This window comes from Miscanthus floridulus, chromosome 14 (assembly GCF_019320115.1).
Source record: "Miscanthus floridulus cultivar M001 chromosome 14, ASM1932011v1, whole genome shotgun sequence".
NCBI classification, from domain to species: domain Eukaryota; kingdom Viridiplantae; phylum Streptophyta; class Magnoliopsida; order Poales; family Poaceae; genus Miscanthus; species Miscanthus floridulus.
In genome coordinates this window covers 57,610,006-57,682,094 of record NC_089593.1, presented here as the reverse complement: position 1 = coordinate 57,682,094, position 72,089 = coordinate 57,610,006, and the positions used below count along the sequence as shown (strand labels likewise).

The following is a 72,089-nucleotide window of genomic DNA, read 5'->3' as shown; positions in this document are numbered from 1 at the left end:
GTCTTTCGGTATGGTAGACATAGCGTTAAAAAAGAGCTCATATGCAGACAATACTATCTTCCTTATGTTCCCTTATTCTTGGATTCATTAGCAGAGCAATAAATAAAGCTGCATTTGATGTATCTCTTTGTTATGCATTTTAAAAGGACCAATATTGTTTGCTTGTCTATGGACATGTTAATTTCCTCAATGATGGATGTTGTCATTATTTCAGCTAAACTAATGTGCCATCTTTGTTTTGTTTGCAAATTGAATTATTTGTTTGGTACTACAATGCACCCACCATATTGCACTACTAGGCTAGGCTCCTAGTACTAAAAAATACACCTAAAATTGACTTAGTATTGCTTAGCGCCATTGCCTCCATGATTGCAGTTCACCCAGAATAGAATTTGATTTTCTTTGTGGGGGGGGGGCAAAGAAACATCATCGCATATAACATGGATAGCAGAAAAGTTCATCTTATCCCTACCCTTGCCATTCGGTATGGTAGATGTAGCGTCCTACCAGAGGAGTTCATCAGCAGACCATATTATCTTCCCTATGTTCCCTTGTTCTCAGAAAAATTAGCAGAGGAGGAAATAAAGTTCCTTACTTTCTTACGTGTACATTAACATTTCAACACCAATGGCTCCTCTGCTTGGCTTTTAATAGAGGGACATGGTCATGTGTACTACCATCTTCTTCTTGGCTTTTAATTTAATTCCTCACAAAAAATGTAACGTGAGACTCGATCAGATGAACTTTGTTATGCGATGAATCTAGAATTCTTCCCTTTAATTGGGAGCATGTTGCCGAGTGGCCATGCTAGCCATGTTAGCAAAAAAATTTCAACCGTCTGATCCTACGTTCATGGCCCTGATTTATCCCCCACCCTCCACTCTTTCCCAGACATGAAAAATATCTCGCTGCTCTGACATCAATTCTCGCCTCGCCAGGTAGCATACCCAACGTGTCCATTCAAACAATGGTTGCTTCACCGCCAGATCATATGGTAATCCGATGGTGATAACTTGCTACACCATCAGATCTTACCGTAGCGTACACGACCATCTTGGTACTGGTGGTAAAAGTACTATTATCTTTGCCAGTTTCTCCAGTGTCGGACATAGAACGAGCAGCCGGCGGTGGAAACGTTTTTTACCGCTGGTTCGGCGAATGACACGGTGATGAAGGTCAACATTGTGTTCACCGCCAGATCATACGCCGAACCAGCGGTGAAAATGATCATCACCGTCGGTTATTTGGCCAGGAAGGACCCCACAGGTCATAAGCCGGCAGTGATACTTATCACCGCCGGTTATCTCAAAACCGTTGGTGAAGGTCCCGGTAGTGAATAGACTTTCTATAGTAGTGATCGCGGTGAAATAAAAGCACGATATGGCAGTTTGATTAATTTATGGAAAGAATAAAAGCATATTCCATGGGATTATTCCTCCTCTCCACCTATAAAAGGAGGCCACCCCCTCCTCATTCAACAACACATCAAAGAGATGAGCACCAAAGCAAGAGCAAGAGCAACACCATTCCACAGGCTTACGCCTAAGCTGACTCTAGAATAGTAATAGGGAGAGATGTGAGGGAGAGTTTGGGGAAGTACCAAAACTGTCAGACTTTCCCCACCTTGTACCTTGATGAATACATGTGCTGCAATGAGTTTTCCCGCTAAGTGAGTATTTGTGATTCTTTTGGTGTAAAAGACTTTTTATTAGTTAAGCTATGCACTTTTATTTGCTTGCGGGTTTGTCGTCCGTTCTAGTGGTGGATGCTCTAGTAGAGGGCCCTGATAAAGATAGATAACCCTGATCACGTTAGAGTAGTAGTTGATAGCATAGACGTGGTGTCTAGGCTAGAGGCTACCTTCATTTACCTCGTACTCCACGGTTGAGGGGTAGGTGGCAGGTGGTGATAGCCCTGTCCATCCCTTGTAATCCCCCACGTCCGGGTACGGCATAGAGCTACATGTTAGTATCACTTGGCAGACCAGATGTACATCGGTGCCTGAAGTGAGCAAGTAGAAGTAAAGTTTATCTATCTTTAGACCCTAAGCCATAAGAATCCATCTTTACCCTTATCAGATATCCTTGTGTTTGTTGATGGTCACTAACACCTATTTGGACCATCAACATTCCACCCAAAACCAAGGTAAAACAACATCACATGTGCCAATTTATGTCTATAATTCACCTAGGTCCACTTGTGGGGAAAAAATATTTGTACGCAGGAAAAATCACAAAAATGGACAAAAGACATGCATAGGAGGCAATGGGACATGGCAAGGGGCCATGGGCCTGCAGTGCCACGATAGCCAATGCCATGTGGCATTGCCCAACACCACCCTGGCCCCTGCCATGTCACTGATCCATAGGAAGCACTCCACACTACCTGTCCACCCTTGATCCAATGTCGGTTTGATCTAAGGGACAAGGTGGAGTTGCCTTGGATCGCTGGGTCCACCGTCATTCACTTGGAGGGCCAAACCAACCTCCAACCGCCTTACTAGCTAAAGAACCGACTTACCTACCATGCAAGCGCCATCCAGGAGCTCCTCATCTCCGTTGAATGGCAAGGCGGTGCAGGGGACGGTCAGCCGATGCCCCCCTGCCACTCCACCGCCTCTCCTTTGCCTACAAGTACCCCCATACCCTCTGCATATTGTAGAAGGGGTTGTGGTGCTCAGTGGAGATCATCACTCAAGCATTCAAATCATTCCAAGCTCTCTAGAAGCTCTCCAAAGTAGTAGCTTTAGAAGTAGTCGCTAGCTAGTAGTGATAGAGTAGAGCGGAGCTCGCCTCGAAGTCCAAAAGAGTCTTCTGGTCTGGTATAGCTCCTTTGTAATCTTTCTTTTAGCATTTACTTTATTTAGTACTTTACTTGGTCAAGTACTTTATTCAGTAACATAGTTTTGCTTAGTTCAAGTCCTGTCTTGCTCTTGTTTATCATTAGTGAGCCTAGGTGCTTGTTCATTGGCATTAGCATCATAGTTATCTTAGTGTTTAGTCCGTTCATCATTAGTACTTATTCTACCATCTAGTTAGGGTGATTCGATCTTATTTCACCAGAGCTTGGATCAAAACAACGAGTTTATAGATTAAGCGTGGTGCTTAGGCTATATCTTGCTTGTAGGTGTTGCTAGATCCTTGGATAGATTGTGGTAGTTGGCAGCTAGTGACAGCCCTGTCCTTCCTCTGTATTCCACCATGTTGGGTCTAGTTTTTAAAATGTAGGGCTCATTGTGCTTCGTGCCTGATTGAATTTAGGGCAAGTATGCCCCTCGTACTAAGGACTTTCACACTATGATTAATTTACCTTTGTTGCTTAAGATTACTAGCTATATTTCTAACACTTAGCTACACTACACTTCTAGCTACCACCGTTTGTGTGATCAACCCCTTTTTATCTTTTTCGTCCATCATCCATACTACCTCCATCAACCTCATATTCCTAAACCCACCTACCTAGTCTACCTAGCCACATTCCCTAACACGCATATCCACCTTCCTTTGGGAAAATATAAATTTGACACTTGGTTCTCACCAAGTGAAGTGCTACACGATAGTTCTGTGCACTTGCGGAATCCCCTTTCCTATATACACACATACGAACCGTCAACAAGCATTTCTTGCGCCATTGCTAGGGAAGGTAACTGGTGCGTGTTACCAATTTGTCGCTAGGTTCTGCTAGCTAGGCTTTTAGCTTCCGTTCTTTTTTCTTTTACATTCTTTTAGTTACCTTTCATCTTCCTAGCATGGTTATGGCCAATAGGACCATCCGTGAGTTTTCTGCCCCTTCGGCTACTAACGTTGTAGCCACAGGTCCCGGCGCCATCAATGCGGACACTCATTTCGAGCTTAAGCCCGCATTAGTCATGATGGTGCAAACTAGTCCTTTCTGTGGTAAAGCCCATGAGGATGCTAATGCGCATCTCCAATACTTTTTGGAGATTTTTAGTACTTTTACCATTATGGGAGTCACCCAAGAGGCCATACGTCTTTGTCTTTTCCCCTTCTCTCTGTTGGGAAAAGCGAAACAATGGTTCTACTTGAACCGCAACACTGTAGATACATTGGACAAGTGTTCCAATGCTTTCCTATTTAAGTTCTTCCTGATCGGTAAGACCAATGCTCTTCGCAACTAAATCTCTAGCTTTCAACAGCAAGCTGATGAGTCTATTCCCGAAGCCTAGGAATGAATGCAAGAGCATGTCACCGCATGCCCACACCATGGTATGGAAGACTGGCTTTTGATGCAGAACTTCTACCATGGTTTAGTTTTGTTGGATAGGAGCCATTTAGATGCGCCGTAGGAGGAGCATTCTTTTCGCTTAATGTCACAGATGCCAAGGCATTGATTGAGAAGATTGTTTCCAACTAAGGATGGAGAGATGAACAACTACAACCCCACAAAAGAAGTATGCATTCTCTTAAAGAAGCTGACATGCTTACAACTAAGATGGATCTGCTCGCAAAGAGACTAGAAAATTGCGAGAAGATGAGTGCCCAAGAACTGTACAAGCTATGGACACCCACATGACTTGTGAACTTTGTGGAGAGACCGGACATTCAGGAAATCTCTGCCTTGAGACCCATGAAGACCTCAACTTCGTCAACAATGACAATTTATCCTCAAAATCAAGGATGGAATCAGCGCTCCACCAGCCAAGGAGGTAATAATTACAATAATTATTCATCGCAGCGCCCGAGTAATCATGGTAATGGTTACCCTTTCCTTAAGGATTTTGTCTAGAGTCAAGGTAGAATGAATGATAGTATAAATAAGAAACTCCATGCTAATGACAAGATGCTGGAAAACATAAATGCTAAATTGGATGATTTTTCTACTGCTATAAAGAATCAACTTAGCTTCAATAAGATGCTAGAAACCCAATTAGCACAATTAGCCGCTGCTATCCCAAGGAAAAAAATCCTGGTAAGCCTGACGAATTCATGGAGACCGCCAACCTCATCACATCAAGGTATGATTTTGGTTTAGATGGTTGGGGAATTCCTATTAAGAAAGGTGATCCTAGGAGTCCTATTATTACTTGCTCTATTGGTCCTCATACTTTTCAAAATGCAATTTGTGATCTTGGATCTAGTGTGAACATAATGTCTAAGGAAACTTATTAAAACTTGTTCTACACAGACTTAGCTCAAACTTCTGTCTGTTTGCAACTAGCTGATCAAACAATATGCTATGTAGAAGGAGTAGCTCTAGACCTTTTGGTCAAAGTTAGAGATGCTTATGTCCCTGCAGATTTCGTGATATTAAATATGGGAATTGGCAAGGATACACCCTCATCCTTGGTCATCCTTTCCTCAATACCGCTAACGCTTGTATATCTGTGGCATCTGGACAAATTCAATTCCACTTGGCTAGAAAGAAAGAAACATTTGCTTTTGCCTCTGGAAAACCTATCTTTTATGAGAAATTGGTAAGGAAGAAGCAACCAAAGAAGAAGAGATCCAGGAAGCCAAAGCCAATTAAGGAGAAGGAAGAGCTCTGCAAGAATAAGCCAAAGCGAAGAGGGACATGGCGCAAGAAGGAGTCATCCTCTGCCTCATCATCGCCTGATCCTGTGAACATCTCTGAAGAAACACAAGGAGGAAGAATTCCCGTACAAGCAAGAAGAACCCTCGCACAAGGAAGAACAGCCGTGAGTAAGCACTGGAAGGTACGCTTTTACTACATTTTTATTGCATTTAGTATAGATTGCATCTGCATATTTCCCTTTCCAAACCTTCCATTACATGTTTAGTTTATTAGTTGAGTCTCATGTTTAAATTTTCAATAAAAGTACTTAGAAGTACTAGCATTTAGAATAGATTCATAATAATATAAAAAATCATAATAAATATGCTTAGTAGTAATGCATTATCATAGTAGTAGTAATAAATAAAGAAAGATTCAAAGAAGAGCCACCCGAGAAGAAGATTCCAAAATATGCTTAGTGGTAATGCATTATCATAGTAGTAGTAATAAATAAAGAAAGATTCAAAGAAGAGCCACCCGAGAAGAAGATTCCAAGCTCCGCAAAAGGCAAGCTTGGGGGAGAACCTCCCCTGCTCAGGTATGAAATTATTCAAACACTCTCTTTATTTGCATCAGTTCCTTATATCAAAATATATATATATTAAATAAATGATAATAGTAATACAAAATAATAATCGTATGATAATAATGACAACAACAAAGATGATTATGTTAAACTGATGTAGAAGAAAAGTGGAGTATCAATCACTCTTTCTCTAAAAAGTTGATGTTTAACTCCTCTTGGAAATGAAAAATAGTTTCTCTGTGATACTTTACAAAAGTTTGCTATACAACCCTTTACTTCTAAAGTTTTGAGCATGTGTAACTAGAGTTCATCTTAAGTTGAATGCTTTTGTGGGTTGCAAATGCTAGAACCAAGTATAGGTTTTTGTGAGATAAATTGCGGCAAGGATTAGAGTAAATCTTTTAACTTGTCTGAGGAATAGTTGAGACAACCTAGAGTTTTGTTTTGCAAAATGATAAAAGTTCTTGCTAGAAGTTCCTCAATGGTGAAAAATGCCTACCAGAGCCAAATACATGTTTCCCCGATATGATGAGCCTACACAAAAAGTTGCATGCTTATTTTGATCTTTGTTAAGCCTTGTTGATCTGAGTAGAGAAGCTTGTCATACTTTTTGATCAAGATCATGTACACCCCACATATATATGCTACATCTACACTAGAAGTATGCAACCACCCATTCCATATTCATGCACCCCTTACTCCATAGGAGACATATGTTGATACCCCCTCTAGCAATCTATCATCAAAAAGAGAGGCATGGACAACCAGAAAAAAAGAGAGAGAAAAGAAGAGCAAAAGCTCTATAGTTCAAAAAAAAGAGAAAACAAAAGAGAGAATAAGGTAGCCATGCTCTCACAAAAGAAATTAGAGGTGGGGAAGTTCTCAAAAGGAGTACCACTTCCACCAAATACCATGCACTTGCATATCTTGATCATTTTGTGTGACTTGTTGCTCCCTCTGATCCAAGTGTTTGACTTAGCAATAAATTCAATTCAAGTGAGCCTTGCTTTTTATCTCCCTACCCATAAACTCCACATAAGCTCTAGAATAGGAGAAAGGCTAAGATCTTTTTGCCTTAGAGAGGTTTCAAACACTATTGAGAGATTTGAGTGTACCATCTGAGGAACTTAGGCAAGTTTTTCTTTCAAAATCTTGAAAACCTCTAGGAAGTTTTGGCTAGACCAAAGCAAGAAAGTTTCGATCTACGCTACACTATCTTGCAACTGCCTATGACAAAGTGAAAGCTATAAGCCCCATATGGCTAAGACTGATGGTGGATTTCTAACACTAACTCAAGAGATAGTATTGGTTTGTATATGAGTTTTTGTAGGGCGTTACAATGAAACAACTCCTGATCCTAACATGCTAAACCCGCATCTTTGCTCAGGATGAGCAAAGGGGTAGCTTGAGGGAGCTTGTTGATGGTCACTAACACCTATTTTGACCATCAACATTCCACCCAAAACAAAGGTAAAACAACATCACATCTGCCAATTTATGTTTATAATTCACCTAGTTCCACTTGTACTTGGAAAAAATATTTGTATGCAGGGAAAATCACAAAAATGGATAAAAGACCTGCATAGGAGGCAATGGGACGTGGCAGGGGGTCGTGGGCCTATAGTGCCATGTCAGCCAAGGCCATGTGGCCTCGCCCGATGCCACCCTGGCCATTACCATGTCATTGATCCATGGGAAGCACTCCACACTGCCTCTCCACCCTTGATCCAATGTTGGTTTGATCTAAGGAACAAGGTGGAGTTGCCTTGGATCGCTGGGTCCACCGTCATTCACTTGGAGGGCCAAACCACCTTACTAGCTGGAGAACTGACTTACCTACCATGCAACCGCCCTCTAGGAGCTCCTCATCGCTGTTGGATGGCAAAGCGGTGCAGGGGGCGATTGGCCAACGCCCCCTATGTCGGCCGACACCCACTACCACTCCACCGCCTCTCCTTCACCTACAAGTACCCCCATACCCTCTACACACTATTAAAGGGGCTGTGGTGCTCGGTGGAGATCATCACTCAAGCATTCAAAGCATTCCAAGCTCTCTAGAAGCTCTACAGAGTATTAGTATCTTTATAAGTAGTAGCTAGCTAGTAGTGATAGAGTAGAACGGAGCTCGCCTTGGAGTCCAGAAGAGTCTTCTAGTCTGGTATAGCTCATTTGTAATCTTTCTTTTAGCATTTACTTTATTTAGTACTTTACTTTGTCAAGTACTTTATTCAGTAATATAGCTTTGCTTAGTTTGAGTCATGTCTTGCTCTTATTTATCATTAGTGAGCCTAGGTGCTTGTTCAATGGCATTAGCATCATAGTTATCTTAGTGTTTAGTCTGTTCATCATTAGTACTTGTTCTACAGTCTGGTTAGGATGTTTCGATCTTATTTTATCGGAGCTCGGATCGAACAACAAGTTTATAGATTAAGCGTAGTGCTTAGGCTATATCTTGCCTGTAGGTCTAGCTAGATCCCCGGATAGATTATGGTAGTTGGCAAGTGGTGACAGCCCTGTCGTTCCTCTGTATTCTACCATGTTGGGTCTAGTTATTAAAACATAGGGCTCATTGTACTTCATGCCTGATTGAATTTAGGGCAAGTACTCCCCTCGTACTAAGGACGTTCTCGCTATCATTAATTTACCTTTGTTGCTTAAGACTACTAGCTCTATCTCTTACACTTAGCTACACTACACTTCTAGCTACCGCCATTTGTGTGATCAACCCCTTTTTATCTTTTTCATCCATCATCCATACTACCTCCATCAACCCCATGTTGCTAAACCCACCTACCTAGTCTACCTAGCCACATTCCCTGACACGCCTATCCACCTTCGTTTAGGAAAATATAAATTCGACACTTGGTCTCAATAAGAAAAGTGCTAGGCGATAGTTATGTGCACTTGTGAAATCCCCTTTCCTATATACACACATATGAACCATCAATAGTGTTGTCCTTGGATGAATTAGCTAGAACAAATACCTTCATTCCCTGTGGAAAAAAGGTACCCTGAATACTTCCGGGTGAAAGCTACAATGGTAATTCTATACGCTTGCGGATTAGTTTCTGTAGACGTTAAGAAATACCAACAGTTGGTCAACGACCCCAAACTATAGCAGCAGAGGCAATGGGTGAGAGGGAAGGTTATACCTACAGTCTTCTCTCTCCCAAGCTCCTGATTCCAAACTAAAGCTTTTGCCTTCCACCCTACTACGTCACCGACACCTCCTACCAGGACCATGGCAGAGTGGACGAGGTTGTCTGTCGATTGGGCTAAGTTTGACTAGTTGCAAGAGAGGGGGTTGATCCCGGAGGCCTACGAGGAGCTCGGGTGGAGAGTCCTGGCGAGAAGCGAAGTGGAGCCAAGGCCAATGGAAAATGCGGTCATCTCTTTCATCCCTTTCCACCTTCTTGGGTTTGGGCTACCGGTGCACCCCTTACTCAGGTGGTTGCTCTACTACTATGGGCTCCGCCTCCATGACTTAACCCCAGATGGGATCCTCCACCTCTCAGTCTTCATCGTGCTGTGCGAGGGCTTGCTGGGAACACTTGCCTATTATGATCTCTAGTGGTTTCTTTTCTGGGTGGTTCCATCAGCGTCCTCATGGCACCATCATTGTCTCCTGGATCGAAGTTTGTCCCAGATTGTAGGAGCGCTACCTGAGCCTTGACCGCCACTATGCCATAGACCTAAATTGGGAGCATAGGTGGCTCTACGTCCCCAACAATGAGCGGCTGCTGCAGCTGACTTTTTCTCATGATTGGCTATGTCCTGACACACTAGAATCATGGTTGAGTATGCCAACCCTAACGGAACATATTGCTAGATGCGATCGAGGAACTGAAGGACCGAGGACTGACGATGTTGAGGTTGATCTATAACTTCTTCAGCCATCGGGTCCTCCCCTTGAAGATGAGGGGCCACCCCCAGTGGGAGTTCTAGGGCGCAAGGGATGCTACAATCCAGTCGGGCATCCCCATCCACGTGGAGGAGGTAGACGATCTGATGATGATAGCTATTGGAGTGTCCACGTAGGATCGTGGCGATGGGGAGGCCCTAGATGCCTTCCATGCCGACAATCCTCCTTCGACAGACTGACCTCTCATTGGCATGATCGCTCACCCACCACCATTTCCCCCTTCGAAGGTGGATCATCACCATACCGCTATTCATGTAGTTTATCTTCATTTAACTAGAATATGCGAGCAATGCTCACACTAGTATGTGTTCATGCTGTTTAATTTAACTAGTATTTGGAATTTGCCTACTTTCTCAATAGGTGAACGTGGGTGTGATGGCATCCCAAGCCTTGTTGGCCCAAGTGCTCAGTTCTTTGTCCATGGTCGTGCTCAGAAAGCGTCCCCATGAGGCATCCCCCGATGGGGGTAGCCACTCGCGATTCCGTGCCATGCCATGCCATTCAGTTTGGTAAGTCATTGGCATTCTCCATTCGATCGCTCTCCCTCTTATCCTATATGGGCTTGAACTTGGCTTGCATTATGCAATGTTTTCTCCATGGCAGCACCATCCTCGATCGTGGGGCTTCCCCTTGGTGTTGTCGAAGAGTCATCCCGTTGCCGCTCGCTGTAGCCAAGCCCATGTGTCCCCACATAGCTCTCTGCTTCTGAAGTGGGCGAATCATCAGAAGAGCATGGATACTCAGACGACGTAGACTATCATCAATTATTGAAAGATTATGGTTCCAAAAAATTATTAAAGGATTGTTGCAAGGTCCAAGCATTGTTGTCATTGTCTAGGCTGAACGCTGAGATGCTACGCGGTGAGCTAGACGTTGCATGTGACGCACTTCAAGTTTTTGAGAATGAGGCCTCCCAGGCATGAGCCAATTGGGCGATCATCAAGGAGTAGGCCCATAACATGATCAACCTTCTTGTGGAATAGAGGACGTGGGTCCAGACCTAGCAACTATGCGCGCAAACTACCTATGACTCAGCCTTCCCTATGGAAATAGCGGACAATCTGGTCGCCGTAGAGGAGCGCCTCTGAGCCCTACCGGCCCGCCTTCAAGCCATGGTGATCGAAGCCATTCGTTAGGGGGCTGCCAGAGTGCTGGCTGCTACCTAGCTTTAGATTGGCACAGTGGTGAAAGTCCGAGTGGCAGAGCAGGATTTTTTGCCGGTATTAAAGGACGATGACATCAACAATCTGGTCGAGAGTTTCAAGCTAGCCGCCAATGCCATCTTAGCAAAGGTGGACATGGAGCTGATCCTGCATGCCAGCCTCGACCCTTGATCTATGGGACATTTCAGTAGTATTAGTAGTCATGACTAGGTTTGATCCGTGGGATGCTCTTGCAAATATGTGAACTCTTATTTGCATGTTGGCGTTAACTTTTGTTGAACTTTGTATTAGGTGGGTTAAACTCTATTGAGTGTGGTGTAGGTCAAGTCATTTGGTCATTTTGTAGCTGGTTTCTAGCCCCTATAGGCTATTTTTTGCTGTAGATTTCTTTCTGGTTGTCTTTGATCTGATCTATAATATGCTAAACTTTCATGTGTGCCTTTGATCTCTGTTCAAGCCAACTCGTGTATTCGATAAAATTTGTTGAACTTGAAAGAATCATGCAGTGAGGAGTTCATCTAAACTAGTCTTGCCTTGATCTAATGTAGAATGGAGGAGCCATAGCTGTTGACTTTTACTATGAATGCAAGAAAGTCTACCTGCTGAGTATTTGATCTCCTAGGACAGTATAAGGTGTCGTAACAATCAGTCTACCCCTTGACTACTGTGACTGCTTGGATTGGAGTGAAATAAGTACAAAAAAGTCCTATCACAACCGCACCAAGCATTCAAGTGTCAAGCGTGTCATGGTGGTCAAAAGCTCTTTTTCTTGATTCACTTCTTATGTCCACCTTTCCTGCCGCATTCGGTTCACTCTTGTCAGTCATGCAAGGTCTATATGAAACGAGTGTCCCCCTTCCCTCATCTGATAGGATTGCATCAATCACCTACCTTCTGGCTCCCCCAATCCCTCACCCGTTTGCATTTTCCCAACCGTGTTCCATGCTAGTTTGAGGATCTAGATAAAGGTAATGTGCTTCATATCAAACCGTACTATTTGTATGAACTTATTATTGTGTTCTATGCTGGTTTGAGGATCTCGATTGACATTTAATCTAACCAAAATCATGCTTATAGATGGCAACTAGTTACCATACCGTGGATGTGTACTCTACAACAAACGATCACAACTTTTCCCCCGACCACGTCCCTCTAGTATATTCGACGAAATGACATTTACCTGTTTCCTATAAACCGTATGCTCGCCTGATAGTCTGAGCAGCATAAATGCGAATGGGCCAGACCTATAACTCTTATACTTAGCTACATGTAGAACTTTTGCCTGATCGGTTGTGCTACAAATAGGAGCTGCACCGTCTGTGGCTGCATGCATGAAGTAAGGTAGTTGGATTCCTGAAGCAGCAGCTTCAAACACAGTCGAGGGAGTGCAGATGATCAAAACCTATGAAACCATGTAGCCATCTCTAGCTAGCTACTACCCCTTAGCTGCTGTGAGCCTACGACTGCTTGGATTGGAGTGCACTGTATACTTCACTAGATGATAGAAGGTCCAACCATCTAAAATATTCACTACTTGGATACTAGTAATGATGAACATCATGTGGTCACATCAGAAGCCCATTCTAGCTCTGGTGTTCTTGTGTGTACAAAGCCTGGCCTCAATCCCATTGCACAAAATCCCTCGCCTTGCACTGCCTCGTAAAGTCCCCACCTCTGCCTCTCCATTGGTTCCCATGAAGGCCGTCTCCATGAAGCGCTCTAGGTCCTCCTCAAGGAACCATGCTCGGGCTCCGGTCCACGCTTCCTCCAATGCGCTAGCACACCCCACTTCGATGCATGTTCATACCCTTATTGACTTTTGGTACTCATCGTGCCCCCGCACACCATCTCCTAGGATGCCATTTGTCTCCCTATCGCCCACGACAATGATGTTGATGCCACCGGCACTGTTGGTTCGCTCGCCACCACCGCTCCCGGTGCAGTCCACCTTGCCATTATCGTAGGCCCCATCATGGTCCCGCACACCGTCTCCTAGGCTAGCATTGGTCTCCCTATCACCCACAATGACGAGGTTGATGCCACCAGCACTGGTGGTTCGCTCACCACCGCTGCTCCTGGTGTGGTCCACCTCACCGTCGTTAGTGGCCCCATCATGGTCGAGCTCGTCGTCGCCCCATGGTGGGAGCAGGTCTCCTACATCGACGTGGTCTCACTCGCCGTCCACCGAGGACATGTCTAAGGGCTCTACTGCGGTGGCCCTGTTGTGGTCCAGCTCGCCCTCGCCGGATCCACTCTCGATGCCCCACGGCGGGAGCAGGTGAAGTGATCCTCTGGTTCAACATGGTAGAGAGGTTTGCTGGTTTCAACCCAAGCAAGTTTACCTCACAGGCGTTGGATTTTGATCGTGCTTGTTGGTACCCTTGTTGCATGACTTGCTTTAGAGCTATGGGATGGCACCGCTCATTAAATTAATTAGTAGTACCAAGTCATGTAAACATTTGTAGTTAGGACGAGTATGTTGTCTAGTGCTCATTACTACTATGAAGTCGTGTTAATCATCTGTAGTTAGAACTAGTATGTTTATGTTATAGTTGTATGACTTTGAGTAGTGTGGCATGTTTCTCCTCTTATTCTGATCGATGAAGGCATGGTTATGTAGTCTGAACTCATATCATTGTTGTACTCCACATATATATATGAAGTCTGGTCTAATGTCATGTTATCTTTCTAGTAGCACTGCTCTCCTCTTATTATGCGTATAGCCATGCCTAGCTCTACAAAATGAACCAAGACCCAGGAATAGGTGCCTAATCTTTTATGCCACCAAAGCATAGTCTGGCCATATTGTATTAGACGAGGCCAGACCATATATTAGGTGTCCGGCCAATTCTTTTGTCTTGGACATGCAAAATCAACAACCAAAGGATAGTCCGCCCCCTCGTTTTGCTAGAGGCCGAACATGCAAAAAGGGGTGTACAAGCGGAAGGGCAACAAGATGAGTTAGGCGATAGTTTGAACTTAGTTAATTGTGGTATGTATCTAGATGTCAATAATGCCAATGTATATCAATCTATAATTGGCAGTGCGCTTGATTATTCAGTGTTTATTAGAATTTGTTCATTTCATCGCTGTGGTGTTCACTATTCAAAGAAAGCCATTACCTATGCGCCCTCATCAAAAGCACATTCCAAAATACATGAAAAGCACTAAAAAATAGTTAAAACCACCATTATATTGATTCCTAATATTTATCTGGGTACATGAGGCCATTCGAAATAGACCAAAAGTGCACTACAATGCACCCGCCATTGTACTACTACTAGTTACTACTACACCTACTACTACTGTACTAATTAACTACATCTATTGATCGATGCCGCTGCCCCACTGTCGCCATTCTCACCGCCCTCCTCGTCGTCCTACTTCGACGAGGAGTCATCCTCATCCTCCAAGATCATGTTGGGGCATGGAGGGCTAAGCTTGCGCTTCTTGTAGCATGGCATGGGGGCAAACCCTGGTGGAATGGTCTCGATGATGTTGTCCACCACCTCCTCCTTCTCCTCCTCCTCCTCTATTGCCAGCGGCGCCTCCCCCTCATCGTTGGCAGGCTCCCCGTCATCTTCGGTGGGCTCCTCTGCTGGCAATGGTACTCCTTGTGCTCGGGGCTCGGTGTCGGTTGATTCACCTCCTCTCTATCCTCATCTTCGTAGTTGGTAGAATACTTGCCACCCACCCAGTAATCTAAACCATGTCATCTTTGCGAGTTCCCACATTAGTTCATAGAGCATATTTAAAGAACTCATACTATAACCCCTGCTTGGCCACCTCCCTAGCCTCCTCCTCAATCAATGTACCTCATGCCACTCTGCCTCTCTAGCCCTCTAGCTCTCCACCGTCCACATGTTGTAGCTCCATCCACGCCGGCAATCATGTCACTAACGGCGCTCCCAACTGAGGTGCAAATTGTGATCGCCGGCCACCTCACTGTGACCTTGAAGCGGCCCATGGACGACCTCCGTAGCCTATGGGCGACCTACTCATCCATGCACCACATCTGCGGCGACCCCATTGTCGGTTGGTATGTGGCACCGGATTGGTTCAGATGCGGGTGGGAGTGGAACGTCCACGTGACACTACTTCACCCTCCTTGCTAACCTGACCCAAGTCGACAACCCATAGGCTTTCTTCCTCACCAGGATACAAACCATATTCATGGAAAAGCACAGCCCCCGACCATGCCTTGATGATCTCACCCGCGCTGCCGATGGCGGGCATAATGTGGTGACCTATCTGGTCGCCTAATTGCTCTATAGGTGCAATGGCAATGTCGGCAATGATGACACTATGAGGTGGTACATAAGACAGGTCAAGGGTGAGGAAGAATCGTGAGTGGCAGTGGCGGGCGGTAGTGGTGGACCAATGAGTAGGTGGCTAAGGAAAAAGGGCGTGTGATGTGCCGCGAGCCGGCCACCAACATGATCGTTGAAACTAGGTGGTGCAAGTTGTCACTACCGCCGCCAACACAGGTGCACGGCGATCTTCCATGCGCAGGCGGTGTCTATGACTATGCAGATGGATGGGAAGGAAGGGCTCTGTATTGCAGCGAGGACTGTAGGCTTTGCCTTGAAATTGAATTATTGCAAAGGCGATTGGAATAAGAAACTCCTAATTCACTCTTTATATACGAAAGTGAATTACTCTTGTATTCTGGCATTTGAAATTTGTCCTCAAATATAGTATATTCTGTAGCTTTTGATTTCCTATTGCTTTTGCTTTTATGTTGTTTTGTTTCAATTATATTTGTTTCCTTTAGGGATTCAATGAAACTACTCGTACGAAATAGGTTTCCCTATATAACGTGAAGATGTGTCCAGCCTGGTCAGATTTACAATCCTCGGACTTTCTTGTGTGTGCAGTAAAATTTGAATAGCTATGTAGCTCCTCCATTACGCATTAGATCAACGCGAGACTGGATCGGATGAATTCTGTTATGCATGTTTACCACACAACAGATCAGAAAGAGAACCTGAAAGAAACCTATAGGAAAAACCAACCAATAGGGGCAAGAAACCAGCTACCAAAAGAGTCCTAGTCCGGTATTAGTAGTAGTCATGAGTGGCTTTGATCTGTGTTGAACCCAACTCATCCTATATTCATGACTGCTTTAGTCTTCAGTCTGTAACTTGTCAGTCTTCAACCTTCAGTCTACTGCTCGACTGTCGTGACTGCTTGGATTAGACTACACTATATACTTCATAGGATCACACAAGGTCCGGCTGTCTGAATGTTGACTACCCAGATAGTGTAATTGATGAACGATGTGCTCCTGCATTCCCACATAGGCATGCACGCATGGGTGGCGTCAGCAGCCTATTGCAGCAGGGACGTCGCCTTGTGGCCCAATGCATTGATGTGACATGACGAAGCCGCACCACCAAACCACACAAACGTCTCATTGCTCGTTTGTTGTGGGGTGGTACTTTGTATTAGGTGGATTGAACTCTATTGAGCGTGGTGTATCTCAGGTCATTTGATTTCTGTTTGTTTTTTTGTTGCCTTGGTGTCTTTGTCAATCTTTGTTGAACTTGCAAGAACCTTGTAGCGAGGAGCAAGTCTCGCCTCAATCTAATGCAGAGCAGAGTAGCCATTGGTGTTGAAATGTTATTGCACATGTAAGAAAGTCTAACATCTGTACATTTGAACGCATCTGACAGTATCCTCCATAGTTTTTCTCATTTTCCTGTGATGCTTGTTACTATGTCATTTACAATTTTAAGTTTGACTAACTTTATAGGAAAGAGTAACAACATCTATGGCATAAAATGCAAGGGAAGATACATAAGGAAGAGTAACAACATAAAGAAAGAGTAACAACATGTATGTCCCAACTCCCAACATAAGGAAGATACATCAAATGTAACATGACATAACATCAAATGGAGCTTTATTTACTCCTTTACTAATAACTCCAGGAACAAGGTAACATAGGACTAAAGTTTAATAGCAAAGATCCTAGGGTGTTTGGTTTTGGTGAGTAAACGAGACTAAAGTTGTTAAAAAGACCAGAACACCCCCATTAATTGCCTAGGATCTTTGCTACTGCTGCAGTATTGAGGGGCAGGGGTGTCTTTTTTGGCCCTCTGCATGTCTATGTTTACTTTTGTTGAACTTTGTATTAGGTGGGTTAAACTCTATTGAGCATAGTGTAGATCAGGTCCTTTGTCATTTGGTAGTCGGTTTCTAGCCCCTGTTGGTTGGTTTTGCATGCAAGTTTCTTTTTGGTTCTCTTGCTAATCTATAGTATGGTAAACATGCATAACGGAATTCATCCGATCAAGTCTCATGTCGATCTAATGCCTAACGGAGGAGCCACATAGCTATTCAAATTTTAGTGCACACACAAGAAGGTCTGAGCATAGTAAATCTGATCAGGCCAAACATATCTCTTGTTATTCAGGGAAACTTGTTTTATACGAGTACTTTCGTTGAATCCCTAAAGGAAACAAATAAATTTGAACCAAAACAACAGAAAATCCAAAGTTGCAGAATACACTATATTTGAGGACAAATTTCAAATGCTACAATACACTATATTTTAGGATGGAGGGAGCTATTCACTCTCGCATGTAAATAGTGAATTAGTAGTTTCTAATTCCAATTTCCCATGCGAACAACTCAAATTTCTGGCAAAGCCTACAGTCCTCACTACAATACACAACCCTTCCTTTCCATCCACCTGCAATGTTGCAAGCGCCGCCTATGCATGAAAGATCACTGCACACCTGTGTCGGCAGCATTAGCCACTGCTTGCCCCATGTCGTTTTGAGGATCACGTTGGTGGCTGCCTCACGGCACAACACACACCCATTGTTTCTTAGCCACTGACTCATTGGTCCACCACCATCGCCTGCCGCCACTGCCCACGATTCTTCCTCGCCCTCGACCCGTCTTATGTACCGCCTTGCAGTGTCGTCATCGCTGGCATTGCCATTGTGCCTATAGAAGAATATGGTGACCAGATAGGCCACCACATTGTGCTCGCCATCGGTGGTGTGATCGAGATCATCGAGGCATGGTCAGGGGCTGTGGTTTTCCTTGAATAGGATTGGTACCCCGATGAGGAAGCAAGCCTCTGGGTTGCCGAGTTTGGTCAGGCTAGGAAGGAGGGCATAGTAGTTGTGGACATCATTCCACGACGTCGCCCCATGTCCGCATTGGTCTAGTGCCATGCGTCGACTGACAGCGGGGTCGCCGCAGATTCAATGTATGGATGAGTAGGCCGCCCATTGGCTACAGAGGTCGTCCATGGACTACTCTGAGGTCATAGTGAGGCAGCCAGCGATCTCAATGGCCCACTCGGTAGGGAGCACCATGATTGCCGACGTCGACGTCACAATGCGGAGGGCGATGAGGTCAATCGAGGGCTCGTGCGGTGGCGTGGATGGAGCTACGGTGTGTGGATGGTAGCGAGCTAGAGAGCTAGAGAGGCGAAGCAGCACAATCCACTTACATTGATTGAGGAGAAGGCGGGGGAGGCGGCCGAGCGGGGGCTACAATATGAGTTATTAAATTACCTCTGCAAACTAGCGTGGGAACTTGCAACGATGACATGGTTCAGATTACTAGGTGGGCGGGCAACCCGGTGGTCGAGACAGTTTAGATTATCAGGAAATGCGAAGTTTTTTGGTTCTCTTTCTGATCTACATGTTTCTTTCTATTCACATTTTAGTGCACATGCAAGAAAGTCTAAACACCATTCATTTGATCTCATTGGACAGCTACGAGTAGAATTATTTCCTAGGGACGATGTCTTTTGATCTCATCAGACATGTATCAGTAGTTGTAGTAGTAGTCATGAGTGGCTTTGGTCTAATGTAGTGAACCATGCAGCGACGAGCTTATCTAGACAAGTCTCGCCTCCATCTAATGCAAAACAGAGGAGCCATAGCTGTTGAATTTTTTACTACACACGTAAGATAGTTTGCCTGCTATACATTTCATCTCATAGGACAGTATATAGTGTCACCTGTACATTTGAAAGTCATAGGAAATTGACTGCATTTGTTCATAGCTGACAAAAGTACTCCCGGACCCACATCATACATTAAAAACGTTAATTTTTATGTGAGTAGAACTTGCCTGATTGGCTATGCTACAAACAGCAGTTGCACCAGCTATGGCTTCATGCACGAAGTAGTAAGGTACATCTTTATTAGTAATTGGATTCCTAAAGCGGCAGTGTCAACCATAGCCTAGGAAGTGCAGTCGATCAGAACCTATGAAACCAAAGTATAGCCATCTCTAGCTAGATGACTGGCTCTGCTCCTCCAACCAAGAGAAATTGCTTAGGGAAGCAACTCCTCTTCACTCTTCGGTCTGCCTGACTGCCCCTCGACTGCTGTGAGTCCTCTTCACAACCGCACTAGGCTTTCAAGTCTCAAGCGTGTCATGGTGGTCAAAATCTCTTCTTCTAAGACGCACTTCTTGTGTCCAGCTTTCCTACGCATTCACTTCACTCTCGGCAACCACGCAAGTTCTATATGGGAGGAGCGTACCCCTTTCCTCAAAGATTCTGAATTTTGACCAAATATATATAGAGAAGTATTGATAATTATGATGAGTAATAAGTATCATTACATTGGTCTTAAATTATATTTTCATAATAAGCCTAATTGGAGATCTAAAGATTCTGTGTCAAACTTTGTTCAACTTGCTAAAATCTTGCAGCGAGGAGCAAGTCTCGCCTCAATCTAATGCAGAATAGAGGAGCCATTTATGTTGAAATTTTACTGGACACGTAAGAAAGTCTGACCTCTGTAGGGTTGAACGTGTCTAACAGTATCCTGTATCCTCCGTGGTTTTGAGTGCTGCAGCAATTTGTGTGGATTTGTTTATATGGGAGGTAAAACTAATCTCGATCCCACATCATACATTAATCTCGGACCCAAGTTATATGAGACAAAACTTTACCTTTTTTGAGGAATTGAAGTAAAAGGCAAACAGAAGAAGGTACACCGTACACGTGATAAGGTCCCTCTCTATCTTGGCTCCCCCTCTCTTTTACAAATTGGTAGGAGTAGCCGCTGTGTTATAAACTGGTCGCCCCACTCCCCCCCCTCTCTCTCTCCCTCTCACTCTCTACCTCTCTCGCTGGTCCCTTCCCTCGGTGCAGCTATATCGGTGCCATGTCCCACTGGGTCCAATCCTCTCGCGGTAGCACTGCGTCGAACAAGATGCATGGATAGAGCAGCTCCCAGACAATAGATCGGTTGTCATATGTGGTTGGTGAAGAGACTGGTCTTCCATTGGTGATTTGCCCCCACTGCAAGCTTGCTAGAGTGATTGAGCGACGGTGTACGAAAGAAAACCCAAACCTTGGTTGTGTCTACTTCAAGTGCCAGAGGAATGGGGTGAGCTTCTTTGTCACTTCTTCGGCAATAACTATTGCAATGCTCAGTTTAATTTTTTTAAATAAATTTTTGTAGTATCCAAAACTGTGTGGTTACTACATATGGCAGCGATAGTATCTTGAGGATTTGAAAAAGTCAGGCATGATCCAAGTTAGGCTAATGGACTCAAAGGACAAAGAGGAGGAAGGAAGCGAAGGCCACTTGAATGGCGGAGCTGATAGGAAAGCATTAGAACTCAGCATGCAGAACTTGCAGCAGAAGTTGAACATATTTTTCTTTGTTGTGTTCTAGTTGTTGGATTTGGAATCATGTATTATGTTGTATTGAACTAAGTCATCAACATGTTACATTTGGAATGCTCTGTTTCGTACTAGCTAGGAAGATGATGAAGAATAGCAACTTGTTGAGAAGGTGTTTAGTTATTTGTGTTCTACGAGTAGAGTTACCTTGCATCTAAAGGTGAGCTTACCCCCTCTATGCTGAGATTGGCAGTGAGTAAATTTTATAAATCCATAACTCATACCAAAACGCAACTTTAACAACCATTCATAATTTTCATGGTACACACTGCACAGACCTTAGCTTACATTACAAATAAGTTAAAGTTGCTGCAAAATAATTACAACGTCCATCCAAGAGGAAATTAACATGTCCATAGACAATTAAACAACACTGATCCATTTAAACATGTCATGATAGAGATACATCAAATGCAGCTTTATTTACTACTTTGCTAATGACTCAAACTCCAAGAACATGGGAACATAGGGAAGATAGTAAGGTGTGCCGATGAATTCTATCAGGACATCACGTCTACCATATAGAATGTAATGTGTAGGGATGACATGAACTTTTCTATGTCCATGTTATATGCGATGATAGCACTTTCCTCCCCAGCCCCAACAAACAAAATCAAATTCTATTCTGGGTGAACTATAACCACTAATTAGCTCGACTCAAGATCCAAGTAACCAAATTAAACCTTAGTCTTTGCAAACACCTAACGTATGCTGACATTATGCTTTAATGTCCATTTATTAGTACCTTAGTCTTCAAGGTTCCAGATTGAAAGCTTGGACATATTGCGACCACTAACAGTACATTCACACAAGTGACCCTGAGCTTGATGGATGTAGCGTCTCAAACCACGTGCCCAGTTAGGAATTTTCCTCCATGTCTTTCCATCCATATCCACATCAAGTAAATGATGGTCACCCCTCTAGTACCCCATATAGTGCAGACAACCGTTAAGAAACACAGTTTCTGATTTTGAAAATGTCACCTCAGCCACCTCACCCCATTTAGATTCCTTAAAGATCCATGCTACAATTTAGATGAGTACATGTCCACACCCACGCACTCTCACCATCATCCTCCAAAGATTCAATCACAAGGAAGTGCGAGGAGATTGTTGGATCGAACCCCAATCGAGTCTCACCAACAGAATGGATGCTAGGTGGCAGTACCTTTAACTTCTGGGTTGTCAAACTGCAGACGACATAGCGGTATCCATCAGCCCCAAGGCACTAGCATAGGATGAGACCATTCTAGCAATCTGATATAGCTACATTGTCCTTGGTGAAGGGCAAGAAGGACAAGGAGGGGTGTTCACTGGTGACGCTGGTGTAGTGTCGATGGCCGTTCTCATTATCATAGAAGAAGCCCGCCACAGTCTGGGGCATCAACTTATTATTGTCTGAGATGAGGCATTTCTAGGAGCAACAGACACATTTGCAGCAGAACAAGGAACGGGCGGGGAGGCGATGGAGGATCTCAATAACGATATCATCCATGAGGATGTCCAGTGCATTCCTCTTGTTGGGGGCCTCCTCTATTTCATCAGTGTGCAGTAGGATGAGAGCTTGCTCAGTAATGAGATCACTGAAGAGGAAAATAATCCAACAAAGATCCATCAGTGAAGTCCACAACTCATACCAAAGTGCAACTTTAACAACCATTAACAATTTTTAAGGTATGACCTCATCTAAATTTAGAGTAGCACCATATAGATATATATAACTCAAACTAGAGTAGCGGTTAATGGAGCTATAACCATTACAATTCTAGCTAAATCAAGTCTAACCATCACACTTACAATCAATACATGAGCTCAGAGCTTCTTCCATAGGAGACAGACAAAGATTAAAAGGACTACAATTACAATAGTTTTGAAGGAGAAAGAGGGTGGATCAATGGTTGGGTTATGAAGACAAAAGTCATCATCATGAGCTAAGGGTGGATTTGAGTTGGTTCTTGACTTGAAGGTAGCAATTCCATCTTCATAGGAGTTGTACTTTTTATAAGAAGCACCAGGAAACTTATGAACTTGGTTATGGCACTCAGGCTAGTTGTAGTAAACCCTTGGTTGATGGCCATTGAACACAATATAGCATGGACTCATCTCAATCTGCACAACCCAAACAGGCTACCTCAGTTTTCACAAGTTCAAAATACCATAAGGACTCACAGGTGGCACTGGAGCATACGAAACAGAAGTGTAGAATCAAGCAAGCACTAGACAAAAAACTAGTTTAAGGTAGAAGCAAAGGGCTTGTTTATTTACCTAGACAGATAGGTATAATCAAGCAAGCACTTGACAATTAACAGGCCTAGTTGCACACAGGCATTTACAGTAAGAACACCGAATATATGCAGAAAACTAAGACATCAGCAGAAAACCAACCAGTGCCACCTCCTAGTTCTTTTCATCATCATTGGCCTAACCAGATCTCCAATGCTAGAATGTTTCTTGTACACCTCATGTTCAAGGAAGGAGCAAAACAGTGAAGCGAACAGGAAAAGGCGAGAAAGGAGACCTGCGGATTGGATCTGTCGCCTCTGTCGTAGCACACAATGGACATGGACGTGAATGCCGCCATGCTCCACCGAGAAGCCTCGCTGCCTAGCCTCTAAAAGGATGCCTGAGCCACCATAGCACACTAGGGATCCTCCATTGTCACCGCCGAAAGTCCAACGGGCATATATTTGTTTCCACTTGCAGGGGATATCCAATATGTAGGTCAACCTATTGGGCATCCACACAAAGAATATATACTACTATAAGGACTCCAAAGACATGTCATCACAACCATGCATCCAGAGCAATAGTGAAGACAGTCCATTCCTTGCTATGGGTCCCGGGTTTGACTCCTAGGTCTCATGGTTTTTTTGAATTAGATTTTATTAAACACCGATAGCACACAAAGGTACAAGTAACATGCAAGCCGTTGGGTCCCATAGGTCAGATGGAGATGGAGAAAGATCCCATAGGTACACGTGACACATAAGCCGTCGAGTCCTAGAGGTCGGATAGAGAAGGGTCCACAAGTGACACGTAAGCCATCGGGTCCCACAGGTCGGATGGAGAAGGAGAAAGGTCCCACAGGTACATGTGATATGCAAGTCGTTGGGTCCCACAGGTCGGATGGAGATCGAGAAAGATCTCATAGGTACACATGACATGCAAGTCGTTGGGTCCCATAGGTCAAATGCAGAAGGGTCCCGTAGGTACACATCAGATGGAGAAAGGACCAAGTGGAGACTTCTATGATGAATTGCAAGTGTCACATATCAGTAACTATAGGTCCCACAAGAACACGTCGGATGGAGAAACGACTGAGCGGAGACTTTATGACAAATTGCAAGCATCATAAATGAGTAACTGTAGGTCCCACAGGTATACATCGGATGGAGAAAGGACCGTGTGGAGATTTATGACGAAGTGTCATTCGTTACAGATCGAAAAATTCATCACAGATGTGTAATTAGTTCAATGATGAAGCCCTGGTCATCACAGTTCTAAAGAGGATCATCAAAGATGAGCTGAAACAGTCACGCGTGGTTTTTATTATGACAAACCCTGTGCTGTACTATGACGTTTTTATGTGATGATGCCTGATTTCATCATAGATAGGGAGGGTTAGAGGATCATCACCACTAATCTATGATGAAACGTAAATATTCATCATAGAAAGCGATCTTCTATGACAGTTTCGGATTCATCATTAAGACTTTCGTCATAGAAGTGGATATTTCTACTAGTGTAACCGAGACAGTTGCCTTGTACCAAATGCCTTGGCTAATTGATTAACCGAGGTGGTTGCCCTAACGTAACCGCCTCTGTTAATATAGATTAACCGAGGCAGTTACTTTTATCCAACCGCCTCTTTTAATCTATTAACTGAGGCGGTTGCGTTAGGGCAACCACCTTGGTTAATCTCCATTAACCGAGGCAGGCATGTTAGATTGCCCGCCTCTATTAAGGATTAACCGAGGCGGTTGCTATGACGGCTGCCTGGCCACGAATAACCGAGGCGGGCAACCGGCTCAACCGCCTCAAAGCTCAAAAACCAAACGCCTTGGTTAAGTTTTTGTGTAGTAGTGAACCCGACACCGACTAAAGGATCATCAAAGACGGATCATGGTGCAAGGCGAAGGTGACCATGACCTTTGTATTAATGGTTCATATGATGAAGCAACGATGATGTTTATCTGTACACAGACGTCTCGGCCATCAAAGTGACAATGAACCCACACTGCAGACAGTCGGGCTGAAGTACAAGGTGATGGTGCTAGTGAACACTATACATAGGCAGTTGATGTGCCCACACGATGGTGATGTTAGCCTAGACATAGGCGGATCATTGACCAATGCGGCGGTGTTGAAATCCGACACAATCGGTTGCTACCCGAACATGATGGCTTCGACTATCACCGTCGAGTGTATACTACCGAGGACGAAAAACTGCTACGATGGGGGGTTACGAACCAACCGTGGTAGATCTGTATGGAGTAGTGTCTTCCAAGAGGATGAAGCCAGATTTGTTTCCATTATCTAAAAAAACAAAAACATGGTTTCAGTACAAACAAACTACTATGGTACAAGGTTTGGCTTTCGGTCTTAGAAAATGTTCAAAAAGTGCCCGCCAGTAAAGATGATTATAAAGATCTTAGAAATTATGAGAAATATTTAGCGTATATATATAAAACATAAGATAACAAAGACCTTAGAATAAAATTACACACACACACACACACACACACACACACACACACACACACACACATATATATATATATATATATATATATATATATATATATATATATATATATATTCGCAAAGTTACATATACGATAACAAGGACCTTTTTCTGACTAGATCAATGTTAGCATCAAAGTCTGTAAACACATTATCACATAAGCACCTCACACAATGGCGGAGCACTCGCTAGGGCCAGGTGTGGCAGCTGCTTGCCACACCTCAAATTTGTTGACTCTTCTTTGTCCAGGCTGCATCATGTGTTATTTCTTAATTTTTGTGCCATCAATCAAGCTCTGTCAACTCTATGCCACACTTTGGTTTTTACCTATCCTTCGCCACTAACCTCACAAACATTTTTCTAGCACCCATGCATGTGCAACCTTGAAGGTTGAAGAGGATGATGGATAGGGTGGAGGAGCCATGATGGCTACGAGCCATGATGAGTCTATGCCTCTGGTGGATCTAACGGCCGAAAAGAATACTGATGGATTAATACAAAACCGATAGTGATATAAAAATGTCAGTGCCGGGTAGTGGCTTGACTCGGCAAGAATATATCACTGCCAGGTCGTAGCATGAGCCAATGGTAGTACCGTAGCTATCACCGTCGGCTTGTAGCTTGAACCAGTAGTGATATATCACTATCAGGTGGTGGTTTGAGCTGGCAGTGATAGGTGTCATCAATGTCGGGTGAATAACTTCCGCCAATTTTCTAGATCCTAGATGTTGGTATTTATGAGTGCAAACTAAATTATAAGATTTCCGCGAGCGCACATAACACTATTATAGCATTTCACCAGGAGTATTCTAGGTATCATTATTTATATTTTACCATAGGAAAATAATGGAATAAAAATATTAAATAATAACAAAGGAGTATTTACTAACATACCAGCATAACTAGATCAGGGAGGTAATAATAGGAATTCTGTAAAATGACACACAAGGGATAAATCTATAAGATAATGTAAATTAGTTAACTCAGGAGAACAACGGGTGAGGCAGATTCCTATAATATTCTTATTACATGATCAAAGTATATATATACCAGACTATAGCTAAGACTCACTCTACTCTTGTGCACTTCAGGACGTCGCTAGACGGTAGAGCACCGCAAAGGATAACTCTATTGACACGACTACAGTCCTACTATTTAAGAACATGCTCAACATGGGGTGGACTACAGAGGATAGATGGGGTTGTCACCACTTGCTGCTACCACACGCCCAAGGAACAGGGTGCACTCACAGGCAGAGCATCGTATAAGCACCACGCTTACACGAGGCTCGGCTACTCAGCCCATCCAGTAAACTAGCAGGCTAAGCACTCTATGAACCCTCACATAAGAGTAAAGATAACCTTAACAAAGCAAGATATATATTCAGAGTAAGCATGATCATGTAGATAAGAATGATATAAGATAAATAAGTCTCATAAGATATATAAGTGAAGATACAATGGCTTTACCGAGCCTCCGAGACTGGATCCGGAACCTGAGCATGAGCCTAACTCGACCCTCACTCCCAAGCTATTAATCTACTACATTGGAGAGCTCTGAATCTAATCATTTCGCTGTGTCTTGATCTGGATGAGATTGCTCTCAATGGATGCCCTCCTAGAGGGGGGGTCAGGGGGGTCCTTTTATAGGGGGAACTAGGAGTCCTGTGGGCCCATGAATCCATGGCAACATAAAATCTGAGCCATCGATAAGAACCGACCTTGAGCAACAACGTAGATTGAACCTAGGAGGCGGCGGGAAACCAACGTACGAAGGATAGGGTGATATGTGGACCCCATAGGCTAGCTGGCCTACAGGTGGGACCGGCTGGCCTAAAGGTGGGGCTGGCCGGCCCCACCCCCTGGCATCTGGGGTCAGGTATGGTGGTTTGCCTTCTACAATGATTCTAGACTCTTCCGGATTGATGTCGTCGCGATTGATCGTAATTTGCTCTAACGATTGGGTCCACCTTGCTCGTTTTCTGAATAAATCCTCCTGAAAACACAGATTCACCAAAACTTATGGAATTTATTAGTTTAAACCCTAGACCTATGTTGGTGATCATTTTTATGCATTTATACAAGTTATATTGACGGTTTACTATGAGTGTTAACTACCGTCAACACTAGACTTATGACCCGGATGTGATAAGTAATCACTACTGGCTCCAGCATAACCGGCAGTGATGCTCCAATAGTGATTGTGTGTTAAGACATAGTGCAATCTCTTTCTTCAGTGAACAAATTGTTTCTTAACTTACTTGAGACCAAGTCTTTCTTAAAGTTAATACGAACACATGGTTTGAGTCCAAACCAAGTACTATAGCACATGGTTTGGCTTCGGTCTTTTTCTTGTATTAATTTGATGATGACTAGATATAGCCAAACAAGGATTCGAATTGGAACTATTAATGTAAAGTTATGTGAAAAATGTTCAAAAAATACTGGACAATAAGGATTATTACAAAGATCTTAAAAATTATTAGAAATATTTAGGGCATGTACATAAAAGATACGATAACGAATACGTCGGAATGAAGTTACCTATACGATTACAAAACATTTTTTCCAATTAGGTTAATGTTAGCATCAAATCCACGAACACATTATAATATAATATAAGCACCTCACAAACATTTTTCTAGCACCCATGCAAGTTGGGCCTGGAAGGTCGAAGAGGATGCCAGACAGGTTGGAGGAGCCATGATGGTTGCTAGCCGTGAGGAGTCTATGGCCCTGTTCGCTTGTCTTATGAGCCATATTTTTTCAGCGAATAAACAATATTTTTCTCTCATAACAAATCAACAAACATTACTTTTCAGTCTGGCTTATTAGCCAAGCAAACAGATAACTCTGGTGGATCCAACAACTGGAAAGAGTACTGACAGGTTAGTACAAAATCTAACAATGATATGAAAATGTCACTGCCAGGTAGTTGCTTGACCCGACAGAGATATATCATTGCTAGGTTGTAGCATGAACCGGCAGTGATATGGCCACAGCAATCACTGTCAGCTTGAAGCTTGAACCGACAGTAATATATTGCTGCCGGATAGTGGTTTTATCCGACAGTGCTAGGTGCCATCATTGTCAGATAAATAAGGTCCTGCCAATTTTCTGGTTCCTAGGCTTACGACCCATGAGTGACAAGTAATCACTGCCGGCTCTAGCACAATTAGTAGCGACTCTCTGCTAGTGATAACGTGTTATGGAGTAATGCAATCTCTTTCTTTGTAGAACAAATTGTTTTTTAACTTGAGACCAAGTCTATCTTATAGTTAATACGAGCACATGGTTTCCGGGCTTCATTCTTTTTCTTGTATTAATTTGATGATGAGTAGATATACCCAAACAAGGATTTGAATTGGAATTATCAATAAAGGTCGTCTGTCGAAAATGTTCAAAAAGTACTAGCTAGTTTATGATTACAAAAAAACTTAAAAATTATTAGAAATATTTAGGGCACATATATAAAAGATACGCACTACTACAAAAAGCGTTTGTAGCAACGGGATAAATTTTTTGTAGGAGCGGCCGATGATGGAGCCGCCCCTATAGTGGCATGCTCGGGACCTACAAGACTAGCCGCTCCTATAAATGGTACAGTAGGGGCGGCTGGTGATACGAGCCGCCCCTAAAAATGGGTCGGATTTGTAGGGGTGGCTCACTCACCAACCGCCCCTGGTGTTGCTATTTGTTGGGGCGGCTGGTGATTGAGCTGCCTCTACAAATGCCCCAAGTATAAATACCTACGATTTGTAGGGGCAGCTCAATCACCAGCCGCCCCTACAAATGATCCACGTATAAAAAAAATACAGCACCTTCTTTCTACTCGGATCACTCACTCCAACCCATGAAAGAAAAGTGGGGAGGCCTTGGGCACCTCTCAAAAATTGCTCTACTAAGAGGGAAGTTTTTTATCTCAAATCATTTGGTGGAGAGGTTATAAAAGGTAAGAAAATGTTATTCCACACTTTTTTTTTGAAGTTTTAATGGTTGGTTAGTGAGTAATTAGAGTTTTGCTTTTCTCTCTCTTCTATGGTGCTTGAGCTACTTATGAAGCAAATTAGATCCAAGTTTTGAATGTACTTGGATAAATTAGGTAGGGGAACAAGATCATACCCTTATTTGTTTCATGTTTCTTGATTTTAGTGAACAATTAGTTAGTTTTATGGATGTTTCATGTACATGTAGATCTAGATCTAGGGTTTGATTTTTTTATTAATTTTGTTTTTGTAAATTTAAGTTTGATGAAATTCGACTAGGGTTTGCATGAAAGATATTGGGTAAAATATAATTGTTGCTAACTGTTTTCTTTGAAATTGTTTATTGTAATCAACAAATATGTATTTTAATTATTTATGGATAAATGGGTCATTAATTAATTTTCCTCTACCATGGTGTGTTTGTATGCTTCATGTAATTATATTTGATTTATATTCATATATATCTGAAGTATATACAATTATTCTCAAGTAATTATTAATTTGATTCATTTATATATATATATATGAATAAGTAGTCCTTTAATATTTGTTTTGTTGTTGTTGTTGTTGTAAAAGATGGAGTACAGGAACTCTTGGATGTATGGTTCGTTAAGGTTCAAGGCAGGTTTCCGTGAAGAGGTGAATAAATTTATTGAAGCCGCAAAGAAGCATGCAACGATGTTGATAGAGAATAAGGATACAATTATTTGTCCCTGTAAAGATTGCAAGAACCGTATGGCATGGATAGATGTGACTATCATCAGATCACATTTGATTATGCGAGGATTTGTTGAGGACTACACAGTGTGGATTCATCATGGTGAAATGGTTATTGTTAACAACGACGATGAGGAGGAATACGACGACGAAACCCTAGAATCCCTGTCCCAATATTCAGCAGAGCTTGATGCACGAATGGATCCCGAGTTTGGCAATGAACAAGGTGGTGATGCTGGTGGTTGGGATGGTAACGACGAAGGTGGTGCCAATAATGATGGTGGAGCACGTGTCGGGGATGAAGATGATTTGGAGGACATGATTCGAGCCCTTAGACTAGAGATTTTACTAAAGAGCCCGAAAGGTCTAAAAATTTGGAAAGGGTGATAAAAACATCGAAGGAGACTGTGTATGGTGTTGAAAAGGGTTGTCCGACATATTGGATATTGCTACATTTTGTGCCTGAGCTACTCATCCTGAAGGCTAAGTACGGCTGGTCAGACTGTAGTTTCAATGATCTATTGTGTCTCCTATCATGGGTGCTGCCACAACCAAACTCAATTCCCACAAACACATACCAAGCGAAGAAGGTCATAAGTCCATTGAAAACGGGGGTTCAAAAAATCCATGCATGCCCCAATCACTGTATCCTTTTTCATGGTGAAATGTTCAAGTCACTGGATAAATATCCCTGATGTGGGGCTAGCCGGTACAAGAACAATGACCTTTACAGTGGGGACGAAGCCTCCACGAGAAAAAAGAGGAATAAGAAGGGTACAAAAAAGGTGGTACAAGAATCTCAGCCCCCAGAGGACACTCCATTAGGCAACGATGTAAATCAGAGAAGAATTCGTACCTTGGTAATGTGGTACCTGCCAGTGACCGACCGCTTAAGACGTATCTTCCTAAACCCTAAAGAAGCCACACTCATGACATGGTGGGATGATGAGCGCAAGGTGGATGATGATAAGATTACACACCTGACTAATTGTAGTCAGTGGCAAAGGATCGATGAAAAGCACAAAGAATTCAGTGATGACCCAAGGAATGTACGGTTTGGCTTGAGCACCGATGGAATGAATCCCTTCAATGAGAGGATGAGTGACCATAGCACTTGGCTAGTGATTTTGACCATGTACAACATCCCAATGTGGTTGTGTCAAAAGAGAAAGTACCTTCTCCTCACTATTCTTATTTCTGGCCCTAAACAACCAGGCATTGATATAGACGTGTTCCTCAAGCCTTTGACGCAAGAAATGGAGAGGCTATGGAGGCATGGGGAGCCAATGTACGATGCATTCCGAAAGGAGGACTTCATATGTAGAGCAATAATATTTGTTACTACCAATGATTACCCCGCGTTGTTTGCTTTGTCTAGACGGGGCAAAGGGAAGACGGGATGCTTGGTTTGGTTGGATGGTACTACATGGGTGTTCCTAGATGCATCCAAGAAGATAGTTTACCTAAGGAACCGACGCTTCTTAAAGACAAGTCATAAGTACCATAGCAAATTATTCTTTAGATTTTATGACAACACCCCAGAGATTGAACCCCCTCTGAAGAGACGTCATAACAGAGAACACGTGTACAGAATGGTGAAAAACATATGCGTCGTCTATGAAAAGAAGAATCTAGATGGGACAAACAGAGATAGAAGCACACCTCCTATCGAAGGCATACCTTTCAAGAAACAATCGATCTTCTTTCAGTGTCTGCCTTATTGGCCAGACTTGGAGGTCCCCTATGACATTGATGCTATGCATGTGTAGACGAATGTCTTTGAGTGTCTCATTGCTACCTTGATGGACACAGGCAAGTTAAAGGATGGTCTGAAATCATGGAAAGACATGATGCAGCTAAACGTGATGCCACAGCTTCACCCGGTACCTGAGGCTAATGGAAAATACACTCTGTCCGCGGCGTGCTTCAACCTAACACCAGAAGAGAAGAGAGCTATATGCACTTTCCTAAGGGGAGTCAAAGTCCTGACTGGGTTTTCAGCGAATGTGAAGAAGCTAGTGTCAATGAAGGACTTGTCAATAACACACTGCAAGGCTCATGATTGTCATGTGATGCTGACAGTGTTTCTACCTATTGCAATTAGGGCTATAAAGCCAGAGTTCTTGAAAATGACCATCACCCTCATGTGCTACTTCTTTTTGAAGATCTCATAGAAGACAATTGGCAAGCAAGAGCTGAGTGACCTACATGAATTTGTGGTGGAGACACAAAACCAACTAGAGATGTGTTTACCTCTTGCTTTTTTGATATAATGCCACATCTCATGATTCACATGGTTCATCAGATATAGGCGCTGGGCCCTTGCTACTTGCATGAAATGTGGTCCTACGAGCGGTTCATGTCGGTTCTAAGTCGATACGTGCATAATCGAGCATACCCAGAGGGCTTCATGATAGAGGGTTATAGTACTGAAGAAGTCATCGAGTGCTGTCAAGAGTACCTAAAAGTACAGAAAGGGATTGGTAAATCCGATTCTCGTCACAAGGGTAGGCTAGCTGGGAAGGGCACCAGTGGTAGAAAATCGACCATGATTACAAAGAGGTGAGCCGAGTGCATTACAGTGTCTTGCAGAGTACACAACTGATGTAACCATACATTGATGAACACTTGGCTATCATTATGGTGGAGAGAAATGGTCATTCAGATGATTGGGTCATAAAACAGCACAAGCAACAACTAACTACATGGTTGAAGGACCAAAACATACTGTCTGGAGAAACCATAGACTCTATTACCATCAGTAGGTTGGCGGAGGGGCCATCGAGACAAGTGACATCTTAGAATGCTTATGACATCAAAGGGCATATGTACTATACCCACGCAAAGGATAGTAAATATGTGAACCAAAACAACGGCATTTGAATAGAAGCTCTCGATGGAGTGGGGTGAAAGATCCAATACTTTGGCATCATTGAAGAGATATAGGAACTTGACTATGGAAGGGATATAATAGTGGCCCTATTTTGATGCCGCTGGATCAAACAACACCAACTGAACGAGATCGGATTGAGAGTCCTGGACCTCGAGAATCTAGGCTACCAAGATGACCCATGGGTGCTCACTTCACGTATCGCATAAGTTTTCTATATGTCTGACCCACAAAGTAACCTCCCCCTGAAGAAGAAGACAAAGCACGTGGTTACCTCTAGGAAGCAGCACATTATCGGGGTTGATGGCATGGACGATGTTGAAGCTTATAATAACTACGATGAGATGCCACTATTCACAGACTTTCCTAAGAAGATCAGAGTTGTGGAAAAGAACCTGCCCAAAGACATATTGCCATGGGAACAAAAAGGTGTCAAGAGAAAAGTCGTTACAGCGGGCTAGCTAGTTATTGAACGTGGAGTGTTTGTGTAAGTGTGTGTGTTTGTAAGACTTCATTTATGCATGTGTGTGAGACTATATATTTATGTATGTGTGTGAGACAATAGATTTATGTATGTGTGTGAGACTATATTTATGCATGTGTGTGAGACTACCCTTTGCAACATCTAGATGAACCTATTGCAACATCCACTCTATTACTACTAAAATAGCTGTAACACGTAGACACTTAAAACAGGCACTTATTACTACTGCAACATGTTCGGACTACTATTGAAACACTTAAAACAAGCATAGATGACCAGACTAAAATGATAGAGTATGATTTTAGAAAATTTTAGGAAAAAAACCATCATATTTGGAGTTAGTATGAGGGAGAAAAACTAGTTACAAGTTTCAGCCATAGATTAAAAAGAGAAATCACACTTGTTCAACATTGATCATCACGAATAGTTGTGATTTTTCTTTTTAATCTCTGGGTAAAATTTGTAACTAGCCTTTCTCCCTCGTACTAACTCCAAATTTGATGATTTTTTCCTAAAATTTTCTAAAATCATGCCCTATCAAGTTACTATATTGATTTGGTCATTCTTTTAATTTCACAAAGTTTGAGCAATTCAAATTTTTACATTTTAAAAAATGGCAAATTCTAACGAGATTTTCAACCATTAAATGATTTCAGCTGAAAAAGTGATGAATACCAAAGTTGTATAACTCATCATGATCTACAACTTTTATTTTGGTTATTTCTTCATGTGACAAAGTGATAGTAAACATTGTTCACAAATCAACATGTCTCTCGTATAGTTCAGGAAACTATGAGTCATATGTGAATTTATGAACAATGTTTACTAATACTTTGTCACATGAAGAAGTGACCAAAATAAAAGTTGTAGATAGTGATGAGTTCAACAACTTTTATGTTCATGACTTTTATAGTTCAAATCATTTAAGGTTTCAAAGTCTTATATGAAGTTGTCATTTATTGAAATTCAAAATTTCAACTATTCAAATTTGGTCAAATGAAAAGATGATCAAAATAAAAGTTGTAGATAGTGATGTGTTCAACAACTTCTATGTTCATGACTTTATTATTTGAAATTATTTAAGATTTCAAAATCTTATTTGAATTTGACAATTATTGAAATTCAAAATTTGAACTATTCAAATTTGGTCAAATGAAAAGATGACCAAAATATAAATTGGAGATCTTGACGAGTTATACAACTTTGGTATTCAACACCTTTACAGCTGAAATCATTTAATGGTTGAAAATCAGGTTTAAAGTTGTCATTTTCTGAAATTAAAATTTGAATTATCCAAAATTAGTGACAAAAATAGATGACCCGACTAAAATGATAGAGCGTGATTTTAGAAAATTTTAGAAAAAAAACCCATCACATTTGGAGTTAGTACGAGCGAGAAAAACTAGTTATAAGTTTCAGCCACATATTAAAAAGAGAAATCACACTTGTTCATTACTCATCATCATAAACAGTTATGATTTTTCTTTTTAATAGCTGAGTAAAATTTGTAACTAGTCTTTCTCCCTCATACTAACTCCAAATGTGATGATTTTTTCCTAAAAATTTCTAAAATCATGCCCTATCAAGTTACTATGTTGATTTGGTCATTCTTTTAATTTGATAAAGTTTGAGCAATTTAAATTTTAAAAAATGACAAGTTCTAACGAGATTTTTAACCATTAAATGATTTCAGCTGAAAAAATAATGAATACCAAAGTTGTATAACTCATCAAGATCTACAACTTTTATTTTGGTCATTTCTTCATCTGACAAAGTGATAGTAACATTGTTCACAAATCAACATGTCTCTCGTATAGTTCATGAAATTGAGTCATATGTGAATTTGTGAACAATGTTTACTAATATTTTGTCACATGAAGAAGTGACTAAAATAAAAGTTGTAGATAGTGATGAGTTCAACAACTTTTATGTTCACCACTTTTATAGTTGAAATCATTTAAGGTTTCAAAATCTTGTTTGAAGTTGCCATTTATTGAAATTCAAAATTTCATCTATTCAAATTTGGTCAAATGAAAATATGATCAAAATAAAAGTTGTAGATAGTGATGTGTTCAACAACTTCTATGTTCATGACTTTCTTATTTGAAACCATTTAAGGTTTTAAAATCTTATTTGAAGTTGACATTTATTGAAATTCAAAATTTGAACGGTACAGATTTGGTCATATGAAAAGATGACCAAAATATAAGTTGTACATCTTGATGAGTTCTACAACTTTGATGTTTACAAAATTTTCATTTGAGGTCATTTAGTGTCCTAAAATTCTATTAGTTGTTTTGAAATTCAAATTTTAAATTTTAAAAATATTATTTTTGTAAAGAAGAAAATATACAATTATATCTATATATATAATAAAATTGTTTATATATACATATATTTATATATATATAGAATAATAAACAAACTAATATATAAATTTACATGTTCTTTATATATGAATGAATTATAGAATTAGAGATTAAAATAAATTGAAAAATATTTGTAGGGGCGGCTAACTCAGGAACCACCCCTAAAAATCGATTTGTAGGGGCGGCTAACTCAAGAGCCGCCCCTACAAATGCCCTCCAGTATATAAGCTAGAGCCTCGAAAATATTCTAAGTCAGGGCGTGATTCTTCCTTTCAGACGCCGTTAGGCTGCCGAACCCACCGCCGCCACCACTGTGCCCGTGCGCGCCTGGCCACCATGCCCATACGCACTTCCTCTCACCTACGCCGGCCCATGCACGCCTGGCCACGCGCTTCCTCTCACCTCCGCTCCGTTCGCCGCTGGGACCCGCTGCGGAACCCTAGCCATGGGCGACGCCATTCCTCCACGGAACCCTAACCGCTAAGACCTGCTTTGACTACTTCCTCCATGGCGACGCGCTCCACCGCCTCAAGTACGGCATCCCCCACGTCCCCTATCTCGCCATCGATGTCAGCACCGAAGAAACGAGGTGTGGTCCCCGATGTCCTCTCCCCCTTCGTTGTCGTCAACGCCCAAGGAGACAAGGCACGGGCCCCGCGTCCCCGCCCTCCCCCTACGCTAGGTGCCTAGTTCCTCGTCATGTCCTTCACCAGCGACGAGCACCCACCAGGTATGCGCGCCCCTTCTCTTCCCTTGCTATTGCGGCTAATGTTCTATTGATCGTGCCCTAGGGTTCAGTTGATTGCTCTTGTGTTAGATTTTTTGTTTCCTTAGATGCGATGGTGGTATGAGCCCTCTGATTTGATCTGATTTTGGTTCCTGTGTTTGCTGGTTTCGCTGAGGATGATAATGATGAGTAGGGTGTGGAATTGGTAGCAAATTATTTATGACTTGGTGTCTATATGTATTCTGTAGTGCATTGATCTGCCCCCGGGTTCGATTGTTGAAATTAGAACTAGGATGCCTAGACACAGGCCATGCTTCGCATAAGTTAGCTCATGTGGCACATATATGTGTAGCTTGATGATTTCTTCACCATGGTTTTATGTCATGTTTGGTTAGGTAGGTCTTGATGTGAGCCGAGGTGAGAGTATGTGCAGATGAAACATGCTTCCTAAGTGTCTTATAATGTGCTATTTGGTTGATGTGTGCTTTTATTTCTGATTACCAACACCTGCAGTTTAGATGAAATGACAAAACATTTAGTTCATAAGTCTTGCCAAGCCAAATGTGTTTTAACTAGTTTGCTTAGGATTGTTTTATCTTGTAGCTTGAAAGTTCAAACAAGTTAAAACTTTTCCAAGGTGATCTAATTAATCTATTATGCTTTCTGGACTAAACTTTCAAAGACTTACTTAAAAGGCATTGTTGTCAGTTGTGCGGTTTTCAAGTTTTGCATGTAATTAGGGTCCTGATCTTCAGTCTCGACGTGGTCTTGTAGCTTGAAATCTGCTTAGTAGTTTAGCCTTTTCTATCTGATTGGTCATAAACAAATCTAATGCCCTATTGATCCTGCCCTAACATGGATGCTTAAAGTAGTGTTTTTGTTGGAAAATTCACACCCTGTACAGATTCTTTTAGGCCAACTTCATAAGCTTGCCAACTAAAATTCACACCCTGTACTGCTGCCTAGATGTGAACTCAATTTTATTATCTTTTATCTAAGTTAAGTGCTTGTTTAGTTTCCAAAATGCATAACTGGTGTTAAAAGTATCCAAAAGCTGTGAACTCAATTTTATTAGCTTTCTCTTGATGAGTTCTATCTGAGAAAAATATGTATCATAATGTTCCATAAACTTTTATGTGTAGTTCTATTAATCCTAGATAAAATGCTTGTCAGCTTGTCATTTTTTATGTGCAGTTCTATTAATTTGATGTGGGATACGATTATTTTAGGTGGAAACCTCTAAACTTATTCAGAGCCCTTTGTCGGTGATATTTTTTATACTACTACTACTTGTACTGAGCACAAGCCCTTTATCGGTGATGTTTTTTTACAAATTTGAGAGCACCTCCCAAAAATTGCTTCTACTACTTCTAGTTCGGCAAATGAGTTGTCTTTTAATTTGTTTTAGTTTGGGGGCAGGACCTAGTAGTCCTAGGGCCAACTAAGAATTTTTTTCTGGAACCTTCCTCCCTCCCTCTCGCTCATCTCTATCTTTCTTTCTTTCTCCTATCTACTCATGAGATGAATAATGTGACTTCAACACTGAGGCAAAGGGCTTTCGTGCAATGATGTCTTTGGTCTCCGTTTCGGATTCGATTGGTTTTGTGAAGATTTAGTTCAGGTCTTTGGTTTGAGAGTTTTTGGAATTGTTTGCAGTGTGAAATTCAGTACTGTTTTCAGTGCTTACTTGTGATTCTCAGTTCATTTGCGACTCACAATAATTGAAGAAAATAAACTTGGTCCTTTACCATTTTGGTGGGTTACTGTTAAGCTTCTAGGACTGTAAGGAGGAGGCATATGGTTGTCTTCATTCATGAACTCGAATGAACTAGAACAATATGTTCCCTTGTGCGTTCACAATGTTTGATGGCTTAAAACTGTTTAGAGCTGCAGTAATGGATCTGTCAGATGTTTGCATAAGGAAATATGATAGTTCAATTTTCTCGCGTGTTTAGGCATTATAAAATGGATTTGATTGGCTGAAGGATGATAAAACACGTGAATGTCTGGGAGATGCAAATGATATTAGCCCTCTATCTTACTTTTGAACTTTACAGTCTGATTTCTTTCATCTCAGGCAGAGGATGAACTTGCACATGTTTTCTTTCATAATCTGTTTTACATGATAGAAATAGTGCTGCATAGATACTTATATGCCCATCAGCCACAGCAACATGACTTGTTAATATCCTTTTGAAATATTATGTTATTGTTCTCTTTGACATGACTGGCATCTCATCAGTCATCAGTGTCTCTAATACCAGATTATGAAAATGCTCATGTTAAGTGGTTTTCTTCATCACCATGGCTTAATAAATACACACAGCTAGCATTTTTAATATTCAACTATCTGTATGGATATTTATTCATGGTTTAAGTCACTTCTAGCCTATTTCGATGAAGTAAATCCTAATTAGTATGCCAGTCACTTCTTTTTGGGTCTTTTATGTTTTGATCGTACAATTGTATTGACTGCATAGCTTGTTGAACGTTACAGCATTGCCTGCAAATATGCCCCTATGAATTGGAAACTCTTGGCAGCTAAGAATACAGATTGCTAGACTTTTTGTGGTTCCTTTTTCTGTCTTCTTTTGCTTGCCTCTGGAAAATAAGTTACACATGCTTCTTTTTTGGGTTTCTAGCGCCATCATGCTTCTAGTGGCATTCTTGCTTTTTTAAGTTTTAGTTTCTTTTAACTGAATGATTTATGTGAAGTTATTTGAATAATTTTTTTCTGAGTCTGAGATCTTAGTTAATGATATTTATGATCTCATGTGGTCCTTATTCATTAAGGAAATGATGGGCTTTGGATATCTGTGTGGAACTGCTTATTATCTGTTGATATATATGTATTTCTAGATGTGTTAGTTGATTACAATCTTGCTTTTGATCCCTCATGAATTTGTGTAATCTTGAAAAATTGTCTCTGTTGTGTGCTTGGTGATCTTGAACCCTTATTCTTGGACAGTAGACCAGAATGATCACACCATTTTAATTTCATAAGTGTAATTTATTAGATTGTCTGCGTTCTGTTACACTCGTCTACCATTTTGTTCACTCCTGTCAAATGATAAATGAGATTGACAGTTTTTACCAACATCCCACAAGTTGAACTTGAACGATTATCAGAAATTATCAAATGTCACGGTTACTTGATTTTTTTCTATTCCTAAACATATACCTTTTCCTAGTACGAAAAATACAATTTGATACTGTCAACCTGCTCCGGTTAGTGTAGTTGTAGCTAGTATTCAACTAGCCTTGTTTTACCCAACTGATGTTTGAAGTTGATACTGTCTTCTAGTGGTAGGACTTATGTACTTGTCAAATAAGATTGATCCTCTTTCAGCTGTTGAATTTGGCTCCTGTGTATCATGACATGTTCATATGTCAGTTGTTCTTAGCATGGTTGATAGTTTGTTTGTATAACTCTAGTATTTTCCTGTGTCCCTAGCACATATTTTCCTGTAATTATTCTACTGCCATAACTCATAGGAGATGCTAAATGTCACTGTTAATGTCCATGCTATATACTGATGGAACATTGAGAACTACCTTTGCACCCTGTATGAAAGATAATCATGACTAATAACATTGGAAATTTTAGGCAACTTGCGATTCATTTTCTAGATCATTTATGGTTGTAAGGATTTTACTTATTTCTATTAGCAGTATATGAGTACCCTCCTGATCATTTTGTCTACATTTCAGTATATATTTGTTAACAGTGAGCATATATATGTTGCACCTGCAGTTTCGAGAGGTGCAAATAGACTCCTGAGAATAGAGGCCATTTATGGGGTTCATGAATGGCTGTGGCTGCCTTCAACATTTTGAAACAACTGTAAACCCCTCTGTATCCTTTAGACCCTTAGGAACCTCCATGGCTTTCTCTTGTTTATCTGAATCTTTGTGACCAGAAGCATTCTTGCCTAAGTTGCTGCTCTGTTCATTACTAGCTTCATATAATCCACTTGGCTTCCTCTCTGGATCTGCAGGAGTCTTCCAACTATCCTACTATTCTTCTTGTCGGGGACCTAATTCCAGAGTACCCAATGAGGTAGAACCAATAACATTCAGACGCTGATGCTTCCGAGCAAGCGGGGATGCAACTGCACTCCTAGTCCGTACAACCGAGGGTATGCTGCTCCTCACCCTGCCCTGAAAGGTTGGCTCCACCTCACCCGACCCTCGAGGGCTGGCTCCGTCTCACCCAACGACTGAGGGTAGGCTCCGCCTTGCTCGACCCCCAAGGGTTAGGCTCCGCCTCGCCCAACGACTGAGGGTTGGCTCTGCCTTGCCCGACCCTCGAGGGTTGGGCTCCACCTCGCCCGATGACTAAGGGCTGGCTCCACCTCGCCCGACCCCTCAGGGTTGGGCTCCACCTCGCCCGACCCCCGAGGGTTGGGCTCCGCCTCGCCTGACCCCCGAGGGCTGGCTCGGCCTCACCCGATGACTGCACCATGCTCCTTCATAATGACAAGCATAGGGTACAACAGGACATTCGAGTCAACCGCAATACCGAGGACCATGCCCTACATGCCTGCAGGAAGGTACCGTCAGGATACGATGGCACGAGCGCTTTATGCCCTTCCAGGCGTAGTAGAGTCCGAACAGTGTTGTAGGCACCGACTTTTGTCTCACAGTGTTGTGGGCGCTGCCATCAGCCCTCGAACACGGATCCTGACATGAGCATACGACAACCACTACAATCTAAGAAGGAACTCACGCCATCAAACAGTAATAGGCATATAGTCACTTCCCCGTCTACTCCCCATAGTGTCATGGCTCGACACCCTGACACACCGCACCTTCCGTCGGGGGAGGATGGGATGTGACCACTAGCTGAAATGAAGCCAGAGCCCAGCCCTTTCAGGTTCAGCGGGACATGCTACCCCTGGCGGGGTCTGCCATGTCAGCAGGGCAGGCTCAAGGGAAAAGAAAGACCCGACACCTTCGAAGGACCTACTCCACCTTTGGTTTTTTCCTCTTTCTCCCATATGTATCCCCTGCTCCCCCCATGGTCTATAAAAGGGAGGGTAGGACACGCCACTAAAGGGACGGTTTCAATTTGATACACAACACTTCACATAACATACGACCAAGCAGCAACCGAGCTCTTGGCATCCTTTTGACCCTTCCATCAGAGACTAGACTTAGGACTTGTCCCTCTCTCGACCGTTTGTACCCCCTACTACGAACCTTTTTCGGTGCTAATAAAACAAGCAGCAGCAGACTGGACGTAGGGACATTCAGCCCGAACCAGTATAAACCTTGTGTCCTTTAGCGCACCATCTGGGCCTAACGTGCAACAAATATAAATTTACTAGTTGGTGCTTACTCGAAACACCGACACTTCTTTCTATGTTTTTTTTGCCAAATCTCCCCTCTCCTCTCCTCTCCTTTGTTTTTCTGATGATGAAATTGTCCAAGTCCATATATTATATGGAATATGAGCTGATGATCAAAAACTTGTGAGGAACTTGGCATCATTACCAGCCGCCCCTACATTACCTTCTTCTCTCTTCTTTGTTATGATGCCTTGAGGCTCCAAGTTTATGATCAAATGATGATTGACATGTTTCTGAGGCCTCTACTACTGCTACTACTCATTTTTTTGATATATTGTTGTTTTATAGGACTACTTTGGTTTATAGACCTTTTTTATTTCTTATACCTTCTCGCGTACCTAAAACACACTTTCTTGCATCTATTAGAACAAAAGTGTAAAATAATGTCGTGGACACCAGATAGTGCAGTCCGATGCCCCAAGCATGATGAGAAGCCAACCTATGAGGAGCAAGCACTAGAGGACCAGCTTACTCAGGAGCAGTTCGATAATGAGTTACAAAAAGGATCTAGAAGTGATGCTTACTCAAGAGCAGTGTGACGAGGAGGAAGGGGGAGCAGAAGGAAGAGCAGGAGAGGCCGCTGAAGGCGAAGAAGAAGATGATGATGAGGACTTAGAAGAGGGATATGTAAGTCCCGAGGATCCTTTCCCACGTGAAGCCAGAAGGAGGCCAATAGAGGAAGATTTGGACAAGGATTTTGACCTGAACGAGGAGGTAGGAAAAAAGCCTTAGCTTGTAAATTTTGCTAAAGCTTTGGCTATGTTACCTTTGCTAACACTTTGACATGTCGTATATATAGGTCCCTCCTAAAACTCGGAAAAGACGACGTCGATGTCCGTGACATCTCATTGGACAAGATGGAGTAGAGGAAAGGAGAGCAGAGGCAATAGCCACAGAGACGGACATTGAGGCCTCTGCTCCACAACCTCAAGACACAACCATGACTACCAAGCAAAAGAGGAAATGAGGGGATAGAAAAGCAAATCAATATCCAGATAAGGCATGCTATGTGATAACGGAGGTCGGGCCAGCAGTGGAGATCCTTGAGCCAAAGGAATTCAGAGGACGATTTCGTAATGCGATCAGGGCCCTAGTAAGAGATAAATTGAACCCAGCAATCCCTAACTAGAAAGAGGTACCAGAGAAGGAAAATGATGAACTATGGGATAAGCAGCTGAAGCTCAATTTTAGATTTCTGGAGGGTAAGCACGAACTGGTAAAAATGCTTTTAGGATCAAGGGAGAGTCATTCCGACATTGGAGGTCGGAGCTCAATAAGAAGTATATCCAAAAGGGGTTAACTCCCTTCAATTAGTTTGGCAACATAACTCCTAGTCAATAGGAGGAGCTCATGGCTCAGAAGACTTCACCGGAGGCATTGGAGCTTAGTGCCCGTAACACCGAGTTGGCAAAGAGGAACAAACACCACCATCATCTAGGCCCTAGTGGCTACTATGCCCAGGAAGAGCAGTTTAGGAAGATAGACGAAGAGGTCGTAGCTCCTAGAAATATCGATGTGAAGAATTTGAAGGTACGCTCAAGGAATTGGATATATGTGAGGAGTATAGAATCATCCGACGGTAATATTAAGTTTGATAAGCCAGACACCCAAGAGGCAGTATCAAGGATACTGAAATATGCTGAAGACAAGGACAAGGGCTCATTCAATCCTTCCAGAGAGAGGGACGAGCTTAGCCTTGGATTGGAAAACAAGGAGCACATAGGCCGCACCAGGGGCTAGGGAAAAGGACGACCTGGAAGCACGGATTCAAAGAGGACAGGCACATGTACAAGAAACATGGCAGAGACCGGGAGACTAATCTTGAGCTCCAAGTGAAGGCTCTAGTTGCAAAGGCGCTGGAGGATCAAGGACTATGTACAGAGCCACGGACATTAATGATGCCGTCGGGAGAACTGGCATTAGTTGGCAGCCCTCCGAAAGTTCCTAGCAGCCAAGGTTCCACTGCAGCCACAACCCCCATCGATCGCATACAGGAACCAACTAGTTGCACCGTGGTGTTTCTCAGCGGACGGCAAAACATTGTGATGGAGGTGGCAACGGGTGTGGCACATCTTCCCGGTGGCTTACACCACAATAATAAGATACCGCCAGACTACACTAGGGTCGAGGTGCATACCGTGAAGCCCGAGTTCATGTAGTGGCGGATAGACTATGCAACTCCTGAGGGGCTGGTGTTACACGGAGACGTAATGGGGCAGTTCATCCTCTGGCACAAATGGGACATTATATTGACTGCTTCTTCGCAGCCTCCCCCTCTCCTAAATTTGGAGTGAGTTGTTGAGGACGGGGAGATATTTTCACCGTCTCATGACCACCACATTCCTGAGATGCCACATTCTTCCCCGCCTCCTAGCGAGCATGTGCCTGATAAGCCACAATCTTCTCCATCTCGTACCGAGCAAGTGCATAATGAGATGCCACAGTCTTCTCAACAAGCATAGCCGATACATAAACAATGAGTGCCTCCTAAAGAAGGTGATGCACAATTAGATGAGGACGTGCCTGAATGGGAACTTTGAAAGAAGCATCCAATCACCATAAGACCAATTTATGTTCTGATGAAAGACATCTCGTCGGTGCACAAGTGGTATTCCCATGACTAGTTCAAGCCTGAGAACCAAGTTAAAAAGTCCCATCATGGGCTTCTGAGGAGGCTGTCACTAGCAAACTCCACCAAACAGCAAAGCAATATCCAAATGTTGATGCCATCAAATGGTCAAAGGATTGCCCAAAAACATATGAACAGAGGCAAGCCCCTCCTACCAAACCGGGACATCCAGCGCCTACCACTTGGAATGAGAAGGTTCCATGATTGGTACTTGCGTGTTCTCCTAATGAGCATAGACCTCGTACAAGCATGCTTCCCCACCGGCCCATTTGGAAGCCCAGCCGGAAAAATTGTCTTTGACTTCAATGACATACAGACATGCTTTCACCTCAGAGCAATGGAGATGAATCTAATTTGCACGTGGTGCCTGTAAGTCCTTGTCCTCCTGATATGATATGAATGTAATCTTTGAATTTGTTGTAACTAACTTACGCCGTGATTTATAGAATGCAAGTGCACATTATAAAACAAATGCCCAGTGTGAAAGCCGGGTATATAGACCCTCAAGCTATAGCACAAACAAATTTTAATTACCCTAAACAGTGAAAACTAGATGACAAAGAGTTAGCTGCTGGAAAGACCCTTTGGGAGAAAGAGGACATCCGTACGAAAAAACTAAGGCAAGAGTCCCTTAAGGTTTCGGCATACATTGCCCTGGCTTTTAAAAGTCTTCAACAGCACTCTACTATATGGCTACCATACAACTTCGAGTAAGTTCAACTCTACACTTAAAGCTTTGTTCGATATATTTTATTCGATGCAAAAGAGCTTATCTAGTTCTATGATTAAATCCATGCAGCAACCACTGGATTTGTATAGGCGTCGATGTCGGGAGTAGCATGGCATAGGTCTTTGATTCAATAGATAGGGACCCGGTGACATACAAAGACTTCATATCGATTCTCAAGACATATACATATCGACAATCCTCATTAGCTTATATGTTTGTATACATACTTGTAATGTTCACTTTTGGATACTAACAAGTTGTATTTGCTAAAATAATTCGAACATGACATTTAGGTTCTATGTCACTAAATATTACGGAAGGCATGATCCAGTAAGGAAGGAAAGGCTGTCTATAAAAATACTATGTGCGGTAAATGTAACTTACTTCTTCAGTACTCCATTACATGCCTGTCAAAAGCATTACTTAACATTTTCATATGCAAAACACACAGTGCCCCAAGTAAAAGCCTGGGAGTGTACATTGTGTATACTATGTATGTTCTATGATGAGTAACACCGGTACCTACATGAGACACCCCTTAAGGGTAAGTTTGAACCTCTTCACCCGTAGTATAAAAACTTCGCACATGGTATGAAATACTAAACCGAAACTTGTTCTCTTGTGGTGAAAAGAAGAGAAAAAAATGAAAAGAGACCCATACAAGGATGATCAACTCTTAGAGCTCGTCGGCGACCTTTGCAACTTCATATTGGACCAGATTGTACACATCAAAGGCACCTACCATGACCGTGAGTCTGACTTAGGGAGAAATCCTCACTACCAACACCTTCGTAAGACTGAAAGGCTAGCTCTAGGCCTTTGATAACAATGTGTATGGAATTTGACATTGGTCTTACCTTGTGAATTATGTCTATTTAATGATGGATTGTATATATTCTTGTGAATTGGACTTGTAATTGCAGTTTATATAATACTATTGTGCTTGTAGTTTATATATTCGAAGGCTACGTTTTGCGAATCGCGGGTCGTAGTTAAGTTTCGCGCGTTCCATGCCGCGGGCAATTCCCGGTCGCGGGGTGTTCGGCGGGATTATCTCGCTCACTCGCAACTTGAACGCGGGAATACGCGGAAACAAACAGGGCCATATGTATGTTCTGGTCGAATTTGAATTGTAAATTTAAAATTTTTTTTGACAGAAAATGTACTGTAGGGGCGGTTCATAGAACCGCCCCTACAAACAGGTATTATAGGGGCGGCTGGACGGTCTGGGAACCGCCCCTACAAATACATGATTTGAAGAGACGGTTTGGTAGGGGCGGCTGGCCAAACCGCCCCTATAAATGGTCTTGAGCCACCCCTACAAACCCTGTGTGACGTAGTGACGGTAACAAAGACCTTGGATTAAAATTACACATACGATGATATGGACCTTAAAATAAAAATGTTATCGTATGTGTAACAAAGATCTAGGTGGATGTGGAGCTGGTGGAGCTCTATCAAACAGACCCTAAATATCATTAAATCATTGTAGAATAGATTTGCATAAATATAAATTCAATGTCCCTTGATACTATTTTATAATTTTGGTCAAATTTTAGACAATTGACTAGAGATAGAACTAGCATTACATTTTTTCCGGGAAGGAGATAGTATTAGCTATTCAATTATTTAAACTGTGTCAGCAACGATCGTCATCATAATAAAGACGTGAGAGGGATTTTCCCAATCCGAAAAAGCTAGTGGAGAAGGAGACCCTTGACCTATGATGATCATCACTCGGCAGGAGCCAGGAGCGTGACCCCACTACTTGCGTGAGAAGCGACATGGTGCCACGGTCAGAGGGTGCAAAGATAGAGAGGTCTTTGAGGGCTGCGACGACGCCCCGACCGAGACATGTACCTAACGAGGAGCCACGTACTATTTTTGTCAAAAAATAAATAATTCTCGATTAAAAAATACAATCCTAAGTATGTTCTCCTTAACATATTTAAAGTTTGACCAAATATATAAAGAAAACTATTAATGTTTATGACCCCAAACACATATATAGTGTGAAAAATACATCCCATGATACTTATGTGGTAATATAAATATTAATATTTTTTATATATAGTTAGTCAAATTTAATACAATCTAACTTGGTACTACCTTAGAATTGTATTATTTTCTATTGTACGTATTCTTTTTTCTAATTATAAACGGACGAGTACTTGCGAACATGATGGGATGACGGCTCCATGGTGGAGCATCATTACCTCCCGGTGTGCTAGACGTAGCTCGCTCAATAATTGAAAGCCCTGTTTGAGGTAGCCAAATCATGAAAAAAGCTCACTGTTGGGGGGCGAAGCCTTGTGCCCAAGGTTCATTGTATAAAACTCACCCAATTGCGGACTTGATGAGCGCAGCAGGTACACAGGCGCCTGCGTTTGGAACGATGTACCGCCGTATTAATTGTTCCCGCTCCTGTGCAAGATGTTTAGAGACAAGTTGCAACGACGGGAGATGAATGATGATGCCAACGGGGACGCCGTTGTCCCGGTACACGCACTGCGTCGAGGCGGCCGTCACGATCGCGGACGCCAGCGACAGCCCCACCGTGCCAATGCGGAACACGAGGCTGGCTGCCTCTGACGTTTCACTGAAATTTAGCTTATGCCAATGATGATTTGGTGTGAGAAAAAAATATTATTCGTTCGCCGGAAAGTACTGTTGAAGTTCAAGCGTAAAGTACTCTAGAATTTTACTACAACTAGCATTCGTTATTTATGTCAACAAATGGCTCAATTCTGCTAATGTCTATTATCTGAATGGCGGTTAGGCTATATTACGAAGAATATGGTAATTGGATTTGTACTTTCCTGACAAAGGACATGGGATATCAGCAAAGTCACAAGCCCATTTGCTCAACAAGCTTAAAACTGATAGTTAATGGAATCAACGATTATTTGTTTTGAGCAGTCCAGGTCTCCTCAGTTCATATTGGCCCTATTCGGCTTGCTGAAACTTGACTGAATTAACTAAAAAACACTATTCTAGCTGAATTATTATGAGAGAAAAATACTATTCCGATAAAAAAAAAACAAGCTAAATAGTGCAAATTATAAGATAAGCCGAACAGAGCCATTACATCACTTGCAAAAATGGAAGCGCACGGTACCAACAGCAGAGAACTCCGGAGTGAGATGATCAAATCCAAAAGATATATACAATGATGAAGCCACAAAAGTCGGTTACAACAAACAAATGGTTGCACGTAACTACAAAATTTGCTAGCACGCTTTGGTCTCGAAAGGCAATGGTGGTATCGTGTTATTTGCTCAGTGCAGCCTCTAAGAGATGCTCGATCCGGTATCTCATCACAGGTTGTCCAGACCTTGTCTTCTTGAACATCTTCTCCCTCAGTTCTTTCCGCTTTGCCTCAGACTTCTCCCGGTGTTCCCTCTTCGCCAGAATTATTGCATCCCGTTCTTTCTTAGCCTTCTCATCCTCTGAACGTTTTTTCTCATACTCTTCCTTCAAACTATGCGGAGTACCCTTCTTGCCTTTATGATATGGCTTTGGCACATCTTGGGCAGTGTCACCACCATCCTGCAAGGAATCACATAAAAATGAGTTGTATTTGTCTCTGAAGATCCAGAACAATTGTGCTGTTTCGAACTTCCGCCCTAAAATGTTCACCATTTTGGTCTAACTCCTATCACTGTAAGCAGAATTACCTCATGGATTGGAATTTCTGGATGGTTGTTTGACTGACTTTGTTGCTTCTTTGTCTTTTTGTACTTGCTAATTAATTTAGCATTCTTGTAGAATTCCCTTTGCTTCTCTGCAAATATAGAGCAATGGTTTCATGAATATATTTGGAAACCTATTAAAATAGTACTGGCAGGAACTCAAATAATTTGACAGAGAACTTTTGAAAACAGGTATGTGTGTATTTAACACCTCCAAGTATTGACTATTGAGGTTTGTCTACTTAACCATTAAATAGCCACGACTGCTCTCTCTATCCTTTAATCTTTACTAGCAAAATGTGTCCGTGCGATGCACCTGGAAAAATATAATTACATAGCTCTAACCCAATAAACCTCAATTTATATATTGTATGTAAAATATAGTATAAACTTCAACAGAGGAGATACAAAACTGCACCTTTCCAAATATGTTGTACCTTGCAATTATAATCTGGTAATAATTGGATATCTGATATAAAAGAAAAGTCTAGAGGTAACTCTCAAACAAGTTAGAGATGAGTAGGACCCGCAACAAATTAGAGATGAGTAGGACCCGCAACATGTTTTAAGCTAATTCCACATTCGTGCAACCGATTCCCCCGATGATGAGAAAAGGCAAGAATACCCAAAGAGGCATTTTGCCAGTACTACAAACTCTTTGTATCCTTTGCACATGAAACTATGAGATAATTATGAATACCCACTAACCCACACTTCGTCCTCTCTATCTGACACGTGGTTTGCCTTCTCCACTGCTCCTTGGAATAAAAACTACAGATGCTCTCCATCCTTATCTCTTCTCGTGTCGGCGCATGTGCCATGGACTTGGCCGAGCCTTTCCCTCTCCCTCTCCCTCCCTCCCTCTCTCTCCCGTAGTCGAAGATGCGCCATTAGAGAGGACGACACAGCTTGTGAGCTCCAATGCGCAGCGGCTCTCCAGTGGAGAGGTGTTCCAGTGTGCGTGGCAGCGACCAGAGGGGACTACGTCCCCACGCCGATGCAGCCACCATCACCCTGGCGCCCACTGCTGGACTCCAGAGTAACTCTGGCCACATCCATCCTAGGCACTCTACTTCTAGGCCACCCAATGAAAAACAAGGCGCGATTCCGCGCTCGCCTAGGCGCACTTCAGCGCTGGGCGGAGGGGTAACGCCTCACCTAGGGGGATAAGCGGAGAATAGGCGCCGTGCCACCAGATCCAGGAGCCGCGCCGCCCGAGGGAGGGAGCTGCGCCGCCGGATCCATTGCCGGGCCGCTTCCTCCGGGCATCCCTCCTCCCAATCCCATCAGATGCGCATCCGTTTGAAGGAGAGGGGAAGGGAGTAGAAAGGAAAGGCAGGCCTTGGGTCGTGATGGCGTGGGGGCGCGAGGCGAAGCTGCGGCAACGCATGAAGGCTGAGCCTACGGCCTGCCTGCCTGCAGCCGGCTTCCACGAGAGAGAGAGAGAGGTCACGGGAAAGAAGGGAGAAGAAGGTCCCGAGAAAGAAGACGCACTGCTCGGGCTGCAGATGAGATGTGGATAAGACAGAGCGATTTTGCGACTTGCCCCTCCACTTTGTAAAAAAATCTACAAATTTTCTTGCTATGATTTCCTTTACTGATTTCTTACATTCTAGTCCCTAGAACTTCTATTTTTTTAGCTATATATGTTGAGATAAAAAAAAATGTCAAAACGCCTAGAAAACGTCTAGGCTTGCGTAGGCGCGCCTAGGCGCTAGGCGATAGGTCACCGCCTAGAAACCGCCTAGCGCCTAAAAAAACATTGAGGCCACCACACGGGATCTAAGACCCTAGTGAACCTCTTCCTGGAACTTTTGCATGGCGACTGCACACTCCACGCCCCCACCGACTTTGACCTGCTGGCGCCACAGGTTGTTCGCACCGTTCACATCTGCAACAGCCAGTCCGCCACGGCACGCACCTTATGGAGGCAACAGTAGCTGCGATCAGATTGCCAAATATGTCCTGGACTCTGGCCTTGTTTAGTTGGTGAAATTTTTGGTGAAATGGTACTGTAGCACTTTCGTTGTTATTTGGCAATTAGTGTCCAATCATAGTCTAATTAGGCTTAAAAGATTCGTCTCGTGAATTTCGTCTAAACTATGTAATTAGTTTTATTTTTTATTTATATTTAATGCTTCATGCATGCGTCCAAAGATTCGATGTGACGGGGAATCTTGAAAAAATTTGCAAAATGAGAGGAACTAAACAGCACCTCTATGCGCGGCTTGGGCGAGCGGGTAGTTGGGCTCACGGATGGAATTTCTGGGTAGATAATTTTTCTCCTTTTAATATGGACATAAGTTTTGCAATGCTCCATAGCGAAATTGGAATGCATTTCTTCCTCCACAAGGTAAAGTGATCCAAGTATGGATTCAGATTCAATTGGAACCGTTGAGTACATGAAACTAGAGCCCATAAAATGAGGTTTCGATGAGAACTTATTGGTCTATCTAATCTCTCATGCATCATTCAGTTGTCTAAATTATAACAAAAGAACTACATTAACAAAGGAAGAATGTGTGACCATGTGTACCAATATTCTCGAATCTATCTAAACCTCAGCATGAATGATACGAGTTCAAGTAAATTCAGCCAAATGCCTCGCCGTAAGAGCAGATTAATTGTCAGCTGCGAGCATATTATCATTCTCACGAGCAGATTAATTGTCAGCTGCGAGTATATTATCATTCTCAAATTCCTCTAAATCTCAGAAGTGAATGATATGATTTCAAGTAAATTGAACCGAATGCCTCACCGACACCAGCTGATTAATTGTCAGCTATGATTTATTACTCAGGAAGCCAATGCAATGATCCATGGTAGCAAGTTTACCAAGAAAAAAAAAGCAGACCCAAGTGCACACGGCAGCGGTTGCTAGCTAGCTAATCCACGCTACAAACTGCGGCCAGCAAGCTCAGGAAGGTGGTGATACTCACTGATGAGGGCCGGGTTGTAGCCGGTGTTCCGGGACTTGGCGCTGGCGAAGGCGGCGAGGGAGAGCGCCCCGCCGCCGCCGACGCCCAGCCGCTGCTCGTTCCGCCTCCGACTCCCGCCGCCCCACCTCCCTTTCCCCTTCCCCTTCTTGAACCCTCCGCCGCTTCCGCTTCCGCTCTCGCCGGCCGGCGCGTCGCCGCCGCCGCCGCCGCCGCGAGTGTGTGGTGGCTGCCGCTTCATCTGCGCGTGCAAGAAACCCTAGAGGCGTCGGCGTTCTGGAGCCCAAGCTTGATGGAGCCCGTCGGCTTCCACTTGTTTTCTTGGCAGATCTTGGGCCCTTTGGGTCAGAAAGTGGGCTTTGAGCTATTTAGGCCGAATAGTTTGGCCGTCCCTTCTATGGGTCCGAGCGTTCAGAGATCTGGGCCTCGGCGGCGGCGCACCACACCGCACTTGCCGCGCTCGCCTAGGAGCAGGCGGCGTGGTGGCGGCGCAGTTCGCGACGCGTCGCATCGGGGCGAGGTCAGCGCCGGAGCTCTGATCCCGGCCACGGTCACGTCCCCTTCCGATGGAATGGGATCGGACGGATATGTATGAACCGAGCTCCTCTGTTCCATTTCCCTTTCCCTCTCTATTTCCCTTATCACTGTCCACTTTCGTTGCTTCTACTGTCTGCCCCCTAGAAGTTGTTGCTCCATGTGGATAAGTGAGTAGGTCTTCCGCAGTCATATGCAAAATCAACTGATCGGATGAATGCTGGTGGAGGGATTGAACAATACTGCTTTATGCTAGTAGTAGCAAGTAGATCTTGTTATTGTTGCCTGACCCCAGAGACGTGGTTGCCTCTCAAGTGGAAATGCAATTCTGCTAGCAATTTAGTTATTTTTTAGTTGAATTTTGCAATGTATTGTTATTGATCACAATATCATGATCATATAGATGTAGATCAAAATATGATTCTAGCGGAACCACTTTTGTGTAACTAAAAGGAAAGGAAAGGGCTCATATAGTTCGCCTAATTATTGGTGAAAACATACAATGTCAGTATCTTCACATATGTGTATCAGAACAGAAATACCCTTAAAACAGTAGGATGTCAATTAGATGATCTTTAGCACCTGGTATGGCCAATAATATGTTTAAACAAATTTCATGAAAGGATCACTACAAATTTAAAGGTTTTACCCATCACAGATATTTGTTGGGTAGATACTGTATTAAATTGTCAAAACATCCATATTATGTTTACATGCCGAAACAAGGTTTATTTTTCTCGATAACAATATAACATTGGAGTTTGTGAAAGCCTTGATGATTGCTTGATTTCAGTCTAGCAATACTGGAAGGTACAGGGTGAAATCGATTACGTGTTTATTATTATCCTGCCTTTTTTTCTTTCTATGTGGTATTCTAACATTATATATTTCTGTGATTCATGCTTCATCGGAAGGAATGATGTGAAATGTTTAATCATGTTTTTTTATGCACCATTGTCGATAGTGATACCAAACTTAACATCTTGCTGCACTGAGTTTGTTAAGTCTGCACAGTAAATTTTGGAGGAGAGGAAGCTAAATCAAACATTACTAGCCAACCATATTACATTGCTTGACTTTCTTGAAATCCCACAATTGATGGACACGTATGCATTTTATCTTACCATTCCCTTGTCTCTTTAGTTCTTGTTTCAGTTGTTTGTTATTGATATACTCATTTACTTTTCAGTATTCCATAGTTTTTTTAGCTGTTGTATTGTTGCTGAATTATGCATGGTAATCAGTAAGCTTATGCTTGTAGGTGTGGAATGGTAACTATGATAAAGCACTTGATCTAGAAGCTTTTTTAAGCAAAACCTCGAAATTGCATCCCGAGTAAGTTGTGTAACATGATTGCTATCGCAGATCTTGACATTAGCTTTTATATTAATCATTTACTCTCTCTGTTCCAAATTATAAGTCGCTTTGACTTTTTTGGTACATCCATTTAGCTATGCATCTAGATATAATAACATGTCTAGATACGTAGCAAAATTGATGAACCAAAAAAGTCAAAGCGACTTATAATTTGGAACGGAGGGAGTACTTTTTCCAATTGAAGTTTATTTGTTATCCCAGGATTAGCTGCTGAAGTCATGCAGTACAATCATTAATTTCACAGCTTCTCCAGAAACTTCGATCAAATATTCAGGTGAAGATGCCAGTGTAATAAGGGTTATTTATGACCATTTTGCATTGTAGAGATTATGTTATGTGTGTAGCTTAGTTCTTTGTTATATCCAATACTCTCGTCTCACCCCCAAATTGCTTGACTTATCCCATCTTGAGCACAAATGTACCTAACGTAGCAATTTCATTTTCTACAGTTACCTGAGTGCCTCCGTGTTGTAGCACATCTGTGTTGATTTGGAGTTTTCAGTGTGTCAGAATTGCGCTTACAGGTATTCTGAATTTTTTCATGTAATTTTCTTTGTGTGAGTAGGCTTCAAGAGACATTCTGCTTTTACGTTTTTTGGGGTTCAATTTATAATGCTGTGAGTTCTGCTACGTCTCCAAGTATATTTGATTTGCAGTAGTGCTCATGAGTTCTCCATAATGGCAATGCAGAATTTTTTGTAATGATATTTCTCTTCCTACTTTCTTACATCGTGCAGTCAAATGTTTTGGACAATATGATTTGAGCATCTTCATCTTAACTCTGATATAATTTCTAGTTCCTGAGGTGCAGGGAAGCTTTAGCTTTCAGGGATCCTTGAAGATCTGGACTAAAGGAATGTTTATGATTACCTCAAAGGCATGGTGACTTGCCACATGTACATCTATTTGATGTTGTTAATCAATATCGAGCAATATTTAACAATGATAAATCTGGAAATGACAAGAACTATGACGGTGGCTTGCTTTTCAGCTGGGCAATACAACAAGTTAGTAATCACCTCACCACTCTTCAAATTATGATACCAAACAGAACAGAAGGTGGGTCTTTGTCCAGCATTGTTGAATAATGCATGGTAAGGAATGGTGGAATGGCTTCTGATCCTTTTTCTATCTCGATTGTGGTTTCATACAAGATTTAGCAGCGATGTCTGGTTTCATTCATAAATTTGATACACTTCCATGTTGAAGTATTGTGCAATGGGTCTTGGTTTAGTCGGATTAGATTTCCATGGCCTCCTTCCACCAATCTTTGAAAAGGAATTGGTGTTTAAATTATATAATTTTGTTAGTGACCCTAAATGCGATACTATTGATGCTGTTATCGGCATTTGGCAGTGCAGTTCTAAATTTATTCTCAAAGAATGAGAGTTCAGTGGATGAAATTTTCAGCTGATGCAGTTTTCTGCAACCATTATGGATGTTGAAATACTGTTTATGTCTAGATCAACATAAACTGGATTCAGTTTACCGTGCTGTTTGAGCTTTTCAACCAACTTTCTAGTTCTTTTGACTGTGTCTTACAACGTTATTGGTATAACATCTTACTGACATTGTAATACCTTCTACCAAGCTAGGTCGTTTCGGATTCACACCGTTGGGTTCAATGGGTTGTGATGCCATCTGTTGCCTTTGTAGCAAATGGAGTTGTGGATGAGACTTCTGATGATGTGACTCCACCTTCTGTTTTAATGAGCATCCACCTCTTGCAGTGTTTGTTAATGGTAAGTTCTGCTCAATCATTCTTAGTATTTTGCTTCTGTCACTCTACTCGAACAAAACTTGTGGTTAACTGGTGTGTGTGCATGTTGACACGTCATGTTTTGAAACTCTTGTCTGCAGGTATTTTAGCAGCAATGAATGAGCTAAGACCGTGTGCGCCATTGAGCTTGAAACTCATCCTTGCCCAGGAGGTGTTCCAGGGACTACAAGCAATTCTCCGACTCTCTAGTTAGATACAACGCCATGCGGAGGATGCTTTGTGGCAATGAATCCGCTCTTTTCCTTTCACTCTGCCAGGCATTTATCGAGGTTTGTTTAGTTTCTCCATGATAGATCAGTGGTTTTGAATCTGAAAATAGAACATAACTTGTTACAGTACGCATGAAACAAAACTGAATGGCTCAGAGTCTTACCCATCAAGCCTAATTGTGTAAACAGTAAACATTCATTGTTTCGACACAGGGAGAGTTGACATCTTAACTTTCCATTTATCAGGTTGCATATCCCTATTGTGTGGCATGTTTTGGCCGATGATGCGACCTGAATGAGGCAACATTGATCTCAGAGCCATAAAATATTTAGCTGCTCATTGTTATAGCCGATACCTAGATGTTGTATTGTGAGTGTGTCCAACCTGGATAATAATCAATAATATGATCGTACAAACCATGTTCACCGCATGGTTGACTAGACACTTTCTAAAATCGAAGATCTGATTTATTTATAAATTCATCCTTGGAGATATCATCGACAGAACTAACAATATTAATACTCTTCTCTATCCGGTTTCATCCAGTCTAATCTGGATTAATAGCCTGATCGGCTGCAGTCATTAGGCTGTAGCTGCTGCAGACATGAGACCAGACCACAGCACCACGTTTCCGTCGTGAGAACACAGCATCAGGCAACAGTCAAAGGCAGTACTACCCTGCTGCAGCCATGCAGTGCTAAACAGTTTAGATTCGGCTGCAGCTGTACCACCATGAGTCCATGATTGCACTGCAGGCGATCAGGGCCTAAATTGAGTAGAAAAAGAGGGTGCAAGGAAAGTATCAAATGGAGTATAAAAACAGCAGCTGGAGAAGGAAGCCAAAAGATGTGGCGATGATGACTAGGCCGGTGATTTGCGTGCGACGGCCCATGCCGTTGTGCATCCCATCTCCTTATCCTATTTTATCTTCTTTCCCTTCGTTGTGACAGCACCAACGAATCAACAACAAACACGAAGGCTGAAAGGAAAAGTTGCAGGATTTACTAATCGTAAACACTTTACAATGTTCTTTAATCCATTTTTTCATGTAATAATATTTGACGAGACTAATTTCTCCGCTGCAAAAATGAGATTGGAAGACGGGCAGTCGGGCACAGTTAGCAATCAAAGCGGTGGGGCCCAGCTCGAGGCTCGATGAGTACTCATCCTGGATGGACCAATAAAAGGAGAGGAAAAGCAGCGCCTCCGCACCCTCCCTTTATCACGGCATTTTACCTGGAGGCCCCTGCTCGCCGTCGCTATTTACATCCCTGCCACCCTCCTCTCCGCCGTCGCCGCCGCCGGGGATGGGGGGAGCGCAGTTCCTCGGCGATAACGGCGGGGAGGCGGTGGACCGCCGCGACGCGGGCAAGATGGAGCACGGGTGAGCGACCGCGCGCGCCTTGAATTGAATCCTTCCTTATTCGTGCTCCCTTGCTTCCGACGACGGAATCTCGATTCGCTCCTTCCGGTGCTGAATCGCTCGCTCTGCACCACGTGACTGGTTGATTTGCTATGCTCTCAGTGTTCGTTTTCATGTGGCTGCCTGATTTTGCTCGTTCGCGTCCTTTGGTTTCCCGATCCAAGGTGGCCTAGCTCCGCTGTGCTTAATAATCCGCTCACGCCAGAGATTTGCTCGTTGCCGCAGGTGCGAGCATTACCGGCGGAGGTGCAAGATCGTGGCGCCGTGCTGCAACCAAGTGTTCCCCTGCCGCCACTGCCACAACGAGGCTACGGTGAGCTGGTGTCCCCTTTTCCTTTTCGCAGAGATCAGTGTTGTGCGGCTCTTTCGTAAGTAGAACAGTACTGTATAACTTAGCGAGCTTGCCTACTCGGGAACCTTTTGGCGTGCTTGCCAATTAGCTAGCACACTGGCATGCATTTTTGTTTGCACCAAGGGGACGGTATAGGCATACTTATTACATTTTGTGACCTGAAAGGTCAGTAGTTTGGCTGTATACTTTTGTTAGTCTTAGATATTGACTGTGTTCATTTTGGTTAAATTCTGTACATGATGAATCAAAATATGGAATTCAGTGGCAGTAATCTTGCTGTGTACAGAAGTAGTGTTCATGCAATAAATTGTGAAATAAGGAACAATCTCCTTAGCAGATTACATTTATGAATCTGTGGTTCCTGGAATGGGAACTTGATAGTAGATTTCTAAAATTGTGCCTTTAGGGCTCGTTCGTTTGGAGTCGTTACTGCCCGGAACGATTCCTGCTGAAGTCTGCTACATACAATTTAAATAAACATTCCTGGCCGAAACGGTTCCGGGACGTCAATCCCCGGGAACCGAACAGGCCCTTAGTCATTTTTGGAGCAATGAAACATAATGGGTGTACGAAATTGTGCCTTCTAAAATGGAACCGTCTGGTTTTGGCACTCTGGAATGGGAACTTGACAGTAGATTTCTTAAATTTTGCCTTCAGTCATTTTTGGAGCAATGAAACATAATGGGTGTATGAAACTGTGCCTTCTAAAATTGAATCATCTGATTTTGGCACTATATGCAAAGAACAGCTATTGCTAGAGCACTTCTTTTTCTTAAAAAAAAATCTGAAATGTATTGGTTCTTTCTTCACTGTAGGCTTCCGGAGATCGGCATACAATATGTCGTCAGGATGTTAAAAAAGTAAGCCTTCCATGTTTTCCTAGTTTCTACAATTAATTGACTTTACTATGTTCAGCATTTGTGGAAGATTAACTCTGTTCATTCCTGCAGGTAGTTTGCCTACTCTGTGAAACAGAACAGCAAGTATGACTTAAACTGCTGCAGAATCTTATTTAGTGCTCATGTCACGTAAGGGCTTAACTGAAACTTCATTTTTGCTATTTAGGTGTCACAAGTGTGCATAAGCTGTGGAGTCAATATGGGAGAGTACTTCTGTGATACATGCAAATTTTATGATGATGATGTAAGTTTTAAGTTTGATTGCTTTTGTATTTGCTTTGTACCATTCATACCAACTGATGCATGTTGCTTCTTTTACAGACAGAGAAAGGGCAGTACCATTGCAATGATTGTGGCATATGCAGGTGAGCACAACAGAAACTTTCACCAATATATAAGAGTCTGTCTACCCAACAACCATGTGTTTTATGCAGTTTCAACACATGAATTTTTTTACACCATAGAATTAAGATCCAACATCCTCCATCCTCATTCTACCTACAGCTTTCTTCTACCTCCAGACAATTACAAATCACAAGATCATAGATTCATAGATCACAAGAAACAATTTTTTTCTATGGAAGGACAAATCACAAATCGTAGGCGTCAGCCGTCTCCACACACGAACAGCCGAGCGATCGATCCAAGCGAACAGCCTGGAGCCCACACACGAACACACACGAACACGTACATGTGTTTTGGGTCCGCTGCTAATCACACACGAACACACACGAACACGTACATGTGTTTTGGGTCCGCTGCTAATCACACTCGTCCACACACGAACATGAACAGCCGAGCGATCGACACGCGCGAGGTGAAAAAAAGAGAGAAAAAATTGATGTGTTTTTTTTTCTCTAAAACACATGTGTGTTGTATAGCATTTCTGATATATAAATTATTAAGCTGATTTCTGATCATGTGTCCACTCAATTCAACCAGGGTTGGTGGCAAGGAAAACTTCTTCCACTGTGTAAAGTGTGGTATGCTTTGCTTCAACCAATTTGAATATGTGATTTTGAGTTGAATGTTCTTCCATACTCCACAGTGATGATTCAATGTTTTTCCATACAAAAAGTGGTGATTTTGAGTTGAATGTTCTTACATACACAACAGTGAAATAATTGAAGTCCAAATTATGTCACCTGTTTGTCTCTAATGAAAAATTTTCATGCCCCCAAGCAAGGTTTTTTTAGGCGCTAGGCGTTTTCAAGGCGGTGACCCCTCGCCTAGCGCCTAGGCATGCCTAGGCGCGCCTAGGCGTTTTCTAGGCGTTTTTCCCTTTTTGTATTTCAGCATATATATAGCTGAATAAATTATATAAATAATTAAATATAGTAGCAGAGTGAATAGTATAAAAGGAAATAAGGTCCAATAGACATACCTTAGTTGATACAAAAGTGACATTCATGCTTAGTTCATACATTGATACATAGTTGATAGTTCATACAATACAAATGTGATGTTCCTACAGCAATACAATGGACCATATCAGTAGTTAAAATGTTAAATACAAATGGACAGCAGACCATATGAACAATACATGTTAAAAGATACAGGTTAGATACTTATCTGAATGATCTTAGCCTTCTCCTATCCATCAGACATTATCAGCACTCAGCAGCAAAGGAAAGCCATTTCAGAACACAAACATGTAGGGATAACAGTAGCAGCAAAGAAAATTAAATGCATAGCAGACCAGTAGGACAATACAACACATAATTTAGTTCTCAAAACACAGAAGTACAGAACACAGGCACAGACTGCAGGAGTTCTAAGTTCATAAGTTAAAAGATACAATTAAAAGATAAACATGACATGATAAAGCCCCACTGCCATATCTTCTTCAATAGGGTTCCATATATTCATCCTCATCTTCATCAAACTCTTCTTCTTCGGAGTCAAATTCTTCTCCTTCATAAAGCTGTCTCACTCTTGCACTTCTACGCAGCTGAAGTTGTTGGTCTGCTCCCACTGCTTCTCCAATAACAGACCAAGGTATCCCTGTACCTTCCATCTCCTCATCTTCCTCATCTCTATAGACAACTGTTGCACATTCATCTCCATCCTCATACAGAAAACCCTGAGCTTCAGTTGTGTCAGTAGACAAGAGAACATCAGTGGTTTTCTTTGACACTATCCTTTCTTTCTTATTAATCAACTTGGAGTTGAATTGAATAAAGACCAATTTGTTGAGTCGGGTTATAGTAAGCCTATTTCTCTTCTTAGTGTGTACCTACAAATTAAACAATAGAGCATATAAATATTTCCATTCCTGTAAGTTTACTACTGAAATCTGGACATTAGATAGAGAGTAACCATTTCAAATGTACTCCAATTTCTTTCACAGCCTGAAGAGCTTGATGTCAGAGATAGGATCCTTGTTGCCATCTTCTGTAAAGCTGGTGTTTCAGTTCCATACAACCGCCACCAAGATGCTGAAATAAATGAGCCATGTAATGTCAGTTACAAACTTACAATAGAATAATAGATGCAAATAGATAACAGCCATGTAATATGAGTTACCTCTACCTGGGTTGTAATCATATTTTTCACAAGCCTTTGCAAGCTTCTTGTTAAATGGTCCTTCTCTATCCTGGAACTTCTTTAGTTCATGGTTGGCAGTCTGATCTTGCTTGTCCTCATCATCATTATAAAAAGTCTCTACACAACTAATAAATCCTTCTGTTATTGTTGGCTCATCAAAGATTGATGGGTTAGCATAGCTGTAGTATGGGTTCAGCAGATAGGCAGTCAAATGCAATGGAGAATCAAGTCTTCCTTTCATCTTCTTGTCAATAATAGCAATAACTTCCTTGTAGCGGGTCTCAACATTGCCATAGGCTTCCTTGATCTCTCTTTTTGCCTTCAGTAGTTCTCCATATAGGAAACCCATTGATGGCTTCACATCCCCATCAACCAAACGAAGAACTTTGACCAATGGCTCAAAAACACTCAAACACAACTTCACATCCTTCCAAAAGGTTGGACTCAATATGGTTGCTGTTGCATCTTTTCCCTTTTTTGACTTCACATCCTTCAATGTGTCCCACCTACTATGAACCACCATCTTTCTTAGTTGGTCCTTCTTCTCTAGCATGCTGTTCAAAGTGAGAAAAGCTGAAGCAAACCTAGTCACCCCTGGCCTTATTATCTCTTTCCCCTCTGTGAAGTGTCTCAAGCACTCTAATGTTCTTGTGTGCCCATAGACAAATATGGTGAATGCCTTTGCTTGGTCAATCACCTTCTTGAACCGTGGTATGTTGCCAATTCCTTGGAGCATCAAATTGATTGTGTGAGTTGCACAAGAGGTCCAAAAGATGTTTGGTCTCTTCTCAGCCAATAGCTTCTTTGCGCCCATGTTGTTAGAAGCATTGTCTGTCACTACTTGCACCACATGATCCTGACCAATGTCTTCAATAGCTTTGTCTACTAGTTCAAAGATGACTTCACTTGTGTGTGACACATCTGACATCTCTTTTGAGCTGATAAAACTAGATCCATCAGCACAATTAGTGCACAGGTTCATTATGCTTCTCCTCTTCCTATCTGACCAAGCATCAGTCATAATAGAGCACCCATTCTTCACCTTCTCAGCATCACGTTCTTGCAGCAAACTCTTGGTTCTTGCAATATATTTATGCACCTCATGTTTCCAAAGTTCCTTGTTCAGCTTCTGTTGCTGCAAAGATTCAGATTTTGTTGCTTTAGGATCAATAGCACGTGTCCACTTATCAATGGGTCCTAATTTGTGAGGCTCTGAACTTCCAACACAAGTCACTTCATCATCCTCTGTTCCAACCCGAGAAACATTCACTTCTTCTCTAAGCTCTAGTTCACGAGCAGCCTGCTGCTTCCTCTTCTTTTTTGCATCTTCTAGCGATTTCTTGCACTTCTCTTTAGCCTCATCTGTGCTCTTTCTGCATTTCTTCGCATTTGTTCCAACATTGGCCACATGTTCCTTCAACCGATGGATCCCTCCTTGGCTCCGATGACCACAGAACTTGCACTCGACCTTGTCCTTATTGTTTGGATCCACCAGAAACCCATACTCCCATCCCACATCATCTGAATTCCTTTTCAGGACATTCACTTCCTCCGGAGCAACTTCTTGCTCCGACATTCTACATGAAGAGAATGCAGAGGCATATGAAACTATAATTCTACAAACATGCAAAGGCATATAACAGCAATTCAAGAAATTAAGCTGCAATCTACAAACATGCAGATAGTAGGTACACAACAGACATCAATCATTCAGATTTCAGGCATATTAGATAGCAGATGTTAGTACATCACAGATGCAGATAATAGATGCTAGATACAGAGCAAGAACAACAGGCATTCAGGCATATTATATAGCATCAACCAGATGTCCAAAGGTAGTAGGTAAACAGCAGCAGCACACAGGCACACCGCACACAGCAGAACAACACAGGCGTACAGAGCAGGAAGATGGAAGGGAGCAGTCGAGCAGAGGAGAGAGGAGCAGGGGGTGGGTAGACCTCACCTTGGGCTTGTGGAAGGCCGAAGGCGGCGACGAGGACCTCTGGACTCAGTGACTCCCTCCCCTGGTGGGCTCGAGGAGGAGCTCTGGACTCGCCTCCACCCTTCCCTGCAACGAGCCTCGGCGGGACACCAATTTCGCCGGTGCTACGGGTGGCGACCGGCAGGAGAGATGAAGACCGGCGGCGGACAGCAGTGAGGATCTCCTTCTCCTATTCTCCTCTCTCTCTCTATGTCTCTGTCTCTCTCTAATCCGGCGCTCTGCTCTTTTCCTTCCCGCGCAGCTGCTTTCTTTCCCGCGCTGTCGCCCGCTCTCGCGCGTGCGCGCTCCCGCCCGCTCTCGCGCGTGCGCGCTCCAGCCCGCGAAAACAGAGTCCCGCGCCCGCGCGCTCCCGCCCAGCCGCCGCCTCGTCCGCCTACTCGCCGCCCAGGCGCCGCGGAGGCGTCGCGGAACGCCGCGGAGGCACGCGGAACGCCGCGGAGGCGCGCGGACCGCCTAGATGTACGCCTACCCCCGTAGGCGCCGCGGTAGGCCTCCGCCCAGCGCCTAGTCGCGCCTAGGCGACCGTGGAATCTCGCCTTGCCGAACATTGCCCCCAAGTTGATGTCTGCAGATTGTATCAGTATAAATTAATATTCACCATCTAGGGCGATTGAAATTCAGCAACAAAGAAACAATATTCTAAATTTTATGTTCACTGGTAAAACTCTGCATGTGTCTATTCTTTGTGTGTTAATGCTTACATGTTCTATTTCTTCCTGTTCCTTTTCTGCAATGCACAGGGTCTTGCTATTCTGTTGTACTGCGTGATAACCATCAATGTGTGGAGAACTCAATGAGGCAGAATTGCCCAATCTGTTATGAGGTAACATCGATAGCTTGCGCTGCTTCTGAAGCTATCTAGATATTATAACCGGAACTATTTCTGCAGTATCTATTTGATTCATTACAAGGAACAAGAGTTCTTAACTGTGGACACACAATGCACTTGACATGTTTTGAAGAGATGGTGGAGCATAACAAGTAAATCTCTACACCTTTATTAATATAGAATTATATTGATACTTCATTTTCGTTCTTTGAACATACTCTCTGAGACAGTTTTGTTTATGGTAACTTCTATCGGCATTTGATTGTACAGATACACTTGTCCAATATGCTCTAAAACAGCTCTTGACTTGACACGCCATTGGGAAATGTTGGATCAAGAGGTACTATATTTCTTTTCTGATGATAGCAGCTTGTATACTGACAGAGAAACAGTCTTTTTTTTTTTTTTTTTTTTTTTTTTTTTTTTTTTTTTGTGAAATGACAGAGAAACAGTCTTTGGTAGTAACTTAAAATTCAGAATCTAGGATGTGTGTTCCAGTCTATTACCGGAAATAATTTGGAAGCTATGCCAGAAAAACAAAACTTTTCAGCAATCAGGAGACATTCCTTCCAGATGAGATGATATAGTAAAATTAGTAATAGCATTTGGTTGGATAAGAAAAGGGTCAATTGTGTGCTGATTTTTTTTTGTTCTGGGCAACTATATTACGGTGCTTCCTGGTGCTTGCTGAATGACTGATGGTTAGTTCCTTGTCATTTTGTAGATCGAAGCGACAATCATGCCTCCTGTATATCGGTACAAGGTATTCTTTATTCCTTTCTGGCGTACCTATGCAGCCCAACTCCCAGCTAGCTTAGTACATTAACCAAAGGATAATTATTTCATAACTTAGTTATTGGTATGTAAATTAGAAACCTTCACTGATTGGCATTTTTCATAACCTACCTAGAAAACCTCTCTGCAGTATTATACTGATGAATCATCTATGCTAGTGGAATAATAACCATCCTAAAGGAGGGAGCTCCCTTATATTGACGTTCTGTTCTATTTTGGCTAGCCATTTGAATAGATCCGAAGATAATATAGCCATGCTGGTTCATTTGATGTAACTAAAGCTTTTGTCCTATGTGTGAAAAAAATGGCAGATTTGGGTGCTTTGCAACGACTGCAACAAGGTCTCAGAGGTGAACTTTCATGTGATTGGCCACAAGTGCAGCCACTGCAGCTCGTACAACACTCGATCAACATCGCGCCCTGCAGATTCATCGGGAAGCAGCTCACCTTCGACAGACTCATCGGACAACATGTAGAGAACCAGTGCCAGAATCAATATGCAGCATGTTCGTTTGGTTGTGGCTTGTCGTAAACGATCGTAAATTTCCAGCCAGAACAATATTTTTCTCTCACATAAACCAGCCAGCAGTACTTCTTCACGAACCAGCAACTATACGAACCAGCCAACCGAACAGGCTGATGATAGAAGTGAAGAAGGAACATTGTTTCGCGGCTTGCGTGCCTTGAAAACTTGAAGACTCCCAGCCGTTTATTAGCCCTTGTTTTGACGAGATTCAACTCATTCCATGAGTCTTGGCTGTCGTGGGAAATTCCAGCTTGGGCATTGCTGGGTTAACCCACATGGCCAGCGTAGATGTTTGTTGAATCTTGGTCGCAGCCAGCCGTGATTGTATCACCGTGGGTGAAAACCCAGCATGTTATGAATCGCACACTTACTGTAAGCTATATAGCAGAAGATGGGTACGGGGTACCCCTGACTGATGCCTTGTCTGTTTGTGTGCTTGTGCTGAACTGTTTCTGAATTGCCCGCTATATATTGTGTTTGTGTTTTCTGATGATTCGTCAGGGACCGCAAAGTGTGCGGTGAAATTGTAATGGCATTACGCACTTGCAATGAATAAGTAAAATCTTATAATAGAAGTATTTATTGATGGCAAGCTGTGAAAAATCACCAGTCGATGATAGGTGGTGGACCTGCTGACCGCAAATTCAACCTGCCCGCGGCAAACCCTCTGCCGGACGGAGGGACACTGCCGCCGCAGCCCTCCTCGCCACGTGCCGCCGACCTGCCACCGCGTGCTCTGACCTGGCCGTCTTCACCAAGGTACGTAAGCGCCCTCCCTGCTTCGCTTACTTGCTCTCATGTGGCAACTTCGCCGGATTGCCTACCCTGCCATTGTTAAGGTTCAGCCCGGCCGTTTTGTAACACCTAAAATTTACTTTTTTTTGAAATAGAGTTAAAATATTTTAATTTGGTATTTTTGTGCTCATAAAAACATAGGAAATAATAATTTTCATTAAATTAAAATTTATCATAAGGCTTAGCAACATTTTTGTGCATTCATGCCATTGCATTTTGTTTACTGTGATGAGTGGTTGAATCCAAAATTCAAAATGAAAACCAAATGCTTTTGAAAATGAATTTAAAAATGACTTTGAAGTAAAAGAAAAGAAAATAAAAAGAGTTTAAAAGGGTTGTAAAATTTATTTTTGGAAGCCTACTAAAATTGCTCATTTTTATTTGAATTGAAAAATATATTGGAAACTATATTTAAATTTAAATTTGGATTGAAAAAGAGAAATAGGAAAATGGAAAACACTCCCTCTCTCTCTCTGGATTCGGCCTTCTGGCCTGCTCAGCCAGTGCCTCCTCTCTGCTAGCCTGGCCTGCCTATCCTCCCTCTCATCCCCCACTTGAGCCGCTCCCCTCGGCCTACTAGCACAGGCCGCAGCCAGCCTGTCTCCAGCTCCCTTGGGCCCACTCGTCCTGGCATGATCGGTAGCCCACCTCCCTTTCCCCTCTCAGGCCGGCCCAGCCGCAGCTCCGCTCGGCCGCACAACGCCCCTTGCTCCCTCTCTCTGCCACCCTGGCCTCGCCTTCTCTCTCACCGACAGCCTGGACCCACTGGTTAGCTTCGTCTCCCACCTCACGTAGCCAACCCGGACTCTACCGTTGTGTCCTTCTCCGCCCCGTCCTTGTCTTAGAGTATGCCTCATGCCACACCGAGCCCTCTTAAATAGCACCCCAACGCGTCGCACCGCCTCCCTCGTACCCTAGAGCCCGACCGCCTCGCTCTAGCTTCGTCGTGCGCCGCAACCCTAGCGATGCTTTCCGCCGCCACCGCGCCATCGTTCCAAGGCTCCCTATGGTCAATTGGATGCCTTCCGAGCTTCACGTAAAGGTAAGGAACCTGTAGGTACTATCCTCGATCCCTCTTTCGCTCTCTGCTGTCTTTGCGACGTTGTCGTAGCCTCGCCGTCGAACCCGAACCGCTACATCATGCGTACTGCCATCACCGTCCCTCCCCTGCTTCAACCGGTACCCTAGTTCGATCCGCCTTGTTCCCCTCTACCTCCCAGTGAACTCCGTTGAAGCAATAGAGCCCCGTAGGGTGTTTCCAAGCCTCATCGACAAAGATCGGCCATGGCGCCGCTGTCTAGGTACTGTGCCAGCGACCCCATCCCTCCCAATCATTTTGAGCCGTCTAATCTGAGATCTATGGCCCAGATTAGAACATACCCCTTAGCCTGTCATTCTTGCTTAAGAGCCCCTCTGTCTTTTCAAAACAGAACCCGTCATCCCTGTAGTTTTCTAAAGAGCCCCTGTGTTTTGCCAATTTAGAACCCGCGATCCCTGATCCTGATTTAAAAATCTGTTTTTATTTATTTTAATTCGAAAAACAAGATCTAGTTAATTACAAAATTGCCACTACCTTCTTTAGTTCACATCTTCTACGTTTTAGCTCCGATTTGACCCGTTCAAGTTGTGTTAGATTCATTACAACGAGATCTACGCATTAGTAACAATGTTTATCATGTCATTATTTCTGGAATTTCATGGTTTAAATCCTAACTTGGATAATAGTTATGCAATTGGATTTTATAAATAAAATATGATTAGTTTTACTTTAGTTTTATAATTCAAATTTAAATTTGACTTAATTTAATTGATACCATCTATAAAATATCTTATATATGTTGTTTTATAGTTGAAATACATGAAGCTAATAGTTTTATATTTTCTCCTATGAATAAATCTTTCGGTAGACGTTTGTTTTTCAAACCGTAGCTCCGATTAGTGTGCTTTTCGCGTCTGTGTGTTCGTAGCAACGTGTAGAACATCTTTAAAAGCTTTTTACTTGTTGTTTATCATGGTTGGTGTATTATTCTAATTTAGATCTATTGTTTGCTTCATGTATGTTTGCATGGATGCTTGTGTGGTGCTTTAAGATTATGTCCAGTCGGTGAGCTATACGTGGTGAATCAAGAAGCAGATCTTTGAAGATTTAGATTGGAAAAAGGATATAATTTTAAGACAAGTATAGCATGGGATCTTCCTTGTTGTCCTATACACCTTTAATCATATAATTCATGATGCATGTGTCTACCTTGATTACCACTAAGGATTTCCTGGTACTGTGTACCTTGTTCCTTAATACCTATGGGGTATTGCATTGGGTAGTATGATGCTAGTGCTCAATTAAAGCCATGATCTTGTAACTTGACTAATGGATTATGCAATAAACACTAAAAGGAGCTTTTTAGCAACATGGAACAAGGGGGCTAGAGCATTGGGCTATTTTAGGGTGCTCTAGATTCCTCTCCCTAAGGACTTATTCGTAAGTGATCATCCGGAACTTACAGTACAATTGTGAGGGTTACATGACTCTGGCTTTGGCTCAGTATGAGGACCTTTTCTAGCTTGTTAGTGGTTACCTTCATTGGCGTAAGAATGGCTTGACGAATCGGGTATAGGATAGCCTCAACTCTTATGTGTATAGCCATGATGGAATTGTGTCATTCGACAGGGGGTTCCTATATCTGTTTGCCGAGTGAATCTAACGGCTCTAACTTGTTAGACGAACCTTTGAAAGGCTTCATAGTGAACCCTGTCGACCTTCCTTGGTAGTGGGTTAAGAGGCTCACGGCCTCGAGCAAAAGGGTAAATCACGACTCATAGTTAAAGTGTATAACCTCTATAGAGGGTAAAATTAGTATATCAGCCGTGCTCACTATCACAAGCGGCCTTGGAACCCTTACGGAATAGATGATGAACACTGATGATACCGATGATGAAGATGATTACTGTTTATGCTATTCATTATTCATATTTACCTGATCATGTGTTTATATGGGCTTATGAATAAACTTGTTGCCACCCAATTGCTAAAAGATGACTCTTTAAAAGCTAATCGCAGATGAATCGGTGTCAGCCTTTTGAGCCTCATGAACCCCATGATATATTTGTTGAGTATGACATGTACTTATGCTTATTTTATTTTTTAATTATTTGGATAAAAATCCTAGATGGGTACCAGATTGCTAGAGTTTGGAAGAATTAGGCTTGTATTCAACCAGTCAGTTGTCCCTGTGGAATTGGAGTCTTCACCCGAAGATCGGAGTTGTCTTTCCGCTATATGCTATCTAAGGTTATATTCTTTATACTAAGTATGTTATATATTGAGCATTGTCTATTGATATTACCCTTATTTGTAGCTACATATGAGATTTGACTTCCTAGGCTCACATATGGTGTGTATCTGGTTTTGTTCTTAAAACCGGGTGCTACAAAGTGGTATCACAGGAATGCTGACTGTAGGACATAAGCCTAGTTAGAACTGGACGTTCTAGTATGCTTTCATCTGTGCTTACTTCTTGCTTTCCTCTCTAACCTTGTTATTTGCTAAAGTTATGCTCACTTTGGCCTCTATTCTGTTATGAAAACCTTGTCTCTATTATAAATTGTCTCTATTCGTCTAAATAGATGGGTCATAATGAGGAGACCACCAGCATCAAAGGTCAGGAGGACCAGGCTATGTTGTCCTTGATTGCATTCAACAAGGAGAAGCTTTTAGTTATGCAACAACAAGTATTAGAAGGAATGACCCAATATGGGAGTTCTCAACAGTGCTTGCCACAAGGTCAAACCAACATACCAAAGGGACTAGTTAAGAGACAAGTGGCAGAAGCTTGGAAGAAGATGAAGTCCAATGAAGATGTTGGTAGTAATACGCTCAGAAGTCAGGATCCATGTCAGTGCTGTAAACATTATGGTTTTCCTTTTTTCAAAACAAGTCAAGTAAGACGGAAGTCAAGGTGGACCTGAGTTATGAAGCTAATGTGGATAAGAATAGGAAGGCGGTCTCACCAGAGTCAGAATTGGGAAGCAATCAACATTCAAGTTCTACTACATGGTCACATCCGGCTCCAATCCCTGGTCAGATAAACTTAGACTCTAAAGAGTCAGAAGTTTCTCAAGCTAAGATTACTCCACTCTTTCCACATGAGGTATGCATAGATGGGTGGACGATCACCTATAAGGAGTTTCAACCCCGAAGGATCAAGCGAGCTAGAAAGCGGTCCAGTATAACAAAGATGAACCTTCAGAGTCAGCAAGCTGACAACACACTAAGCAACAATTCTATGGAGTATGACATCACAAAGGATCTAGCTAAGAGAAAGTGTTATCATTGCCAGTTGGAAGGACATTATGTTAAACTTTGCCCACAGAAGAATCAACAATTGTACCATGGAAGTGGCCAGAGTTGGATCACTACAAGGTTGCTAGCAGAAAGTGTCAGTGATACCCAACCCAAAAGAAGCATTCGGTAAGAGTGACGAATGAAGAAGTCATGCTAGACTACCTAAGATCCTTAGTTAAGGAATAGGAGTTTGTGCCCTTAGTTAAGGAATAGGAGTCTGTGCCCTTTAGGTAATAAAATGATAGTATCACAAGTTGAGTCAATGATTGATTTGTGCACCTTTAGTGCTTTGTTGAATTATCATTATGCTTCTACTTATTTTGAATCTTTGTAATGATTGCAATGATCTTGTTGGGTGTTTCCACAATTTCATTTAGTTCATAGGGCTAAGGTATAAGGATTAAGGAAATAAATAGTTGGGTTTTGGTTATCTTCTGTTTTCTCTATCTTGTCTTTCAGAGCAACCTATCTTTATCGGCTTATATCTCTGTTTTTGGACTACCAAAAAATCATAGAGAAGTTTTGTACAATAGTAGACTTCAGTATCTTTCACTGACCACAAGAATCACCTAGATAGCTATGTTGGTTATGGAGTTATGAAAATCACAAGACGATGTACCTGTGCTGTCTGAAGCCTAGAACAGTTTCTATTGTGCACTATTTTCAACTACCTGAACTGCAGAATTTGGAAAATATTCTATAAGGAAGTTGTGGATAATTTTATAAGCTTTCCAACGGTATAAGCTACAACTTCGTTGGATTAACAGAATGGGAGTTACAGCTGTTTTACTGTGCTGCTATTTTTCTGCTCGCGAGGAATTTTAGATTTCTTGTCCTTGCCCATACACAAGAGTATCATTGGGATATCAGAACATCTTGATACTAATTAGCTCATCTAGAACGAGGTGCAAGCTATACTTTGGTGTCCCCTACTTTATCTTTTCTTAAGGGGGTAGCCAAGTTGAAGAAGTTGCAAGATTAAGTTTCATACGTTCTAGTTATTCATTTGGAAGCATCGATTATCTCGGTGATGGTTGCTACCATGAGAAGACGCTTTTTGTGTCTGGACAACTCTAGGGCACAGCATAAGATTGGTGGGAGTCTTACCAGTATGGAGTCCCAACAATGTTGGACAGATCACCTAGAAGGAGTGTAGCGAGAGCCTCATGTCGTAGCACATTCCCACAGGTGTGGTAGAACTTAAGCAAGATGAGTTCCTCAACTTGAAGCAAGGATCTATGACTGTGTGTGAGGATCGTGACATGTTCACTCAATTGTCATGCTATGCTCCAAGAGAGGTGGATAGTGATGCTAAGAAGCAAAAACACTTTTTGAAAGGACTGAGTGATGCTTTGCAACTACAGCTGATGACCGTGGTGTATGTCGACTATCAAACGTTGGTGAATAGAGCAAATGTAATTGAGAACAAGCGTCGAGAGATGAAAGAGAAGAAGAAAAAGCTTGACATTCAGTGCCAGTTAAGAAACACTTGTCTTCATTTTGCTACACAAGCAGAATATCAGTCACGCTCTATGAATCTGTTTGGAAGTACAGATCAGGATTAGTATCTGCAACCCGATGATGAAGTGCAGCATTTTAGTTCTCATGAGCC

At 42.5% G+C, this 72,089-nt stretch overlaps 3 protein-coding genes, 1 non-coding gene and 1 pseudogene across 6 annotated transcripts; 2 read left to right on the top strand and 3 right to left on the bottom strand.

The window, feature by feature from the left end:
• Positions 1–4,123: 4,123 nt before the first annotated feature.
• Positions 4,124–4,230, bottom strand: LOC136506213 (small nucleolar RNA R71). Its single transcript, XR_010771436.1, has one exon. It is a non-coding gene; the product is annotated as a small nucleolar RNA R71 (small nucleolar RNA).
• Positions 4,231–48,481: 44,251 nt separating this feature from the next.
• LOC136502594 (rRNA-processing protein FYV7-like) lies at positions 48,482–52,424 on the bottom strand. Its single transcript, XM_066497844.1, has 3 exons — positions 52,070–52,424; positions 49,116–49,222; positions 48,482–48,987 (listed from the first exon to the last, which is right to left on the bottom strand). Exons 1-3 carry the CDS (start codon positions 52,305–52,307, stop codon positions 48,709–48,711), a joined length of 624 nt encoding a protein of 207 aa, XP_066353941.1. The 5' UTR covers positions 52,308–52,424; the 3' UTR covers positions 48,482–48,708.
• Positions 50,483–57,046, top strand: LOC136503485 (uncharacterized; annotated as a pseudogene).
• A 121-nt stretch (positions 57,047–57,167) lies between these two features.
• LOC136502592 (E3 ubiquitin-protein ligase MIEL1-like) lies at positions 57,168–65,756 on the top strand. Its single transcript, XM_066497843.1, has 12 exons — positions 57,168–57,351; positions 57,616–57,703; positions 58,558–58,602; positions 58,693–58,725; positions 58,808–58,885; positions 58,963–59,006; positions 59,584–59,624; positions 63,931–64,013; positions 64,080–64,171; positions 64,290–64,359; positions 64,744–64,782; positions 65,126–65,756. Exons 1-12 carry the CDS (start codon positions 57,275–57,277, stop codon positions 65,288–65,290), a joined length of 855 nt encoding a protein of 284 aa, XP_066353940.1. The 5' UTR covers positions 57,168–57,274; the 3' UTR covers positions 65,291–65,756.
• LOC136502591 (uncharacterized) lies at positions 59,839–63,411 on the bottom strand. Of its 3 annotated transcripts, XM_066497842.1 has the most exons (4): positions 63,152–63,411; positions 61,168–62,765; positions 60,961–61,079; positions 59,839–60,877 (listed from the first exon to the last, which is right to left on the bottom strand). In XM_066497842.1, the coding sequence occupies exons 2-4, from the start codon at positions 62,762–62,764 to the stop codon at positions 60,488–60,490; spliced, it is 2,106 nt and encodes a 701-aa protein (XP_066353939.1). In that variant the 5' UTR covers position 62,765; positions 63,152–63,411; the 3' UTR covers positions 59,839–60,487. The 3 variants fall into 3 exon arrangements, with proteins under 3 accessions (XP_066353939.1, XP_066353937.1, XP_066353938.1); XM_066497840.1 differs by lacking the exon at positions 63,152–63,411 and having other exon boundaries at positions 61,168–63,114; XM_066497841.1 differs by lacking the exon at positions 63,152–63,411 and having other exon boundaries at positions 61,174–63,114.
• Positions 65,757–72,089: the final 6,333 nt, after the last annotated feature.

Coding starts and splice junctions, on each gene's coding strand:
- LOC136502592 (XM_066497843.1), top strand. CDS start 57,275: ATGGGGGGAGCGCAGTTCCTCGGCGATAACGGCGGGGAGGCGGTGGAC. Junction 59,625..63,930: donor CTTCCACTGTGTAAAGTGTG/GTATGCTTTGCT, acceptor TGCAATGCACAG/GGTCTTGCTATTCTGTTGTA. Junction 64,360..64,743: donor GGGAAATGTTGGATCAAGAG/GTACTATATTTC, acceptor GTCATTTTGTAG/ATCGAAGCGACAATCATGCC.
- LOC136502591 (XM_066497840.1), bottom strand. CDS start 62,824: ATGCCTTTGCATGTTTGTAGAATTATAGTTTCATATGCCTCTGCATTC. Junction 61,080..61,167: donor TGATTACAACCCAGGTAGAG/GTAACTCATATT, acceptor CATTTATTTCAG/CATCTTGGTGGCGGTTGTAT. Junction 60,878..60,960: donor ATTGGAGTACATTTGAAATG/GTTACTCTCTAT, acceptor TTTAATTTGTAG/GTACACACTAAGAAGAGAAA.
- LOC136502594 (XM_066497844.1), bottom strand. CDS start 52,307: ATGAAGCGGCAGCCACCACACACTCGCGGCGGCGGCGGCGGCGGCGAC. Junction 49,223..52,069: donor CTACAACCCGGCCCTCATCA/GTGAGTATCACC, acceptor CTATATTTGCAG/AGAAGCAAAGGGAATTCTAC. Junction 48,988..49,115: donor CAGAAATTCCAATCCATGAG/GTAATTCTGCTT, acceptor GATTCCTTGCAG/GATGGTGGTGACACTGCCCA.